The sequence below is a fragment of the Cygnus atratus genome, chromosome 9 (genome assembly GCF_013377495.2).
Source record: "Cygnus atratus isolate AKBS03 ecotype Queensland, Australia chromosome 9, CAtr_DNAZoo_HiC_assembly, whole genome shotgun sequence".
NCBI lineage: Eukaryota > Metazoa > Chordata > Aves > Anseriformes > Anatidae > Cygnus > Cygnus atratus.
The window spans coordinates 1,672,338-1,740,056 of NC_066370.1; the positions used below are offsets into that span (position 1 = coordinate 1,672,338).

General features: G+C 38.6%; 1 protein-coding gene across 1 annotated transcript; it reads right to left on the bottom strand.

The window, feature by feature from the left end:
* Nucleotides 1-42,192: 42,192 nt before the first annotated feature.
* On the bottom strand, nt 42,193-55,883 carry DIPK2A (divergent protein kinase domain 2A). Its single transcript, XM_035544771.2, has 3 exons — nt 55,139-55,883; nt 47,532-47,835; nt 42,193-45,034 (listed from the first exon to the last, which is right to left on the bottom strand). The coding sequence occupies exons 1-3, from the start codon at nt 55,790-55,792 to the stop codon at nt 44,703-44,705; spliced, it is 1,290 nt and encodes a 429-aa protein (XP_035400664.1). The 5' UTR covers nt 55,793-55,883; the 3' UTR covers nt 42,193-44,702.
* Nucleotides 55,884-67,719: the final 11,836 nt, after the last annotated feature.

Below are 67,719 nucleotides of genomic sequence, written 5' to 3' on the forward strand. Positions count from 1 at the left end.
GGGAACCAGCGTGGCAGTGGGGAAAAACAACATAGATATAAACAAGTCCAGATTATAAACATGACGACTGACTGCGTGATCTGTATTTTCCAAAATTCTTGGAAGTCAAAGTACAATGCAGTTCTGGTATCAAGGAACTGTACACAAAGTTGTATCCTGTGTGTTATGGTTGTGCTGGACAAAGGATTAAGTACTTTCTCCTTTTAACAGCTACAAATCCAGTAACAGCAGGATTGCCTTTAAATCTACAGAATTCAAGAACAATCAGGACTGAAGTAGGAACACAATAAAGACAAGGGCCACTAAGAGCTGTTAACGTAGTGTCTTGAGAGTTGTATAAAAGAAAAATTCCATGTTGTTTGTGTATGCAAAGAATAAGAACCATTCAAAAAAAATACAGCATTCTGCTATAACTGCTTTAAGATTCTGACCAGAGGCTATTGGTTTCAAGATCAAATGTAACGTCTGAAGCTACATATAAGTTGCTAAGGCAATTTGTCTGATGCATATAGCAAATCCCATCCCCAATCCCCGTGCTCATTCCTAGTTTTCCATTAGTTTGAAAAAGGTGGTCAACCTAATCATACCTACAGTATGATCTCTTTCAATTAAAATACCTGAGCATACTTAAACTTGCCATTGATCATTCCTGTACCAACAAGTTTCCAAAACAAATGGGAAACAATAGGCACTCTCAAATAACATGGGCATTTAATTAGTTTTCTATTCAAAACTTTTCTGTTGAAGCCTAAAAACTGGAGAGGGCAAAGAGAAGGAGGGCAAATCTCATTGCTTCGATTTGCCTTACAAGAGTTGTGGTCTACATCCTTTGTCCAGTGTAGTACTTATCACAAAGCTAAACAAAACACACTTGGTTCACAGAATTGTAGATTTAGCTGTATAATTGCTTGCTGGCAATTTCTAGCAATTTGTAACTGTTGCCAGCAAGTGCTAACAAGCACCAGGATTCAGATTCCAACTAAGCCTGTCAGCACTTCAGTTTTTGGCAAACACTCCACAGATAATATTTTAACACCCTACTGCATCTGGCTGGGATGGAGTTAACTTTCCCCGCAGCAGCCCATACAGGGCTGTGCTGTGCACCGGTAGCCAGAGCAGCGCTGCTGTCCCAGCAGTGCTTGGGCCATTGTTGAGCAGCTCTGGCACAGCACCAAGGCCAGCTCTCCAAACCCCCACAGCATGTAGGCTGGCGGTGGGCAAGTGGTGGGGAGGGGACCTCACCAGGAAAGCTGACCTAAACCTACCAGAGGGAGATTCCACACCAAATGTCATTGCACAGAGCAGTAAAAGCTGGGGAAGGGGGTCTCTCATTATGAAAATGTCTGTCCTGCCAAACAACCGCTATGCATGTTGAGGCCCTGATTCTCAAGATGTGGCTGAACATCACTTGCTGATGGGGAGTAAATAATTGTTTTCTCTCTGCTTCCATGCAGCTTTTCCTTCCCTCCCCCCCCCCCCTCCCTCTTCTCTTTAATGAAGTTATCCTTACCTCAACCTGTAAGCGTTCCCCCTCACACGCACCCACCATGCTCCCCCGCTTTCCTCTGAGGAGGGGCAGTGAGAGCGCAGCATGGTGGAGTTTCGTTGGCCATCAGCGTGAAGCCACCACAGACACCTCTGTGGTCACTTACAGGTCAGTCAGATTAGAGATCCCAGGCTGAAATATGTTGCACTATAGCACTCTTTATAGTGACCCTCTTCTAGTCTTTGAAATGAGGGAGATCAGCATTACTTCCATACCTTAGCAGCAGATGTTTCAGAAGTAGTTATTCTATATTTAACATTGGAGCAGGATTGCTTCCTGAACCACCTCCATACTAGTTTCCACAAACCAGTCACTTGCATAATGCCTCTATAAAGTTTCAGCCAGTACAGTTGATAAGCACATGACTTCAAGGACATTCAAAACGAGGCACACATCTTTATTTCCAACTTCTGCACTTGGAAGAAAAGTGTCATTTCACTTGTATTCTGAACAGCTAGAGAAAGTCATAGGTTTCTGGGTTTAGTTTATGTTTTCTGCTCAAATATTTGGAAACAAAAAAAATCAAATCATACAAGACCCCTGGAAACTAAAAGCCAGTTTCTTCATGAGTAATTCAAAATAGCTCTACTAAATTTTCAACTGCAGCATGGTTTATACCAATAAATGTCCATCCTAGTGTTTGCCAAGCTATGCAAAATATCTATGATGGGTGGGAAAAATGGGTTTTCCATTTGAATATGGAAAACTTGAGTATATGCCCCTAAGATTCAGAAACAAACATATCATAAAATGTAATGGCACACATCTACACAGTTGTACCAGCTCCAAAATCCTATCTACCTCAGCATCCACCTAGTGAGGCTAGATATTTCTCTTTTCTAGAAATCCAAACCAGATATTCACAAGAGAATGAGTTATATTTAAACAGACACAGAATCAAAGGATTATCTCTAGACTGTAAATTTCATTTCTGAAAGTTTAAGTCCTCTGTGTACAATTGCAACACTATGAAAAAATAAGTTTTCAGACCCTGCATGAGTTCAAAATGCATACAATTGTTTCATAAGCTTTGATAACTTAGAACCTATTGAACTGTAGAAGGCCTGACATATAAATAAATCCAACTCCTGTTAGAGTCAACAAGAGTTGCAACTGCACATGAACTGAATAAGAGCTATTATAGAGTAAAATACCAGAAGGCATTTTACTTTCTATTTTAAAGTTTGCTCAAATTTTCCAGGTCTTGTCAGTTTGTGTTTTCACAGAATTTAGGGATTTCTTTTTGAAGTAGCAAATAATTGTAGACTTTGAAATTCAGTCAGAAATTGTTTCTAAATTTGGATGCACAAGGCATTAACAACCATTGCACTACATCTTAAAAGTAACTACCACTTCAGAAGGATAGCTGTCTTACATTAACACAAGCGCAGAAGATATCCGACCACAGGGTGTAAGACAATAGCAAGATGGTGCTTGTTCTGACTAACAGCGTTGCTTCCTTAAATGCAAATATTCTCCAAAAGACAGACTGACTTTTTCTAGCTATTGAGTAAATAACTTCTGGGTACCCATAAAACATGATGAACACTTCAGCAAGCTTGGAGTCCCCAGGGTCAGCTTCATACATTATTAGTTATCTTTGAAACTGTATAGCGTATAACACCCACTGAACTTTTCCCAAAACCCATTCTTTTTTTTTTTTTTGCTCAGCATCCATGTCTCAGTGTTGACAACAATAAAAACAGCCTTTGTGCAGAAATCAAAAGAAACTTAAAAGCCATTTTGAATGAATCTGAGCACGGGCTTTGTACCTACTCCCCTTTACAAGTGCAAGGTTTAGACTTGATCTACATTTGAAAGTCTGCAACTCAACAATGATATTAGTTTACAATTTTCTTACCAAAAGAGTCATATCACTGTCATATCATTGTCAGACTTATACTGGTATACCACTATGCTCACTACCTCACCAATGCAGACCAAGAATGTCTGTAAAAGAAATAAAGTAGTACTTAAACATACTGCAGCAGCATTCACATGGGGTGTGGAGAACAAGGGAGGGAACCTCTTTCATACTAGCCACGTGGGTAAAAGTGGCACTGTTCAGAAAGCCCCACCAGCACACAGCAGCTGCAGCCTGCTCAGCACAAGACAGGCTCTGGTGAGTATGCTGAGGACCGTCCCCACAGGAGCTGATAGAACGCTACGCAACAAGCAGCGAAGGCACTGTGCTCTGGGCAGAGCAGCCCCTGCAGGAAGGAGGGACACTACATGCTTCACCTGTTGGGGTGATGCTTCCCTTCGGCTGTCCCTAAGGCATTCAGCCATGACTGACTTGCACAAGCAAACCACTCAGGTAATATTACTCAGTTACTGTAATTCTTTGACCCTCTCAGAGGAAAGTTGCTGCTTCGGAGTAATTTTCAAGTTACTAGACTGGATACAATTGGTTTGCTTTTTTTTTAGCTATAGTCTCTTATTTCTGTTCACTAGGAACTCCTTTTTTAGCCTATTTGTGATCAGCATAATATGTCATTTGGCAGAGGAGGTTATGTCCTATGACACTGCAGAAAGTTGCTGAAAGATTATCATCACAACTATCAATTCATACCACATCCAAGCTGTTCAGATCTGTACTGCTAGTCTGAACAGCAGAGCTCACAAAGCTCCAGCCTTAGATTGTGCATTAGATTTGATCACGTTTTTTTACTGCAGAAGCCCACAGTACCCCTTCAAATAAAATTAAAATGGAGAAACATCCTACAAAAAGCTCGTTCTGAATCTCGCACTCCTGACCTCTTACTCTCACACCCCTGCTCCTCCAGTCTGCATCTCTCAACTTCTCAGGGCCTTTTCTCATCAGGTTCACACTGCCCACTGCAAGCCTCTCACAGGGTTGCTACCTGATTCACCCCAGTGGAAGCAGATTCTTACAATGAACTCTCCTCCAGAAAAGTTCCCACTGGACCATATTCTGTACAAGAGTCTGTCCCCTTGTTACAGCAGTCCAAAATTTCAGACCAGAAAGTGAAACAGATTTTTGAGAAAGTAAAATGTGTAATTAACCTTTATAACAGCTTATCATCCAGCTACGTGGCAGACTTTCAACACTCACCATGCCTTTGAATCAAAAATTGAAAATTAGAGATCAGCAATTGTTTTAGCTACTGGGCATGACATTGTAGCTATCTGTGCAATCTTCCCATGTCATATGAGGTCAGGCAATAACATTCCTGCTTAAGTCTATAGACAAGATTACAAGCCTGTAATAATAAAGACAGCTTCAATTATGCCACTGTGGTTTTACAGATTTCCAAGGGAGATGGCTGCCATGTGTGCTGTGGCTGCTCAGAGCTCTATGACATATTTCAACAGAAGGAGAAAGAGTTTTGTTGCAGTCATCAATATTCTCTGGACAAATTCTGTCCAAGATTGCCTTAAGGAAAAAGCAACAAAAATCCAAGACCAGAGTCTAGATAGATTACTATTGGACATGCACAGGATATGAAATATAAAAAGTGTCTTGCTTGCAAACCAGCACCCACAAGCAAAACAGAATGGCCATCAGGTGGCTGGAGTTACAAAGTAATAAAAATTTATTATAATCTCTCCAGTGATCCTAGCAGTATCATCCAGGCAGAAAATAATCAAGTATCTTTCATTCTACTTTATTTTACCTAGAGGAGTCATATGCCTTTACTCAATAGTAGTTCTAACTTTTCAGGTCATGCAGTTACAGCCAAACTATGTTTGCCTGGGACAGAAAGTAATTTAGTGTAACCGAATTTGACATGCTATATATTTTTATATGGAAAGATTTAGAGAGAAGTTTGGAAACAAAATCTTGAATAGAGACACCACATGTATACATAACATGGAAACAAAGCAGTTAGGTATACTAACATTCTGACCCAGTAGCAAAACAACAACAACAAAAACCTACTGCTCTCACTTAAAACTGAAAATAAAATGCATTTTTTTCCCCACCCAGAAAGTTACATTCATAATGTTACGATATGTTTAAAAAAAAAAAAAAAAAGAAAAAAGAAACCCTAGCTGCTGCACCTGCAGGCCTTCAGGAGTCAGTCATGAGGTAAAAACTTTGACACAGCTTTCACCTACACAATACTCTGTACACCACCTTTATAAAGAAAAAAAAAATTTAAAAAGCCTGAAGGAAATCTCCAGAAGGATAGCCACAATAAATTTACACACACCATTAGCCTCCTCCTGTCATGGGCTCCAGCCCACCGACCTCCCATGGGTCTCCTCAGCTGTCCTCCCTGTCAGCCATGGCACCCTGCCAGGCCATCCGGGCACTGATGAGGATGGCCCTGTGAGGGAGATGAGCCCTCCATCTCAGGCCTCACACCTATTTGCAGCACTTGTCCCCAGGGAGCCAGGCTGCCAGATCATGTGTGCAAGGCACGTCACAGACAGTTTCAGCAGCCATGCAGATGGGTGGGCTGGCAGACAGTTTCCACAGCAATGGCCATCTTGAACAACAGCAGGGGGAAGGCAGCATGTGACCCCCATTCTGGGGCCGCACAGCCCTCTGGCTGAGACAAGCAAGTGTGAAAGGGCTGCCAAATGCTGACAGGGTCTCTTCCTCAGGCTATTCATACCTGCCTTCCCTCAGTCCATCCTGCCCTCTGCACCTTCCCTCAGTGTTTGCTCAGCACCCACCTCAGGGACATCTCCCCTGCACGAGGCAGGACTGTGCCTGTTCTTGCCCCCATCCTAACTCCCAGGGCCAGCAGCCACAGGGCAAAAGGTCATGTGCCCCTGCCCTGCTTTCATTGCCCCCAGGCACAACCCTAATCCTCTGCGGCCTAGGCATGCGACCAGGCAGCAGGAGTCAGACACAGCCCTGAACTGGACCACAGAGAGGCCAAACACCCCTCTGACCTTGGTCAGTGATTGTCTTAGATGATTCGATGATTCATTTTAACTACTTATGAACTGCTCTTCACCACTGTATCAGGCACTGCTCTTTACCACAACATGGGGCCTCACTCAGCAGGAGTCCAAGGAGGAACATGCAGCATCCATACCAGAAACAAAGGTAAGTGAATGAAAAGTGTGTGAAAAGCAATGTTTTAACAAATAGAGGGAGAAAGTGTGGCTATGTTGTGTTCTTTAGAAGCAATCAATTAGTAAACGTTGACCACAGTATCATACAAAATAGTGGTTTACAGAAAATAAGTGATTTCCTTTAGGGGTCTGGAGTAGGCCAAGGAGTTGAAGACAGACAAACTAAACTGTATAAATAGTTAGCCAGCCTGTGTTAACGGTTCCTGAAGGTGACATATCCAAATGGATTCATGAACCACGCAGTTTTACACAAACATATACTAACTGAGGATTTATTGTAAAGTTTCTTTTTCTTTCTCAGCCAGTTAGTTATCAAACTCTGAAATTGGTACTGAAAAAGTCACCATCAATCTCCCGAAGCTGATTGTTTATCTAACTTCCAGCATTTTTTTAATTATTGGAATGGTGGTAAAGAGCATCCCTCACTGACAGTAGCCCCTGGTGTTAAGGGCAGCACAAACAGAGCTGACCCACAGTTGCTGAGAGGTATGGCAGAGGTAAAAACAAGGCCAAAAAGGCTGTTTTGGACAAATAGTTAATTCTGAGAAGATCACAATGTTTCTTCAGCCACTTTGTTGGTGTCAATAAAAATAGACTAAACTCTTCACTCTGCTTTTCAAACTATGCAGCTGCTGACTCAGCTTTTACCACAAATTTTTAAAGTGAAGTGCCTTCAGGGTAAATTTGCCAATCCAGAAAACAGTGCAGTCATAGCACAATTAGCTTGCAAGATTAAACTGTCACAGATTATAAAGGGGGTTAATCACCAGATCATTTAAATACGTATTTACTTTGTTTGATTTTTAAGTCAGTTTGACATGCAGCAGGGCTATTTTCTCCTTTCCTGCTCCAATTTTGTGCTTGCCTGAAATAAGCCAGAAACCTGGTATCTGCCACAAAAATAAACCTGAAGCCTGAAACAAAACATGAGTCTTGTATTCTCCGGTAAGCCTTCCCGTAGGATTGCTTTAAGCTTCACTAAGCATATCCTTGAAGAGGAGGTGGATTAATTGGGAAATATGCAGCTCATTTCAGTAAGATCAACAGCTAAAGGAAGGCAGAACGTAGGTTTGTTTTGTTTATAACAATAATAAATATTCCAGTAAAATTGTCACAATTTTCTTTCCTCCTTTCATATTAAAAATTCTCTTTCCATATAGCATTGTGATTTGACCTCCCTCAGTCTTATACAATAGTGCAGTGAGCTGACAATCCATGCAATACCAACAAAGAAACACCCTTTATGCAGACTGTTTTTCCATTATATTTCACAGTCCAGCTTCTCAGTAGTTCCAGATAGAATATCTGCATCCACTTGAACAACCAACATACAAGAAAGGTCCCAGCACCACACACAGAACAGCAAATAGCTCAGATCAAATCTTGGAAAGGCAAATTCAGGATAGGAACTTGCTGTCAGAAAATTCTTTTGACTCACAACAGTTCCAGTTCTGCAATTTGACCTACCATTTCACTCCTGTAAATCACGTATCAGCAAGTCAAAATTGGAAACATATCTTCCCCACCCACACAGGAAGTCAAATCCCTAACCTCAAATCCGTACCTGGATGAGACTCTGACTTTAGCAGTGCCATTAAGAATAGAGTGATAAGCTTCAGAGACACTAAAATTATTTGACCTGTCTTGCAATTTAAACATATTTGGTTAAAAAAAAAAAAAGAATGCTCTTTATCCTGATAATAGGAATGTAGGAATGTTCACAATTTCCTAGTCATGTGCAAGCTTTAGAAATTTTCCTGTATCTAATTTAATCCTCTTTGCCAGTTTAATGTTGATCTGATCTACAGATTTTTCAGTATTGCTGAGCTGTATTAAATAGTTGTTGCAGTCTATCCCTTGAAGTGGCCTCATTTCTGTTGGAAGGGAAATTACCTTTTTTTGCACTGTGTAATATAACTTTCACAGCGTTTTAATCAAGGTAAAACTGCATACAGATCCTTACACAAAGAACCAGAAGTCTAATGAATGATTTTAGAAGAGTTTTATCACCGTTATGAGTGGAAATGTTTGCAGTGCAGATAGGTTTTCAGATTGATTTTGAAGAAGAAAAACGAGACTTGGAGTATGTTAATAAGGTTATTATTCCAGAGGGGCAGCCCACTGTGAGAAAGTAGCTGAAGGGAGAACTAGAGAGGAGAGGCAAAAGGAACATATGACTTTTGGATTTACTGATCTTGGTTTCCTCTATACAGTCCATGAAATATTCCACTGAGGGGTCCACCAGAGAACATAAAATCAATCTTCTTCAACATAAAGCAGAACTGCATTTAGTATGTAATTTCAGTAGTAATTGACTTAGAGATAATTTGGGCAAATAAACTAAATTTCATTAAAGAAGATAATATCTTTAACCAGGTTGCCACAGAAATGATGGAGTGACATGTGGCAGTAAGTATGTACACCCCAGATAACCACCACCACCCCTGAAGGAGGCAAACACATTGATTTTCTGCTTCTGTGAAGCCTAACAAATGGTTTTCTACCACATGCTTTGTTCCCAAATCACTCTCAAACAAACCATCACGCTAATCAGATTTATTTGTTACCTTTAAAAAAAAAATAAAAAAAATCAAACAATAGAAAAAAAGAAAAAGAACAACAAACCATGCATACACCAAAAAGAAAATGAAAGAAAAAAAAAACACCAGATGTTTATCTTTCAAACCTGGTATCATATTATGCTTATCAGACCTCTAAAAGCTCAGCAGCTGATAGACACTGTGCTAGGAAGTTTTTCTTCACCCTCATCACAAGAGAAGCTGTTTCTAAAGATATTGTCAAGCATAATGTGATGATTAGGAATGATTGACTGGCTTTCTGCCATCATCCAATTTACTTGCTCCTGATTTATTTCTTACACAACCTTATATGTATAATAAAGGTAGACAGAACCAGTACAGGATTGACAAAACATTATTTCTTTCTTATTTGCTGAGCTAGCTTTTTTTTTTTCTCCCCTGTTACAACTATCCCACTAATATAAAGCGGAAGCATGCTAGCAGAAGTTTCTGCTTGTCTCTTCATGTGCTGTGTAGGTGTTTGCTATATTTAAAGTAGATTACTGTCCATAGGAAAAATAATTGATTTGGATCCAGTAGAAATGCACTGAGGTATACAGCACACTTGTCAGAGAGATTAATGTAGACCTAGTAATAAGATTCACCTCAACTCTAAGGTTAAGCTTTAGCTCACCCATGCTATAGGCAGACCAAGAAAGCTTCAGCACAAGAAAGCACTCACACCACTTTCCTCATGCCAAGGGCAGCAAAAGCTAAAAGAGGACACAGCCCAGACAAAACCAGTTAGTCCCTTGGGTAACCCCATTAGCTGTCTCTGCTAAGATTTAGACAACATCTCTAAGCTACTGTCAGAACTGCTCAGCTAGGTAAAACAAAGGGGAGGGGACAGTGACAAATGAACTTGCCCACCCCGCAGGTGAACCTCTAGTGAGGGAGAGGGAGGCCCAGGCAGACAAAAACAGGGAGCCCCAGGCCAACATGCTGCCAGTGCTGTTTGTCAACTAACAGCAGTCAATGAATTTCACCCCAAAACTTTCAGTATCCACATATATATATATAATATAGCTGACAGTAGCAAAAGGCAAAATCATTCTCAACCTCAGTCTCGCCTGCAACTCCACCATATCTGATTTATTACTGCCATCCAACTAAACAGAAGCAGCCTCCCTCCAGACTGCTACTTTCAGAAGAGCTTCTCGCCCAGGCAGGCAGAATTTGAATCTCCTCCCCCCCAAAACCTCTCACAGAAATCAGCTACGCAGCTGCCACAGTCACAAAGGTGTTAAACCCTCCTCCAACACAGCCAATTCTGCAAGCACACATTACCACCTTCGTCCCCTTCTCCCATCACAATCTGCAGGGAATAAACCAGCCCCTGAATGGTAACTGTGTTTGAAATACTCAATTATTTCTCAGGTATGAATTCAGGTACACATAGCATTATTTCATCACTTCAGTTTAACTTGAAAGATGTCTCAAGCTGCCTGATTAGTCAGTCCCAAAAGCTGCTAGGCTAGTTTGGGATCAAAAGTAATTTTCTCAGCAAGATGCATTTTTAAGTGAATACACTAAATAGTTTGTAGATGTTGCATACCTTTTAAAGGAGGTTGATTCCTGCAGCCACCCAGGGACACCAAACTGCTGTGCGTTAACTGTGATTTGAGCTGAGAAAGATGATCCCACTAAATTCAAAGAAAAGCAACAAGGTAAATAGGGTTTCTTTTCTTAATGGAGGAGCAGTACAAACTCTACTTGCAAACTGTAGCCATGACACAAACAACCAAACAAAAAGCCCAACAAGATAATGAAGTTTAGTATGTTATTTATAAACAAGGAAGTCATAGGATTGCTGAGGAATTGCTGTCACTAAGGAGAATTTCATTGCAGATTAAGGTAAATAGATATAGGGCTAATCAGAAAACCATTGGCTCATACTGATTTGGTGTTGGAGATCTGAGGTTAAGAACACTATAGTACCTAATCTACCAGCACTTGAAGAGTAACTTAACATTTCGTTGACAAGAAATTCAGTAAGACAAAGTAGTAGCAAATTGGCCTTTACACCAAAGTGTAGTAACTGTGTTAGGGTTGTACCAGTGAAAATAAATAAAATTTCTCCAGTTCTCTGGGATGTTTTTGGTTCGGTTTTATTTTGTTTTGTTTTTTGCCTTCACATCTGTTGTATCAGTGAGCCAACTGATCCAACCCACCACTTGTATCTGCCATTGGCAAACTGACAGAGGTGATGACCCCTGAAAGAGGTGGCAATGAACAACAGGAGACAGTAATCTCTGGGATCTGTACAGAGAATATAAGCACAGTTTCACCCTGCCATTTTTGCTCATTGCTCTGAAGGCACAGGGGCTACAGAGCAAGTTTTTCAGTCCTGTTCTGGCTTGTGAAGTAGCATTTACTCCACTTTCTGTTTGGAAATGTGCCCAGAAACAGTGTGCATGTGAACTGCCTCAGTAGATGTACAGGTCTCTGCCAAGGCACCTCCACAGAAAGCCAGGCTCTCTGTTCTGTCTCATACACAGGGAGCTGACAGTATCCCTTACAGTAAGCACATTCAAAGCCTTCCATGATAAGATCTATTTTTAGTTGGTTATAACTTTGCCAGTATTGACCATTCCTATGAATTTCCTGCTGCTGGCTGCCTACCTCAGGCTGAAAGATTTTGGAAAGTATGAGCTTAAGCAGATGAACTAATTAAGAAAGATGTAAGTGAATCATGTTTTTTTTTTTTTTAAAAAAAGGAGAATTCCATTTAAAATGTTTAACACCTTCAGGCTAGAGAGTAGAGAGGGTAGGAAATTGAAATTTGGCAGAGGGAAAGTATCACTGCAGTGTCATGGTGTGCAAATCCTCCCAAGTTTGGTGGTTAAGCCATAAGCCTCCAGAATTTCAGTTCCCACCTAGACAGTTGAGGCTTTTGGTACAGCCTGACAGCAAAATGCTTTCAATGAAATTTCTAGACTGAACTAGAGAAACTTTTTTTGTAATTGCATAATTGCTTTGAGTAATTTAACACCATGCATGAGAAACAAGAGAAGAGAAACTCCTCCTCTGTTTTCTGTAGATTTGTTAACCAAGAAAAGAAAGAACTGTATAACTCAGAAGAAAAGAGATGGGAAGAACTGGGAATGACAGCAAGTTAGAAAGGCCTGACAGTAGAAACACAATAACATGCTAGGGCAGGGAAAGTCCTGTGGGAACAGTCCAGGCAATTCTCATCAGGACAGATGACACCCAAGACAGACACGTCTGCTAGTACGTGCATATAAATTATTAGACTTTGGCAGAATTTGAGCCCAATCCAATTTCTCTAAAGCCTTTATTTGGGCTGTCTCACCCGTAGTTATCAGTAGTTTGGCTGTGTGTTTTACAGCTTCTCATTTAGCCTAACCCACAATCACAAAAGGTGGAGTATTTTCTGGTTTTTGTAAGGATTATAAAAGCATGCAGACCTTGGCAGATACTTAGTCCCAGTATGGGGTATTAAATTGCATAATAGCAGTCTTTTGTTCTCCTTTCAGAGCATAGGCTTCAGTTTCTGTCTTCTCCTGTAGATATAATGAATTGTCTGTTTACAAGTATTTCCATGACCTGCTAGATTTGCGTATAGTTATTAGTTTTTAAATGAAACAAACATACGATCTGTAATTTGCAAGTTTCAGAAATCTGCAGTGGTTGACCCAGGAAGGACTGTTTATTCCTTCCTCTGCTTTCTGCCAGAATGTTTGAGAATAAAGGGCTTGCCACCAGTATGCTGGAAACCTTAGTCTCCTGGTCAGAAATCAGAGGCAAGACCATGCAACGTCAGAGATTGTTTATCATAGCTCATGAGTTGTATATGAAAAGTGATTACTTTTTATAGTGTGATGGAGGAGTGGAAGGGTAAAATTTGCCAATTGCAGTTATCAAGGCAATGCAGACTTTGCTAGAATCATAATATAATTAGGGTGATGTCTCTGATCAAAGCAAGTTGTGCTTTTGCTTTTGAACTCATCCTGAGGAAAGGCTCAGTCAGCATTTTGATACTGTAAAACTGAAGTCCTCAACCTTTGAGGTTATTAAAGACTTTAGAGCATTTTTACAATGAAAATCATAGTTAGCTAAGCCTCTAAGTACATTATATTTGAGGTAAGCATTTCTCTAAAATTTTAACTAGATATTTCACTTGCCATTCTAAAGCATTTTGTGGAGTTACTTCACACAGCTGAGCAATAAGTGCATCACTTTGTAGCTTTCAGTGGTTCCTGTCAACATAGTTCAGTCTACACAGAGGACAGCATATTGGGAGGTACAAATTTACTCCCTTCAGCTACCTGCAGAATTAGATGATACACATGATTTTTTTTTAATTTTTTTTTTTTTTTATCTCAGAGACATCCAGATCTACCCAACCGTTAAGGAAGGGTTGTCTGGGAAATTAGGTAGGTCATTTCTGCTACAATTTCTAAAGTTAACTGCAGTGCAGCCACAAGCATCAATACTGTCAGCCACTGCTAAACATAGCTATTATATTTGTTCTCGTGCCCTAGTTAGGAAAGAGACACATTAGAGGAGCTACATCCCCTGCCCTGGGCTGAAGAAGAGACTGTGGAGGTCACCATGCTTTAATTACAAGCCCATAATTTGCAAGGTTACTTGCTGTAGGGATGGCATTTCTCACTTTCCTCATGGATAAGTAATAAAGACAGAAGACACTTGTATTTCTGTTGCTTGATTATTGATGAAAATCAGATATCTTCAGGTGAAATTGCAAACTTAAGTTGCACATTTGATGATGAGATTCTGTGGGAGTAAAACCTCACAGATTTGCCCAGCCAAAATTCTCTCAAACCATGGCTAACTTGCATCACTTTGCCATCCCTCCAGTGGAAAGGCCCACAGTGTGTACTGGGAGCTATACGGGACTCTGGCAGCTTCCACAGCTGTCTTCTGGCATGCTGCACTCTTTCTGTTGGTGTTAATAAAACCTTAGGTATTTATTTTTCCTCACACCTAAACTGTGATATTTTTAGCCAGTTCTAAATCCCAGCTATTTAGCGTTCGTCAAAGAGCTCCCACCAGCCAGCAGTCAACATCCGTTCAGTTGCTAAGAAATAAATTATCGGGATTTCAGCAGGATACTTTAGGATTCTTTTAAGATTCTGCATTTGAGAAATAGAAGGTTTATGTTGGACTTTAAGCCTGTTTTTAATGAACTTGACCAGGTAGTTGTTTTATACTGTCTACAGTAAAATATGCAATAGACTTCTGACAGCATGGGACTGGAGCCAGTTGCTTGTTTACAGCTAATAGTCGCTGCACATTGAGTTCCACAGTTACTGAATGTGGTCTTCTCTCATTTTCCCTTCCTCAAAGGAAAGAAAAAAAAAAAAAAGATAAAAGAGAAGTCAGCTTAAAAGTAATTCTATTTCTTTCCTCTGAGGTCTAATGACTAGTCTGTAGCAAAATTAATTTGTATTCACTTTTCCAGTAACTGTGCTACGTTTATCCACAGTTATCGCTGATAAACAGGTAACAACAAGCCTCTGGACAGAATTCAACCCTTTTAACTAGCCTTTGGAGTTTGCAAGCTGCCATTTGTGAGTAGCTGGGGTTGCAGTGCTGTTCCCAGCACTTGCTTATTTTTAAGATTATAAAGATCTTAAAAGATGTACGATTTAAAAAGTCTTTTGAAGATTATAAAATTCTTTTGAGGCAAGAGAGCTTGTATTGGTTTTATTGATCAGGTTTTTGTAGTGAGTTACTGTGCTTTCAGAGATGTCGGAATGCAATAAAATGAGTGTATATAATTTCATACCTTCACTATATGTCTGACGTTGTATGTGCACGTCCATCTTTGTGAACTGCATTGTATTAATTATGTTAGGTTTGCTAGGTACACAGAGGCCTGCCTGGTTTCTGAAAAAACAGGCTTCCATTGTAAAGCTGTTTCTCCTGAGAGTAAAGTTATTTCAGAAAGCTTAAATCCAAACTGTGCTGACTAAGAACAGGGCGTTCTTCATGTACAAGGCAGTTTAACACTATAGTGTTTAATGTTGCCTGACTCATTCATTTGACCGTAGTAAATTCCACACACTGCCTGGAAGCAAAGCTCTTTTAGTTGCATAGGTTCACAATGAAATACAAAGACAATTAAACTGCATTTCATAAATTATGGGTTTTAAGACAACATACAAAATCCTAGAGTATGCCTAAAAATGACTACCAAAAAGAAAACTGCATTTATCTTGGCAGTTGGACAGCTTTTCTTCCTCATTCCACAGTTTTAAAGATTAAAGTGCTTTTACATTGACTCACTATTTAAACTTTATACCCAGGAGCCTTTTGGGAATACCTGATAACACATAAACACAGCATCCATAAATGATAGCATTGCATTACAGGTTCCAGGCTCACAGTATCCAAATTTTCAGCTCTCAGAAAATGAAGCACTTACACAAACGTTCCAATGCCACCCTAGATGTGCAACCAATACTGTGGTTTTTGCTTGACTCCTGAAGTTGATACAGGGACATTGTTTCCCGGGACATTTTCCAAGACAAGTTAAAATTCGGATTTAAATAACTTTGCAGTTGCACTGACTTTGTAGGTATGTTTCCATTACCACCAATATCCTGAGTCAAAATTACTGGGAAGAAAAACAATTTATTCTGTTTCGTGTATCAGCTATCAAGTTTTCTATTACATCACTAACATCTTTATTGCTAATATGTTTTTGCAGTCTTTTTCCAAAACCTTTTAAAATATTTTATCTTTTTCTTATAACTCATTCAGCATAATAATTATATTTAACAAAATAGAAGGAACTATTTCTGTTTTGGATGATTTGTAAGTCTTATTACTTTATAGCCACATATTCCAGAATCATTGCTGACCACGCACATCTGAGACACTCACTAGACTGCGGTTCTAGATTGACTGAAGTCTGCAATAGCAGTTACTAATAACCTAAAAGTTATTTTAGAAGAAGTTTTTCCAGGTAACTTTTGGAAAGGCACCACAGTGGCTTACTGACTAAATGCATTTTTTAAAACCAAATGGGCGTTTTTCTAAGAGCCAGATTTTGAGTGTACAACCAAATTCCAATGCGCAGATCTGCAGTCCTTTTTGTCAGACAGGAGAACACTTGCATGATTTTGAAAAGCCCAGTAGGTTTTTACCTGCTCTTTAGGCACCTAAATGCATTCAAAATTTTAATTTATGTCACGATTGATATCAAGACTGGGTTTATAATTTTTTATGTTCTTTACTCAAACTTTTGAATAATTTATCCACTATATGGTATAGTAGGAAAAAATAAATGCAACAGCCTTCTTGCAGAATATTCTTGATTATATGGAGAGATATGAAAGCTGAAGTCAGTGTAAGGCATTTCATTGATTTCAACAGGTTTGGGATCTGACCACAACCAACATAACTGCATTGATTATTGTTAATAATGGCACTTTTCATCTATTTAATTATTCCTCACAGTATCCTTTAAAAGGATTTGTTTTCTACATAATGCATAGATAAATCATAATGATAAAGCATAACATGACACCATTGTTCCCTAGGAAGATGGTCGTAGCTTTTGTTTTATTTTCTTGATGTTTAATGCAAGTAATTGTTCCAACACATAGAAAGTTGTGAGTACGATCTTTTCCAGCAAAGATCAAAGGAGAGTTTATTTTCATGGCTTATCAATAGGAAAATCTTTCATTTTCCCAACTAATATGTATATTCATAGGTTGGAAACTGAGATAAACTCCCACAGAAGACTAAAAAGGTATTAACTCTCCCAACAAGGCTGCAGTCTGCTTGCAGCTCGAAGGAAGCAGCTGCTGCCAGGCTGCTTGTTCCCCGACTAGATGGTGGGCAGAAAATTAAGAAAGTTTTAGTACTCCAGTAGAGTACTAAATAGACCAATAGCACCAGCAGACCAGCTAGCGCAGTGAATTACTCCACCAAATACAGTGGGAACAAGACTGAAATGTATGACCTCCTGGCTTGAGACAGCCAGAAAGGTGCTACTGCAGTCCCTGTGCTCTGTTGCAAATGAAATCACCGCTATTCTTCAGTTTGGTTTTATGAAGAGTGAGGAGAAAAGTATTTCCTTTATGCAATGTGTAGGGATCTGCACAGAAAACACTGATGTTATAAGCTGCTGAACAGTTCTATCGGATACAATTTGCCATGAAATCCAGGAGCTGACAGGGATCCTAATTTTACAGGATCATAGCTTCAAAGAATTCAGCCACCTTCTTTCCAAGCCTGCCACGAATATCAGCCTACTAAAGGTAATCATTTGTTTTACTGGGTTATAGGTACAGTATGTGGTATTAGAGAGGAATACATATTAAGATGTCCTGAAGAAGCATTCATTAACAAGATCGGAACCCAATTAATTACTAGCCAGGGTTACGTACCCAAGCATGACTAAGTACAGCTGGCAGCAGTGCTCTGATGTAAATGGATGTCCATCCTAAGAGTGAAGGAGCTGTGAGAAACAAGGAATGCGCAGAATCCCAGCGAGAATGACACACATTCATCTTGCCTGTACTTGCAGAATCATCAGCCTTTAGTAAGGAAAGACATGTGATTACATTTTCCTAATAAAAGCCTGCATTATATGAGAAGAGATTTATTAAGTTGATAAAGATTTTAGAATATTCATTTTGGCTAACTGGTAAAAGTCTGTCATAGAAGTAGAATTATTTTGCAGATATTTTTAGCATAAAGTATTGGGATGAGATGATCCTTGATCAGCAACATTGTAAAGCAAGTAAACACACGTTCAATTGTGAGCATGTGATTAATCCCCAACTTCTTCAGCAAAACACAGACTTGTGTTTAAGACTCTGGTGTAACTCATAGCTCATTACTCAGACAGTCAGAGATAGCCTCAAGTGCCTGGTTCAGGGAAAGAAAACTCCAAAAGTGTCATTTTGATTTGAAACCCACTTCCATCCTAAAGAAAAGTCTCGTGTGAAAGTATACTTCTTTTGCCTACATGAGACAAAAGAGGCTTCCTAGCCTGCAGGCCTATGCCATTCCTCCACTAATATCTATAAAAAGTTTTGTGACGAATTTCACGTGCTCCAATTCACCAAGATCTTATTAAAAATATATATATACACACATATATATATTTGTAACTCACCACAGGGATTTTTACTGGAAGAGGAGGACTTGGCTGTAGTAGAATCCTGCGTCTAAAATGTGGAAAAGGAATGTGGGTGTTCTTCCGTCTGGGGTTTAGTCTTGTTTATTTTACAAGGCTAACCTCTCAAAAAGCTGACATGCTTCAAAGCCATGTGTGAGTAATTTATACAATTTAGTATAATTTTTATAACAGATCACTAGAACTCTAACTCAGTAAAGCACTGAAATATGTGCTTGAATGCCACTGTGAACATGAGTAGGCAGTGGCATGAAGAAATAACTTTTAGCAAATCCACTTATTCATTCAGCAGCCCCATATTTTATCCACTGTTGCACCAGAATTTTGCTTTCTTTCTCCAATGATTTTACCCAGACCTTAAGTACTTTATTTAGAACAAGACTGCTGAAACAATAGGGACTTGCACAACCAAAAGACAGACACAACACCAAAGACAGACATGCACAGGACAACCCAGAAGTAAGACAGAACAGCAATGAGTAAGACAGTATGGGCAGAAGAGCCCTACTGATTTTTCTTTCTTGAAAGTGCCTAAGTGTGAAAAAGAAGTCATAGGAAATGAGAAAAGGAACAGCTCCAGAATATTGGTGCTGTGGCACAGAGGGAAAATAAGATTATGAGGTGAGAGCTAGAAAGGAATTTCTGGTACCTAAAATTTTTGCTAAAGATTTAAAAGAACATCACAAAAACTGTTCTGACCATTTTCACATAATACTTTTCTAAATTTCTTATTCTACCCTAAGGTACCAACCTAACAATATTGCTTATCTTGTCAAGGTGCAGGAGGAACATAAAAAAATAAAATAAAGAAAAAAACACTGAAGAGACAACAGTGAAAGAGTAAACATAATTAAGAAAAATTCAACTTGACAGGCAAGTTTCAGACTATTATTTTTCCCTCCTAAATATAAGTGTGATTTCCTGGGGTATTGTAGTGTTCAGATTTTGACCTACTACTGTTTATCATGTAGACACCAATGTCATTCAGCCTTCACTCTGATTTCATTAGTCATAACTACTCCATGTTACATGCTCACCCTTCACTTCAGGTTTCTGGTTATTTCCATCAAAACCAGCAACCTCTCACTACTAGTAAATTCTGATGAACATAAGGGAATTTAGCAATTAGTAGAACCCAAAGGCAGTAATATCTGAACTTCCTCTGCCTTGGAGAGTTCTCTTACACTACTCTAGCCGTATATGAGGTCTAACAATTTGCTGTCTTGTTTCCCAACATCTTACTGTATGAAGACTTACTTTATTTGCCAAGATGACTTATTCCTCCAAACAACATAGTTGTAACCAGGCCTCATTTTCTCTGCATGGGAGTCCCACTCATATCTTGGAGGACACTCACACTTGTCTTTGAAACAGAAGAAAAATAAAAGCTGGGCTGCATAGCTAAATTATACCAGAGAAGACAATGTGTCAAAGGTGACTAGAACAGGACCAATTCTTCAAGGTGTAAGTTTCATAGCATATTAGTCCAGAAGCAAAATACAATGCCTCTTGAAATTACTATGTGCCATAAGCATTTGGCAGTATTTCACAGTGGCCTAAAACTGAAGAGTCTTTTTTCCCCCTATCTATCATTTAAAGATGCATAAGCACTCAAAGCGAGCATTTCCTCAGCCCATTCCCAGCCAGCTGCACAATTTTCAAAGCTAAACTGAGATTTTACCCAAACACCAGTCACACCTCCATATTTGAGTTTCCGTCACCTGAAAGCATTCTTGGAGGATCTCACAAGAGTTAGAGCACTGGTGAAATCAAACCATTGGCCACTGCCTTACCCACTTCAGTGCAGCAGCTGGTGACAGTGATTACACAAAACTTCACAAGTGCTAGCCCAGGCCTCTGCTGCTACACGCTGCAGTTTGCCACAGGCACAAGTTGCACTGATGCCGTTGTATGTGGCCATGTCACGAGTCAAACCAGTGACATAATGTGCCTCCATATTGCCTTCCTTCCTCCTTGTGCTCAAAAAGGGGATGTTATTTTTAAACCAAGACATATCAGTGATCTTTGCACGCTGCTTCTCCAGCCTTTCCTGAACAGTTTCTTTTCTCTATTACTATATTGGGATTTCTGCTTCAAAATGCTTTAAATTTAATTCTGTCATGTCCCATGCAATTTGAAGGACAAGTGATAGCTCTTTAAAAATTTGTCGTAATTTTTATGTCAGGATCATCACTATAAAATTATGATATACACTGGAAGCTGAAATTGCTATCCATTGTGTACAGTCCTGGACACAACACAGTGCTTAGTGTTCTCCAGTGATCGCTGCCAGTAAAAAGAAGTGTGCGGATCTGAACTTGGCATCATACACTTATATTTTTCAAGTTACCCAGTGCAGAAATTCTGAAATTCAGGCTGCCTTTACACTTTCACTGAACTTTATTCTGTCTACAAAGGACAGATAATACCTGTTCAGCATAAACTGGCTGGTGCAAAGTTAGCTTGTCAACAATTTATCAGATAAAAATTTATCAGAAACTACAAAGGGTTTAAAATAAGTTCAGCACTTTTGCCACGTGCCCAAAGCATTTTTCCAGTACTAGGGGTTGGAATTTATTAATATAAATTAAATTAAATTAATATAATTAAAACACAGCCCAATGGTACAAGCTACAGAGTACCTGGACAGAAGTGCAGTCTCCTGAGTGACCTTGGCCTAGCCATTCATGTCTATTTCTCCTTCCAAAACTTTGTCATGATATCTTCAGTGAACAGCGGTGTTTACTAATTCTTTAGCATAGTGCAATAAAGCCTCAAATCTGTTGACAAATCTAGGATTTATCTTTATTTTATGTATATATATAAAATATATATATATAAATAAAATGTAGTAGTGGAGACAGTGGAATAGAATGGAGCAGAGTTTAACCAGGTGTCTGTAAAGTTTTAATAGTACAAGAATCATAAAAGGCTCAAATATTCCTCATTTATCAACTTTTGCAACTTTTTTTTGTCTGTGCTAGGTACTTCATGGAATTACAGCAGAGCACTGACTCTGAGTAGCAACAGAGGCTCATCTCATCCGTCCTCTGATGCATACACATTCAAATCTCTCTATGCGACTGAGGGTCGTGTATACCTTGTTCACACTCATATGAATCATGAAACAGTATCAGTATCACTCTACCTTCCATCTACACTTCACAAGAAAAAAATCTTAATCCACCAAGATCCACTGAAGTTACTCACACTCCCTTCACTTTCCTAAAACTTGCTGCTGCCTTTTAGGATTTGACAAGACTTGGCAGCATTGCCAGGAGGAATCAACCTATAGGAGCTTGCAGCTTCAAATGAAGAGCATCTAAACTTCATTATACGTGGTACCCTGGAAGGCTAAACTGAATGAAAAGTTTACAATAATAGCTCAGCACAATAATTACAACAGTCCCAGATCTGTTGTTTTGAATTTCATCCATAACATTCAATTTGGGTTTCACACACACAGACTTATAGAATTATCATTTCAGTTCTGCTTTGCACATAATTTTGTTTAGCATTCCCAATTCCAGCTACTGCTTGTACTACATCAGGTTTTTTTGACAGCTTTCTCTCAAACAAACGGTTCTTGGCAATGAATGCACAGTAGATTGAAAACATTCTTATTAATATTTTACCATAGTAGCTCTGTTCTAATAGAGCTCTGTAATTCCATCTGCCTCTCAGCACTTAGTTGCTGTTTTGTTTTCTTTTCGTGGTCTCTTTTTTTTATTATTTTTTGAGATCAAAAATCAAACTAAAACAACTAAACTACTAGAAAAAACTTTTTTTTTTTTAAAAGAATCTTGAATTATGCAGTATTTCAGCAGAAGATATAATGATCAGAGTAAAGCACTTCAGTTCCTAGAACATACTCTTTTCAGATCGTTTTTTTTCTTCCCCTTTCAATCAAAACATTTAATTCTTTTACTTTGAAAAATACCCATTTCTGATACAAAATATACACTTAGCATTTTAAGCAATGCAGGAATATCTTTGTTTCTTGAAATGTTATGTAGTCTAAAATTTTAGTATACTCTGGTCTTTTCTATAAATAATTAAGCCATTTGCTTAAAATACAAAAAAAAAAAAGAAGAAAAAAAATCCAAGTATATGTTGAGAAATGATTAAACATTTACATTCTTATAGTACTTTTCATCCAGGAAAATTAAGAGTTTAATAGATTGTACAAGACTTTACCTGGTATGGTAAAGCTGTGCTTCAGAAGTTGAAAACAGGAATAATTTAATAACGGCAACCTTCCAGAGCAAGGAAAGAATAATTTATCCAGCTGAAGTTGAAAATTCAGCAGTTTAATGCCAAAGTAGCACCCTAGATCTACCATGGGACATTGGCTGCTGTAGGAGGGCAGGGTGCCTCACAGCGAACCTCTGGGAAGCACTCGCCTTTAGGTGTACAAAACTGCACCCACTCAGTGTCTGCTGATATTGGCAAGGTGGGGTTGTGCTGTTGTTTGGAGCTGGCTATCACGGTGATGATGGCTCTACTGGTGGACAAACTCTAAATCTGAAGTGACATTTATTGTTCCAGAGATCAGGAGCATGGATGATTCTTGGCTGTTGTAATGGTAGCCTGGGTTTAAACTTAGCAAATGGTACGGCGTAAATGAGTTCCTGCTGGTGGTACTGCTATACCTATTAGACAGCGTACAGGGTGTTCTTTCCTCTAATACTGATCCTATATGCTTAGTCTGTCATGCATGTTTTTGGTAAGCACAGTGATATCTCTTCTTCATATCACATGTTAACTGCATTCATTATCTTATTCTGCCAGTGTTTGGTCAGTTGCTGCAAACCTCAAGAGAGGGCATGTATTCATCTTAAACGGAACAGGACAAGACAGCAACTTAGAGAGAATTTATGCAGAATGTGAAGTAGAGCAGGTGACCATGAATGCATTTAAGAAAGAATTTCATACCATGTAGGCGCTACCTGCGGGTTTCCAAGGTGTAATTCTTGACCCAAACTCTATCAGATCTGCTACCTGCCTGGCCGAGAGACTGTCTCTGGCCTCCAGTGTGGCAGCTGAAATTCGCTAATGCCCTAAAGACAACCCTGCTCTGAACAAATAAAAGATACTTCCGCACTTTTACTATGTTTTTGCTTCATTGACTCAAAACAGCCAGTCATCTGACCCCTAAGACACTGTGAGGCTTTTCGTTTTGTGTTTTAAAAGTGCTGAAGGGCAACCATGCCACAGACACGGTGGTATTGTTATTAATCATTGGCTCAGCATCACTACTGAATTAGGTGTTTGGTGATTGCTACTTGTTTTCTTTCTACACTGGCTAGAGAGTTTATTTACCAGTTTTCCTGTTCTTTAAATTGGTTGATCGAAATGCCTAGAGAACAGATAGCTCTGATCCCTTTATAAATTCAGAAGAAAAATAGCAATAATACAAAATAAGTCTGCTCTAGCATTGACCTACATTCAAGAAAAGTGAGATAATTAGCTGATTTGCAGCTTTATTTGTGCTTTTCCTGATACATGGTAAATGCTGTCCTCAGTGGAAGAAGCCATTCTGTGAAAGGGCAGTGTGCCAACCACATCTTGTTTCAAGACCCACCCTGCCATCTCAGGGCAGGCAGACAGCCATTCTGGGTACAGAGGCACACACTGCCACATATTTTAGGAATGAGTAGCATCTCCTCAGTCACAGATAGCATTAAGCCAACTGTCCCGAAGAGACCTAATTATAACTCAGCCAACCATCTGTGCTCACTCAGGCTGGCTCCAGGAGGGCAGGATGTGTATCCTACCCCAGTCCCACCCATGCCTTTCTATCTTTTTCCCCCACAGTGATGAAGAGTGAACTGGAACACAGCTGCAAAGTGATCTGGTTCATAGAGCTTATTCAGAAATGCAGGAGCTGAAAAGCATTCCCCTCAGCCCCAGTTTTCAGTTCAGCTGCATGGGCTGGTTGACCAAACAGCTGCAGGTTTGTCAGTTCCTAACTGAGAATGATAGCAGGAGAGAATAGCAGGATAGCTGAGGGTGCAGGAGTGAACAGTTTGAATCTGCAGGTTCGGCCACTCTCTTGAAAATGTCTTGAGTGTTAGGTTGGCTTCTCACAGCTACAAGGACAGGGAAAGAACACGAGGTATTTCCTCCACTAGCATCTGTGGAAATCAAAGGGGATTTTTCCCCTGGACTTATTTCCTGAACCTGCATTTTAAAACTTTTTCTAAATCATAAACCTGAATTTAGTAGAAATACTTGGATTATAAACCCCTTCTTTAAAGTCTCACCTCCATCCTGCTCATCAGTATTGTAGCTAGGTTCTCTTTTTCTATCCAATTCTGGACTAACTGCATATGAATGCAATTTAGTTATTCCTGATTCACACTGGAATAAATAAAAGCACAATTCTCTCAAATGCTCTCTCTTAACTTAACTAGACAAGCAGAAAATAAATAAATAAGTGTGCTCTCAGATAAAAAAAAGCCAAATTGTATAACTTCAACCTAACATCACTTATAAAGAGCAAGACAAGAAGATAAATAATACCACTGCAAAACCTAAAATCCCACCTCCCATGGTGTTGGGAAAGCTCGCCCTGTTTTGCTCCATCATCTTACTGTTATAAACTTTTTTTGCAACCTTTTACAAAATTATTTTCCACATTGCTTGTGCTTTGTATTAATGCAAATTAAAGTAGCACACGTTTTAAACCACCTAATACGTTTTGGCTATGAAACCCAAATTTCTCAGTAAACCCTCCTACGCAGTAAAGACTGACAGCTTCATAGCAATGGAAAGCCCTAAGATCCTGAATTATTAAAGAGGAAAAAATGTGAAAAAGTTATTATTTTAGGTAATTTGGAGAGGCTTCTGAAGGTTAGGAACAGGGTTCCCTTCTGCCTGAAGCCACTGCACTTAACTATCACTGTCTTGAGTGCTCTGGATGTGAAGATTTAAAACAAACAAAGAAAAAAAAAAACAGAGCTAGTAAATATTTTTAAGAGTCTCTATTTCTTCAAAAGTAGTTGGTGCACACATGATGTTCCATCCCGTAAAGAAGTATTTGTTCAGCTTTGCTACGACATACACAATTAAGCCACAGCTTCACTATTTCAAGCTTGAACTCAAGAAACCTTTGAACTCATTACATTATCACTCTGTTCTATACATCAGAACTGAATTTAAAATCAATATATAATCCAATTACTAATGTTGTGAACAAGAGAAAGATCTTTCCCAATATTCTTTTCCTCCTGTTTTGAATGCATACATGGGTTAATTCAAAGATTTTTGGATGTCTAGTTGTTTATAACTTGTTTAATGTTTGCAAAAGGAAAGTGATTTTCATTGTCCCACATGGAAAATCTGATTCTAGAAACCACTCACTACACAAATACTGAAAACATCTGAACAAAACATCCTCAGAACTTTTGTAACGGGGCATCCATATCACCATCACTTGAAAACAGAGCTCCCTGTGCATGCTGAAAGGAAACATTCTATAAATTAAAGCACAGATGGTGTATACACAACAATGAGCTCTTTGGGGGGGAAATCTTTTGATTCTGTTTGTTTTGCACAGAATCTATTTTGTCATACTTGACTTTTCAGTTTGGCCTTCACTGATGCACTGTAGATCTCGCTTGGGAATTCAGAATGATAATTTTTCCCCCACTTCCCTTGAACAATTAAACTGTAATCTGCAATGCAGCAATAATTTACAATGTGGCTCTAGGCAAAAAGCCTTCTGCAGATTCTCTGCTAGAAATGCTATTAACACAGCTAATATCAAGGTCATTCTCAAAGTCTTTCAAGAGCATCTATAGAATTTCCCTGTTTGTTTGCCTATGGTTAAGCTTTAAGGTTGATTACATTAACAGACACACATAAGATCTGATTTTACTGAATGAGGTTTAACATTTATTGCCAAATTATTTTAATGGCTTGGGAAACAGAGGCTCCAAACATAAATATATCTCCAACAGAAACATTAATATACAGCCTCATTTAAAAGTTTGCAAATAGTATCTGTCTTGATACCACAGCATATAATCATATAGTGGTTTTGTTGTTTTCAGCAAGTTGAAGTTTTGACCTCTCTCTATATATTTTTACATACCCATAAAATGAATTAAAAACTTAAAATAACCTGTTACTTCAATTGCTTGTAAGTTTTAGGCAGTTGGCAGTAAATTTACTTTTATATAAATAAATGTTATCTCATTACCAACAATCTCCATTAGGAACTAGCAGACCATGAAATAGACTTTGCAAGATCAAGCAATGTGCTAAGGCCCAGAGAAACATTATTTTAGCTCCCAGCTTCAGAAATTATGAGGGAAATGAAGCACTATATTACAGTTTGCAGCACAAACACTAAATAAGCCTTTTTATTCAGAGGCATTAGGAAAGAGAAGTGGAGATTACTCATAACTGTGAAAAGTACAGTTAGGTTATTTGGCACCTGTTCCTTAGCTTAATTTCCTACTGTTTTTAACTTCTTACAGAATGTGCTTTTTGCAGAGGAGAGGTTGTATTACTTCCAATACAGGAAAAACTCATTTTAGACACCAGAGGAAACAACTATATCCTAGCACATTACCGAAAAAAAAAAAAGCCTATTCAGAGAAGAGGAAAAATAAATAAAAATTTACAGACTTATGTTAAGAAAAAGTTCAAAGCAAAGCAAGAAAAAAAATAATTCTGAATGCTAATTAAAATATTAGAGCATTCGCAACACACTCATTCTGTTTGTATAGAAATAATGTCCAGTTTATAAGACACTGAGCTTCATATGTCTTCATCAAGCTAAACAGGTAATTTGTTAAAATAACATACCATCACATTTCATTCCCTACATGACATAAGAGATCAAAAACTGAGACAGAATGTAATCTATCCACCAAATAAATCCTGAGCCATCGTATCTTCAATCAGCATTTACAGACTGTGGGAGAGCACTGAGCTTGTAAGAGAATAAGCTTACCTGGCTTCAGACCTGGCGAAGACTTAAAGACCTTTGTACAGGGAACAAGTAAAAAATAAGTAAATAATCACAAAGGGAACTAGATTTTGATGGTGGCGGATGGTTCAAAGAAAACGTGAAGTTTATAGGAAGAGACCTGTGGAGGGGTTAGGGTGAGTTCAGCCAATTCTGAAAAAAAGGAGCTGTAGCTTACAGCTTGATTGTACTCCTAAAGGTTTCCTGTAAACTTGCACTTGCAGGTAAGAGAGACACAAATTAGTAAATCCAAAGTGGGAAGATTAGGAGAATCTTCAACCATTAAAGATTTTTTTTTTTTTTTTTGTCAGCAGCCTTTTTACTGGTTGACACTTCCCACCTAATCTTAGCCCTGTTGTTCTTGTACTGCAGTGTTATGGAAAGCAAAGGAAAGCAAGGGAAACATCTAGGGCCTTATAGTACATCGAATCCGTAAAATAATAGTAATAATTTAAGAAACAAGGTATTCCTCATAGCTACAGAAAGAAAATATATTTTCCGGTCTGTGAAGACTGCATCAAAAAAAAAAATAGAAAAAGAGGAAATGTGAGTCAAAATAAAATGCTTTTTAAAATTCTGTATTTAGCACTTCTTCCAGCCTTACTTCTTCCTTCATCCATATTTCCTTCATCCATATTTGAAGTTATCAGAACCAATTTTAAAATATAGAAACATAGATGTGGCCATTGATCCCTTCTCTCACTGTTGCTGAGAAACAACAAGGCAGAGCTCTGAAACCTGAAGGTAAAACATGGAGAAAACCTGGAGCAGGCTGCCTGGAGATACTGCTTCTGACTGCAGCTTGGCGCCTCCCAGTCACTGCAGTTAAGTCGGTTTTCTGTAACCTGGAGTGGTGCAAAAATGATTGGAACATTGAAGTGATTTTGAAGCTGTATGATTAATTTTATAATTAGTTTGTTTTGTGTTCTGAGAGAAGTGCAGTGTCCTTTCTCCCTAAATACCCTTCTGTCTCCAATGTACTCAGAAGGCAGGATATGCTGAGGACATGAAGACGTGTCCCCAAAGGCCTTTAGAAGATGGGGGAAGGACAGACAACGCCTTCCTCTGTTAAATCAAATTTAAAAAGTGAGAGACTGTGCGCATGAGTGCTCTAGCAGTCCTTCCTGTGCAGCCCATGTAGCCTCATGTTCAAAAAATAAATAAAAAATAGCACAGGCCTTTGAGGCTGCTGAGGCAATAGTTAATCAGAAACTTCTATGGGGAGAGTTTTAACTACTAAAAATTCAAATACATTTAACACAAGCACCGTGGGCACTAATTTATGTCTTTCTGTAAGAGACACAAGCTCACTCACTGCAGGGCTCTCCAAAGAAGCTGTACCTGAAGTCAGGCTGCTGCTCGGAGGTGGTTTAGTCCTTTTAATGTCTTCTAACATGTCTCAAATTCTTCAATCTGGATTCCAGTACAGCTCCTATCATTCAATTATCTAAGTGCCTGGAGCAGTCTCTCAAGAGTTAACTTCCACTCATCCACTCCTGTCATGATTAGGACAACCTCGCATAGCTCTTTCCCACAGAGCTTTTCTCAACCAGTCAGAAAATAACTACCACTCACCTCATTAGAGCTAGGTCACATTCAATAAGCTACTCATCATTTGAGATCAGTTATCATCTCTCCTAAAAAGACAGTATTACCCACAAAACACAAGAGACTTAAAGAAATGTAAATTGTTTATTTAAACAGTTGAAGTAAAACACAGTCCTTGTTTATTCTTCCTTCTAACAGTGGCCTTTGTGAGTGTCTCTTTCTCAGTTTCACCTGGATCATTTTTGTGATGGCCAGGGCTGAGTTAACTTTGTGAAAGCAGCCCACAGCAGCCTGTGTTTCAAATTTGTGGCTAAAACAGTGTTTCAGCTACTGCTGAACAGCTCTTGCACTGTGTCCAGACCCTCTCTGCCTCACACAGCAAGCAGGCCAGGGGTGGGCGAGAGGTTGAGAGGGAGCACAGCCAGGACAGCTCTGGCCAGGGGACGTCCCACACCACCTAGCATCATGCTCAGCAGTAAAAACTGGTAGTAGAAAAAGAAGCAGAGGTTGTGTTTCCAAGGTGGCCGATGCTGAGGGACTGGCACTGGTCTGCTAGTGGGAGGCCTTGGCATCACTTAGGTTTTTTTGCTCTTTCCTTGGCTTATTAAAATTTCTTTATCTTGACACATGAGTTTTCTTACTTTGTTCTTCCTATTCTCTCCCCCATCCCACAGGGGAGTGAGTGAGCAGCTGTGTGGGTGCTTGACTGTTGGCCAGGTCAACCCTAAACCAATTTCGAAAATCCCAAACAGCAGAACCCAGAAGTGCAGAAGCAATGGGGTAATTTACAAACTGCAAGAGCAGTCTCACCGGTGGAGAGTGTTTCCTAGCTCCTCACTGGCCTTCTGCAGAAAATTCCACTTATGGAAAACTCATTGGTATGAGGACTGGTCAGGAAACATAACAGAGTAAACACATTCCTAAATTCTTTCCTTAGCTGCTCAACTCTGTCAAGTGCTTCTGAATCCTCTGGAGGTCAAGACCTATAAATGTTACTTGACTGCACACGTCTTGCCAGTAGTCTGGGCCGATCTGAAGTTAGGAGAATTGACTGCTCAGGTCAAAAGCCTACCAAAGCTACTAAACATTTAGCACAGATATTTCTGCTTTCGGCTTCCTTCCTCCCTCAGAAAATGACTCTCATAATTTATGGAATGAAGTTCATAGGAGCAAAGGGATCCAACTAACATTGACTTTCCACCAGTTTCCAAAAATTTTCCTTTGTTCTTTTATAAATATTTCTGGAAGTGCTTCTATCCCTAAAAAAAAAATTTCAATGCCATTTTACTTTAAGACCCATTGCACGTATAACGCTTAGCAAGTATATATTAAACTAATCAGTAAGACATTCCTGCAAAATACTGAATACTGGGGGTAAGCAGGCTAACAGATTACGAATGAATTTGCAAATAAAGATACAAAGTACAGGAATCATGTATTACCCAGTATTAACGGTTTGATCATCTCATTTTTAAATAATCAGGTTTAAAGACTAATTGTTCCAGATGGCACTTGGATGATAATTTGCAGCTTCCTTGACAATGTTTACTAGAGATATTTAAAATGAAAAAAAAAAAGGCAAATAAAAACACAATGTTATGGCAGAATTGTGAAAACGGGTTCCTTAGTTCTTGAAGGCTTCGTAGAAATAAAAGTGCAGCACAACAGATTGTACAGAGCTGCTTTTCTTTGAAGACAGATTTTTCTCAGTTTTGCTGAGGAAAAAAATATGTTTTTCTACTAAAAGGCAAAGTGTCTCTGTGGAATAGTCCCATGGAACTCTAGTGACCATGTATGAGTACTTGGTGAAAATGACAGCTCTGCACATGTCACACCTAGGATTAATATGTAGAAACTGATATACTTTTTTTTTTTTTTTTTTTTAACTGTAACTACATTTAAAGGTTATGAGCCATATATAATGGAAGTGTGAAGTTTCAGGAAATGTTCATCTTCAAAGTTCAAAATCCTACAGAAGAATTTTAATCAGTTCTACTATGCAAACAATACTAGAACAATTTTTTTTTTTTTCCAATTTTGGAAAAATGAAATGGGAGACCCACATTGATACATGACTCGTGTCAGTAATTTTTTTTAAGTTAATATTTTAAAATCCGTATCTCTAGAAGCAGGTTTTAAAATCACTCTCTGAAAGAACCTCTCCATTAATCATAGAAGGACCAGAGTAAATGAACTTAGGCACTTAAGAGGTGATATTCAGACTCCCTCTCAATGAAGAGAAAGAAAAAAATTCCTGTTATTATGCGAAGTTAAAACAACTTTTAGTGTCACTAAGGCTAACAGTTTAAAATAATGCTCATGAAACAGTTTTAAATATTCAAAGCAGCAAAACAGACTGTGTCCCTTTTACAAACCAAGAAAAAACAGCACTACACCTCTAAAGAGCTACTCTCCTTTTCTGTGAGTATATGAAATAGATACATAACCTCTTAACTGAAAAAGGACTAGAGATATGTGACAATGATAATGCATTTTATTAAATCAGCCTACTCAATTTAAAGTCCTCCCCCAGCCAAATACTACTCTAGCTGTAAGAGAAGGCTGGAGACAACCCTTTTTTTTTTTTTAAATGATTGTATGTCTAATTTTACACTCAAGTTCGCAGAGAACATGAAATAGAACCATGAGATTCCACGCTTATTTTTCAACATCTGAAAGTAAAACTTGTATACAGACATCTCTAAAATTTATGGAGTATAGTTCTCTTTACTATTATTAGGGCCTTTTACTTGCATAATCAGCTTGATTATGCTGCAATAGAGTAATAGTTTACTAAATATTTCATTTGTAATTAATTTTCTATTTAAGTCATTAAAACCAAAAAATAATGGACAGCAATCCTAGTGCATGCAAAGGTTATATCAAATCTATACATAATTTATTTCCTCTGGTGTCTAATAAAGGTTTCCTGAAAGGATGCACATGCATAATGGTCCTCAAGCATATTTTGAACTAATACATATGTAAACTAATTTCTGTGCAACTTCTTTTAAACTTCAATTTAAAGGATATGTTTAAATGCTTTGCTGAATCCATTTAGCAGCGTGGTAAGGGGAAAGTTTCAGTGTTTGAATGTCAACCTTTATGTAAATGCATCTATTTCACAGTATTGTAAACCTGGCTCCAAAAGGTGAAGGAAAAGCAAAGGAAAAAAATGCATAACCTGGAGGAAAGGTGGGGGATGACTTAAATTTTTCAATGTATAAAATCCTAGGAAATCTGACCCAGCAATACCATATATCCTGAAAATCAGGCTTACGGTGCAGATTTTTCACATATTTTACATTTTCAGATTAAATAATTCTTTGCTGCATCTCAGCTTCTTTTCTGCTCTTCAACTTAGTTACTACAAGAAACTGCAAGGTATTTTCAAGTCCACTTCTCAGAGTGGACTTATTATACCTCATATATATTATATAAGATATATATTATACATTATATAATATACCCCTTCTACCTCTTATTAGTACTTCTCCTCCCAGACTTGGGAATGTTCCCTGTTTCATATATTTTACAAATAAATAAGTGCACGTGTTGCAGTACAAATCTTGAATATCCACTCCTCTGACAGATTTCCACAGTTTCCTTGAGAACCCCACTGACAGCACCTTACTTGCCTCGCAGGATTGCTCAGCAAGCTTGAACAGTTTCAGCAACTCCAGAGAGGTCTCTTCAGGAACTGGGGCCCATCTATCCTCACATAGATTTATGCCTGAATGGTTGCTCTCAAGGCCAGGATCATCTCCTTGCTTACTATTTTACAGAAGCCTTTCATGGATAAGCTTCATCCTTGCATTACTAGACATTACCTTAATATAAATTACTTCTACTAATAATTACACTATACAGAGAAAGATTGGTAACAGCATCATAAGTCCAGACTTTGCTTAGATGTATGTGAGCTTGTTCTTGAAAAACATTAATGAAATTCAACTTTAGCACTTAAACATTATACACGGCTCTTGTTTATGATCTGAGTGCAGTAGCAACCACTATTGCCCTTTCTGAAACAGCTGTCTGCAAGAACTGGTAAAGTCTCACACAACAGTACACAACACAACAGTAAGGGAAACACAACAAACACGACAAATACAACAGTAAGGGAAATTCAACCCTTCGTTTTTAAAACTTCACACACCTTAACACCCTGTCTGCATTCACAGTCTTGTTTTAGCATTCAAACACTACTCTGTGGTAAAAACAACTGTAGATATCTTTTTAGTAGGGATAGACAGTGAGTGATGCATCTGTCTTTGCCTAAGCCACAGTGACCCACACTGCACTTCAGCTTGGTACATGTTAGCAGCAGAAGTGCTGCCTGGGGAAAGGAGACTGGAACAAGGTATCATTTGCTATACTTTTGTTAGAAGAGTTCACAGACCTCCTCCTATGCTTTTCTGGAGCCTGTCTTCAAAACACAGCATTGTCTTCCAAGGACTTTTGGAGGAAGGACTTCTCTGGTACAGGGAGTTTCATGACCATACCAGTGCTCAGCTTTCTTCAGAGAAAGAAGATCTCCACGGTTCCTACAACTAGGAAAAAACCCTAAACACTCTCGAGTGCTTCACTCTTCATCAACTGTCCTTGACAGTGGGTGGGTGACAGCCTCATATTCTTTTCCCTTTTTAATTTCTCCACTAATTGTTCTGTTCTAATGAAAACCAAAGCAGTACCATTTTTTTCTTCTTAGAAATATTACCATTGTACATTGGTTTACTATAATTAAAAGGTCTTCTACCATAAGGTATTATTAAAATAGAGTTTTTTTGCACAGAAAATAGGAGTACATAAGAGGTTCACCATAGCCTGCTACTGGCAATTAACACACCTGTTATTGTATCTTTTTTAATTAGAAAAAGAAATTGGCAGTTATGAGAACATAGTCTAGAATTAAAATAGTTAAATATTACAGCTTAACTTAAACAAACTTCAAAAATTAGTTAAATATTAGTGGGTCTCAGTATAGTCAGTAAGATAAATACTACTTCTTTTCTATACTCTTAGCTTTAAAAAAAAAAATACATGGTCTGGAAATATAAGAACATTCTCAAGCACATTGGAGGAAAAAAAAAAAGAAGACATCACAGATGTACAAAGCAGGATGAATGAGAAGGGTACCTATGATACCTTTAACCCCAAAATTATACTCAATATATGTAGTATATAAATTTTTGAAACACAGCCATTTTGATGCCCCTGAATGCATGCAACATTGTTCGTAAGAGGCCAAATTACTTCAAAGCATTTTTGACACCTACTCAAAATTACAAAAGCCAAAAGGCATTTGAAGCCTGTTGTCTCATTTCCCTCTATGCTTTGTCAAAACGTTACAAATGTCAAGAGCTACTTACACGTAGCTGTGATTCATCAATTATCCATCTAATACACATTAACAAGACAACTAGCAAGAACCTAGAAGCCTTTTAAAAAGGCTGGAGAAAGAGGGGCCTCAATTTAATAAATCATTAAATGGTGTAATCTTTGAATTGCAAACATGTGGCCTGAATATGCTGTTAAATAGTTTTCTTGTATGGGAATCATCTGACCACACTGTTCAGCTGTGATTCATTGTGAATTCCTTCTCAGCCTCCCTTTTCATTACATCCAGATCATCAGATCCTGGTGGAGGAAAAGTTCCCCAGTGACCAGACCCAGGGCCCACTCAGAGCAGCTGGGGAGGCACCTTCAGGACCTGCGGCTAGCTCCCAAATTGAACGCTGCTTTCTCTTCAGCTGCAACCTGTCAAAAACACATTGGCTAATGCCTGCCCCTGTAGGCTTCCTTTTGCAAGCCACCATTTTGTGTCAAACTGAGCTAGGAGAGCCCAAGAACTCAAAAGCATCTTGGAATTGAAGCATTCTGCCTCTACCTTGCTGCTGTAACTGCTGCGATTACATATTTTGTTCCCTGAAGAGCAACTGGCCTTAGGCTCCTTAAGAATAAGGAAAAGCATAAGTTCATTCTGGCTCTTGATTGCAAAGCAGAAAACAGTTACCAAAAGGAAATCAGTTGAACAAAAGATCAACATCTACCTGGAACTCAGGGCAATTATGGGCTGCTGAACAGATTTCCTTCTGTGGCCATCTCTCAACTGCCTGCACTGAGGGACCGTTTCAGCAGACATCCTCCCCTCATTGTTTCTTCTTTGGAAGAAACAACTCTTACCATGGTTCACGGTCTTCTAATTATATTTCTTTTATTTTTGCTGAATATGGAGCACAAACAAATCTTAAAAACAGATCCTAACCCCCAATACCTGCTCTTCCTGCAATTCAGCATGCTGGTATCATTGTATGCCAGATGCATATTAACGTGTTTAGCTCATTGGGAACAAAAGTTTTTCTAGATGTAATCACTTATGTCTGGATGACTTTCCGGTGTTTTGTTGTTGTTGATTCTTTCTTCTTCTTTTTTTTTTCTTTTTCTTTTTTTTTTTTTTAACATGGTTCAGTCTCCCTCCCTGCAATACATGTGAAGTAAGAGGAGTGTGACTTACAACCTCGCTTCTATGATGTGTTTTCAATTAGCCCACTTTTCTAACCTAAACAACTACTTTTAGCTATTGCGATGCTTCCTAAATCATCGTATGCGCTTAGAAACCATTTATCACTCAGACACCATACTACTAATACCATATGCAATTTATCCCCAGCATGTTAGAGAGACAGAGCACATCACAGAAATAGGGGGATTTAGGAAGGTGCCATGTCTGGACTGTGCTGCACCTCCTTTCCCATGCACACTCTGCAGGGAATCCACCACAAAGCTCTAAAAGAAGGAATGACTTGAAAAATGTTTTTGATATTAATTGACAGCTACAGCAGGGATCAGTTTTTTAACAGATAAAATCAGTTTTTTAACAGTTTCAACAACTTGCAATTAATTTTTATGTATTCTCTAAGAATCTCTAAGATGAAATCCATGTCCCTCTAACAAAGTTGTCAATTTCTGTTTCCTGATTTCATCCCACATCTATAAAAGATCTGCTCTGTGTCGTCTTAATTACAAAACCAAATGACAACAAAACTATTTTCAATTTGTAACATGCATATATTTCTTTTCTTTCCTTTCCATGACGCTCGATCTCTCTGCTTGTCATGGTCACAGTGTCACACAGCTGTGGCATGGCATGGTACCACCGTACCATGTATGTGTGAGCTGCGTGAATGCTGACAGAACCCGATGTCACAGGTGAAACATACCCCAGTGATTTGCCATACAGCAGCAGTTAATTAATCAATAGAATGGCCCATGGCTTTGATACAAGCTTTAGCATGGCTGGGGCTTTGACATCTCACAGGAACAGCAGTAAATGCAGGTGAGTGAGGAATCCAGAGAGCCAGTGATGAAGGCTTCCCTGCTGCTGAGCCAAGGCCACGTTACAGCACTGCCAAGCACTGCCCTGCCTACAGGAATGCCCCTGTGCAGCTGACACACAGAAATCCCAGTTGCACCGTTTCTATTTTTCAAGAAAAAAATGTGCACCAGCTAAATTCCCACATGATTTATGATGTTTCACCTACCTAAGTTGTGCTTGCCTCCTCTATACAGAGATACCACTCTTTGTTTCACTCCTCAAACCACTGTTTCGAATTTCTTGGCCTCTGCTTGGTTGTACTCGGAAGTCTGGCAAAGTGATACCTCACCACATCACCTAGCACATGAGCCTCTTGGGGATACTCTAAGATTTGCTAAAAATGAGGTTGCTGGCAATGTGTCCATGGAAACTTTTAATGTAGCTGCAGCTTGCAGTCACAGTTACTTTTAATTCACACAGATACAGTTCATTTTGAGGCTAGTGTAATTGTACCTAAGCACTCTAATACATTTTTGTTTGTTTGTATAATGGAGAAGTTCTGATAATCTACTAATAAAGAGGACTGCTAGAGACGGGTATTACTCCAGCCAGGAGAGAACAAGGGGAACTTTGATGGTATCCATACCACACATCAGTTCTAGGGATAACAGAAGAGAAAATATCTCCTGTGTAAATCCAAGTCTGAAACAAGTGATGTTTTTGGTGGGCAGGTAAAGATGTACAAAATAAACTGCTAGATCAAATCTGGAAGAAGTGTCTACAAACACCCATAATATACAAATGTGGTTACACTTTGCAAAATTGTTTGCAATTATTACTCATTTATTGAAATACATCACATTAAAAACTTTTTTTTAAAAGTCTAATTTAGAAAGTACTAATTAAAAATTCTAAGAAGTGTCTTTTTAAAGATTTTATCAATATAAAGGCAGTTTAATTAGACAAGTCTCATGAAAACTAATTAGATAAACTACAGACAAGTCTGAAGTAATGAAGAACAAAAACCAAAAATTATCCATATGAATTTATTTTCTCATTTTCACGAGGATTTAGGGGGGGGGGGGGTTACAGTTTCACTATCATGCAGGAGTATTCTCATGCCTCCAAAATTCAGGCATTAAAAGAAAGTTCATCTGCCTTAATTCCCCACATGGTGAATGAAAAGAGATGGATGGGGTATTTGTAGCTGCATTTCAGAATCCATAGAAGCTTCTCCATTGAGGATCATGGAACACCTACAGGGCAGAGTTGCAATTCTTCTCTTCTGGTATGGACAAAACACAGAGTCTAAAAGACTATTATTCCAAACTGGGGCAACAAATACCATCCTAAATGCCAAAATAATATTCTGTTTCTTATCAGTGAGGCACAAAAAAGTAAAATAAAAGAAAGTAACAGTGGTATATAATCTGAGTTATGACATCAGAAATCAAAAACTACTTCAGTTTTACTTAAAAAGGCCATTAGTCTGTTCCAAATAGCTGGCTATAGATTAAAGAGCAGTACAAGATCAGGTTTTAGGTACTTGCATCAGATCTGCTGATCAAAGTGACTTAGACAAAGACAACAAAGCAGGAAAGTGGCTTTTCAGACTTTTCACAAGTCAGACAAATCCATTAAGTAAAGCATCAGTCTTTGCTGAGAACTCGGGAGCTCAGTCAGCATTTTGCAATAGTAGCTTAAGCTAAATATACGTACATATATGTGTGTGTAGGTATATACAAATTTCACTTTTACATATTTAAGTAAAATTTGTGTATATATTTATACATTTCTGTATAGCGATACATAATTTGCATAATGATATATGTAAAAAAATAATAGATGATGCATAAACTTCAGATCTCAGGCAGTTCAGTCAATGCAGGGTCCTCTATCTGCCTAGTGAGAACACATCTGTTAGGCTTCAGGTTTATATTAACATTTTGGTTTGGACAAGAAGTGGGTTCAAAGTGAGTCTCTCAATCGCCTTCCCACTTCCAGGTGTTGGTTTGCTTTGCAGAGCAGTGTTGGTGCATGTAAACCAGGTTCCTTGTAGAGCAAACTAAGGCAGAAGCCTGTAGCCACGTGCACACCGAATGCCTTCCAAGCCCTGACAGAGACATACAAGTCCAAAGTGGTAACGGAGCAAACACATCCAAAGATGTTCAGTCCACAGGACAAGGCCGAATTTAGGCTGGAGCATGACCTCAGAGACGCAGACAGTGACGATGCAGAGGCCTTGGCAGCAGTGCAGCCTGCCGCTCAGCTCCCCCCGCACTGCCCTGCTTGGAGCGCAGCAGAGCCCAGTGCAGCGCAGCCCCGGCAGTACCAGGGAGCGCACGGCCTTCCTGTCCCGGTCACAAGGGCCTCGCAAGATGGCTGGTTTCTTCCAACTGTACTTCATTGTCAAGTGTCTGGATAACACAGTCACACACACGTGATAAGCATTTATAAATGCAGACAGCTGTTTCCAGAAGCAAAGTTTCTACATAACCAGAAAGTGTTTTCTGATAATGTATGCATTTGGTGATGGGGCAGGTGTACACCCTAGCAAGTATATAAAGCCCTTGATAACTAGGTATTGGTCCATACTTATATAGCATAGCCCAGATTGTCATGTTTTAAACCCTGAAAACTAGCATGCTTCCACTAGGAAGTTTCCTTTTTTACCTAATTACCACCTACCTGAAAGGAACGGGGAATGAGATGACCCAAATCCTGTGTTTCAATTGCCAATTCGTTATTCAGGGGGAAAAAATACAATGTTAATACAATGCAAATTCAGTCTATTTATACTATGATTGCGTTTAATGATGATGCTAAGAATAGGATTTAAAAATAATAATAATAATATCATATGCATAATTTTACTACTTGCAGAGAAAAAATACCAGCTCTTCTAACAAAGGTGTTAACAGAAACTCTATAAAGTTTTGTACAATATTTGGGGAAAGAAAAAAACCCTACAGTATGGCAAGTAATTAGAAAAATAATTAGAAAAATATTGTAATGGAATAGCTGACGGTATCTGCAAAAAAGGCTTTGGAGCACTTTAACAATATGTACAGCTGAGAGGGATTGAAAGGTGAATAGCTGAAGGGATACACAGCTGTTAAACTGTAACTTGTCTCCCAAATTCTGCTTTGTAAACCAGGAAGTTTTTAAACAAAGCACCACCACCAAACAAAAACCAAGCAAACAAAAACCCCCAAACCACACACAGCTAACAGCAAGTCAGAGAACGTAAGGCTGCAGTCTGAGAAAGACTCATGTTTTTCATCCTCCCTCTAAAAAAGATGAAGGGACAATAGCCATGTGGTCACACGTACAACTTTTAAACAACAGAAAAATATTAAAAGAGAAAAACACTTTTTTTAAAAAAAAATAAGTTTATTGATTAATACTCCATGTTAGAACTGGGCAACCAGTGCAAGATGAGTTTCTAAACTAAAAGCTGAAGCGTGCTTTGCCATATTCACGTCACTTTCTGCATTCACTGTCCAAATATTCCCCTCGTTCACTGACAGCATTGCGTATTGACTGAAAGAGATCCCTAAAAGACAACACACCTGCTTTCCACCAGAGCTACAAATTTAGCCTCAGTAAAACAAGCATGAGCACGTTAAGCTCAACTATCTCAAGGCTGAGTCTCTACAATCAGTGCACCTAAATAAATAACTAGAATTGCTCTTGATATTCTACAAGAAGTGGGATAATTCAGCTTGTTATTGGTAACTAAGTTCCTACAGTGTGGCACAGAAGTCAGCAAGTATTCCTGTGATTTTATTTTATCATTTCCTCAGCACTCCTTTACTTGTGTTCTCTCCTGATGCAGTTGGGCCCCTCTTCCCACATTGAAATTGTGAGTTAATTTGCAATAGTAACAGAAGTTTTTAATATAAAATGTCAAATCCCCACAAATTAAAAAAAAAAAAAAGTCAGTTTTCTTGTAAGAAAAGACTATTATCCATTAAGATCCAGGTGACCCAGTGGTATATGTATGCACATGTTGCACTCCAGCCTGAGCAACCACAGACGGTGAGAACTTCCAGGTCAAAATTAAGTTGCAGTAACAGCTAGCAGCAATAAAATCAGGTGCTTAATTTTGAGAATTTTCAGACGTATATTTAGAAAAAAAAGAAAAAAAAAGAAACTTCACTAAACTTTGAAAACCTAGTTTCTTTAAAAAAGATAGAGGGCTTCTGTTTGGCTTAGCCATGGTAATACCAAGGATGCATTAAATGGCTACACCATGTGTCCATTAGTAATATCGAAAGCTAGAATCTGTGGCAAAAGTTAAGCATAAACAAAAGCACTATGTTCAAAACAGAAAGACATTATGAAAATTTGACTAAAAGCCGGGCTCTTTGAAACCCTGACCTACAAAAAAAAAAAAGCCTTTTTTTAATCTTATCTGAACATAAGCTGCATATTAAACTGGATATTTTCCTTTGAAGTACGTTCTGCTTCCACACTTTGGTTGTCAGAAGACAGGAGTTAACCCACCAACTGTAGAAAACAGCCTTACATACTTTTAAAGTCAGAATTTTCCTGCTCTGGCCTAAACATGCAAGTCAGTATTTGTGGCAACTGTGCCTTACTCAAGGTTCTTTTGTCTAGCTCCTAAGCACACGAAACAGGTATGTTCCAATACTTCAAGAGTGGCAACAACAGCCTAATCTGCTGCCAAAAGAACGGCTTCTTCATTGTCCTCACAACCCCTACAGGCTCTACCAAGCCATCCAGAAGCCACGGGGCTCTTCTGCATCCAGCAAAAGCTCATAACCACGGTGTGCAGTACAGCTCAGCCTACCACTGATTTTTGCCTGGTAGAACAATGAAACGTTCATAAAAGTCAGTAGAAACAAACAGGATGTGATGTTTAGAAATACCCAACCAAATCTGGAGAGATATGTTTAAAAAGAAAAAAGACATCAGCACAGAAAAAGTAGGTATCTTTAAAACACCTCAAAATGAAGCTAGAATTATATAAAGGTCTATTTAAGCTGCTTATGTAGCTTTGAATGTGATCAGGAAGTAAGGAAACTGCAAACAAAAAGCTTGTGGACATTTAAAGTAAAATTAACAGCAACACTACTAATGAGTACACTGCTCACATCAACTGCGTTCGAGACAGTCTTTGTGATAAATCAAAGTAGCACATGAAGTTTAACATATCTGAAGGGTCTCACAAGAGAGTATCAGATGATGCGAAAGTATCTACTAAGAAAGGAGCATGTCTTGAAGTTCAAGGCAAGCAGGATCAAACTAAACTATACAAACTGTTGAAAAGATGCAGCTGTTGCTCATGCCAGTTTCCTCTTGAGGTTTAATCTTGATTTCTGAGGTAGCTGAAATGTTTACAAGTTTCCATTTGCACATTTGCAGTTCCTGAAAATGTAAGTTGAGGCAACAGAAACACAACCAAAATCAAAACTTGAAGTGTTTTTGACACTTCCTATTATTTATAGAGGCTCAAAAAGTCATGCTCTGGTATCACTGCAGGTGTTAATTTCAAATGCAAATGCTTTCTGAAAAATCCAAAGGAAAAAAAACATCAGGAATTACGCGTGTATGTATATATATGTGTGTGTATATATATATATATATATATATATATATATAAAAAACGCTAAAATATTGTATTGGAAAGACCACGGTACTAGCGATATGAACCACTCCAAATACAAGGAAAAATAAATTCCTCAAAGAGGGAAGACACCTATTTAATTTGAAAATATTCAATCTTACAGTTCATAAAACTGAAAGGTATGGTTTAATCAATTTTTTTTTTTTTCAAGAAAATGAGTCCTACTTCTGATAAGCTCAAATAGGAAAAGATTCCTGGGAGATCACTTATGATTTTGATCCAATAGTCTATTATAAAGGAGGGGAAGAATAATGTTCCTTGCTGCTGTCACTGTTGACTATGGAGCACTTACAATAACAGTTCAATGTATCTTTTAACACAGCCTGGACTAAGTCAATCTTAAACAAATGACATCAGAAAATAAATAAATTAGATGAGATTCTTAAAGTATTCTTTATTAATATCATTAGAAGTTGCAGAAACAACTTTCTTGTAATATAAAGGCACAGGGAGACAGTTTTGATAAAATATTCCAATCAAACAGTAACTTACAGTACAAAAGGACAATTGTAATGCACATACAAACCCCAAACATCTCATTCAAAAATAGTTCACCATGTTCATTAATAATAATGGACAATGACTAAAAATATAAATTGTTATTGTACAATAAATATCTGATAGGTGCAAACTGACCAAGATTTATTGCTCTCCGTGTTTTCCCTGTAGTATTTTTTAAAATTCCAAATTCCTTTTACAACTGGCTTTAGTAACTTGTTTCTGAGGGAACTGAACCCCAAAGCAGATGTGATAGGACATTCTGGCAGCTACAGAAATGCCTCAAGTAGCAATGAGAACTGGCAGTGTTTGTTTCTTCTAAAACTTTAACAATCATACTCCACTCGCTCATTGGGAAATGTGCTAGATGGTTTAAAAAAAATCAACTTTAGTGATAAGTCAAGGCTTTTATGGTAGGGTAGTATTACCTAGCGTTATTCTAGTTTCTTAAATAAGTAGATTTTATGATGAAAAAAATCACATGAACACATTCTCTGACAGAATATGCCAGAGCAAGTATGTAGGACAGTCCTCAAACAAGGGGAGGGTAGAAATGAAAATTAAAACTTGCCTTGGTCCTTCAACTTCAGAAAACAATTAAGACAAGAGCTGGTGCAAATTAAACTATATATGCAAAGAAGATGAAATGGGAATTTAGAAGTCTAAAATATCCTTAATACAGCTGTCTAAGAAATCAAAGTCACACCACATCTTTATATGGCTGCACTTTTTGAGAAGGACCCATGAGCTTGCTACTTTCCTCACCTTGCACTTGCAACAATTTGGTAAAGCAACAGTTTCCATCAGTCTTTTGATGCAGTATGAACTGCATTGACTTGGCTCTTGAAATTAGCATACAAACTATCTTACTCAGAATCTTTAGTTTGAGTGAAATATTGTTTTATGCACACATTTAAGAACTGTTAGCTTTCTTCATTATTGTTACCAGAAATAATATGCATACATTTGCTTAGAGCATTGTGTTATGAATAAGACTTGAGGAAAATGAAGCATTTTAGTAGTTAAATAATTGAAAAACAAGCTTTGAAGTGAGTTCTTGTAACAGTAACTGAGGTTTTTTTAAAAATTGTTATTTATCAGAAGAAATTCAGATTTACACAAACCTCAATAAGTCAGTTTTAACTGTACTGGGAATAGTCAAACTGTTCAAGAAAAAGCTGTCTAGAGTGTATAGTGTTTAATCAATTTAGCTGGTAAACTAAAAGATGAATATTCAGTAAACTTGACTAGACTTCAATTCAACAGAGTTGGTAATGATGTAAAACAAACTGCCAGCCTTCTACACTTTTATTCAAATTAGGGTTTCCTTCTAGTATAAGCGCATAGTTTTTGTAAGTTCTGCGAACAGTAAGCAACAACCAATGAAATCTGAATTTTGAGAATTATTAGCTTCACTACAGCACAGTATTTTTTCTTTACACTTAGCTTAGGAACTAATAAACAAAACCATTTTCTTTGGTTTATGCTCAACTACACTGGAGTAGTGTATTTTTTTTAGTCAAGCTCCTATCCCCAATTTAAATTCATACAGAACTTTTTATCTTAGTCTCTCCTTAATTCTCAAATAATCTCTATTAAATGAGAGTTTGCTCATACTGCGATTTCCTGCTGAACAGTCGTGTATGTACTGGCATGAAGGGTAAAAAATTTTGTGCAATAATTACATTAAGTGTTATCTCCAACAGCAGAACTACAAAAGACATCAAATGAATGTTAATTCAAATAACATTTGAGTTTATGATGACCTTAAAAAAAACACACACAACACCTAAGCATAGTTAAATACAGTGTAAAACCCCCTAAAATTAGACAGTAAACGTGGGAATCCTGCACTCACAGTAGGAATGTACTGCACAGCATTAACATGAAAGCCTGTTAAACTTGAAACAATGCAGACAGCTATATTTACCTGTAAGTAAATGCCACTTCAAGGTGTTTAAACAAACACAAAAATGAGACAATGATGTCATGAAAAAGGCCTTTAAAACAGGCCATCAGTCTAACTTGACTCTCCAAGCAAGAACATCAGCTTCACAAAACTGTGATACCAATGCAGTTTTATGTAAAGTACCCTTTGACACACAAGCTGTCAATTAAGCTATCACAGTCATTTTTGACCAACTCCCTTTTAAATAGCTAAGGAGAAGAATCAATAGTAGCTCAAGTTTTGATTCAGTAAGTACCTTGTCTGTTTCCAAAGGAACATTATAATACCGTAAAATCTTATTTTTATGGTACTTAGAAAACTGATAAACTAGTTTCACTTCTTTACTTTCTCTTTTGAACACGTAAGTTCAAGACTTCATCTTCTATGCGTCTTTGCAATAGTGTTTTAGCCAGTGTTGCAGAAAGTTTTCCCTGTGGACTACCTCACATTGTTACTGAGTTGTGCAAGGTATTCACGCAGTTCTTTTGCAGCTTGGAATCTGCCGTATCGCTTCTTTGGGTTGGCACACTCATCCAGCAAGGCTTCGAGGCGGCCGTCTTTGGCAATCTCAGCTGGGGGGTCATGAAGTAGTCCTCCAGAAGTGCCACGCCACGTGGCATGTCTTGATAAAAGGTTCTGACAAACAGCATAATAATTGTGGTCCACCGTGACACGAGCACAAAGAATCTCTTTTGAGAAGGACAGACAAGCTTCTTTATCACAGTCATCAAATTTGCTTTCATACCATACATCCCAGTTTTCAGGTTTATCTGTAGAATATAAGTTAAAAAAAGAAGTAAGGAGAAAAGAGTATATCTGCATCTGAATATAATCAGCAGCTCAATACGCAGAAAACTAGTGCTATTTAAACTATAAACCAGCCCTGTTTAAAGGCACTCTTAAATGTTCCGGTTCCCAAGATTTCACCTGACAGTTTGATATGCCTGTCTGCTGAAATGGTTCTATCACTACAAAAATAAAGGAGAGAAAGAAGATAAAATAAATATCTAAAGAGAAAAGAAGAAAAAAATAGCAAACAAAACAGAAGAAATCCACATTCATGCACATACCCAGAAGGAAAAATGTAGCACAGACAACTACAATAGAATGATTCCCAGCTGGAGTTGAGAGAAAAACAAACAAGCAACATGATTTATTTTAGCAACAGTTAAGATTTGGTTTCTCCAGACGCCTGGAAACTAGAACATTGGCAAGTGGTCTACCAAAGCACAAAAAAAAAAAAACCACCACACTGCAAAGTAATTGCCATAAAGGTCCAGTCTCTTACTTTAGACACAGTAGTAACTAAAAACTGTGTATACAAAAGCTTACATATTACACAAACTTTGAAGAAAAAAATACAAATGAATAAAACAAAACAGCATTTATGAACATACAGAGACATTTCTTTACATGTATTTTTAAAGGTATAAAAATTTGAAGGTACAACTAGTGGTCTTATCACAAAGCTTGCTTTAACTGAAAACGTGATTCACATGAATTATCTCGATAACAACAGGTAAGTGGTAACTACAGATGTGCCTTTTAAGTGCTAACTACTAATGTCCCCTAGTTTTGTAGATCTCTTTGAGCACTGTGATATACAAAGAAAAACTTCCCAGTGCTTGGTAGGCTCTGAGCTATTAGTGTACTCACTCATGTGCACTGAAACTCAGTGTTGAAAAAAAGAAACTGAGGAATGATTGCTAAGCTATGAAAATACCATGTAAAACTCGTGCAATAAACAGCATGCCTAAAATGAAGAAAAGGCCAGCATCACAGGAGAAATGGGAAAAAGGCTTAAGCAGACTCAGATAAAATCTACCACATGAAGTGCAATTAGTTATTACTGTACAGTGCAATTGGACAGGGTGCACATATTCAAATATCTAAACAGGCACATTAATCATTCCAGACAGAGATTGTTTAATTAAACTTTTCAGAAGATTAATGAAATCAGCATTAAATGTCAAGCTTATATGACAACTGAGAACTTCCTTGTAGTCATTTGTTTTGTTTTCTGATTGCTAGATTACAACTGATGCAGCAAAACCCCAGTTAGAGCCAAATCAGTCTGAGAACTAGACAACAGATGAGACACTTCCAGCATTCAGCTTATGCAAGATGCTAGTTGCTACTATTCCATGCACACATCAGCTTTTTAATAGTTCATTTAGTCATCTTTGTGACTGAGCAATTCAGACACACTAGAAAAGCTAAGTCCTAAGTAATATTATTTTAAGAAGTTGGAAAAAAGTGAAAGTTCATTTGCGTGTCCATGAATATTGAAGTAAACATACTCAATATCCAGTACATAAAAAGGTTTTCTTAGAAAATACACTGAATTATCTGAATTTACCATCTACACACTTCTCTATGAGAAAGTATCCTTTTTTTTTGGTGGTGGTGTTACACTTATACATCTTCAGGGAGCTTAGATTAAAATTAATTCAGTAGCACAGCATATGAAGTATATTTGCAAGGCTTGAAAAAAAAATCCATTCACCCAAAGCAAAGTGGAATCACTTGGCTTACTGCCATAAAATTCTGCAGAATCTCGGATTTCACATTTAATGTCTCCAACCCTTAAGTTTGCAAAGTTTTCCTTATAAGCTCAAAAGGAGTAAAAACTCATGTAATGCCACTTCATCAAAAGATCTCTACTACTGCTTTTACAGTCAGCAGAAAGATGAACAAGTTCTCGCTATTCCTATGTGGAAGCAGCACTAAAAACTAAAGTTATCCAACCCTTCTATTCCATTATTACAGAGCACCTATGTGAATAGCTGAAATAGAGGCAGGCTAGGCAACTACTGGAAAACAGGCAGCAAGACTGTCTTGTTATCAGCAAACAGAATGCCAAGACTTCCTTCTTACAGGCATCTGGAAAAGCCAAAAGGACCCTATTTCAGCTGAGACAGGCAAGTCGGCCAGCCAGCCCATCTGTCTGTCTATCCGTCCATCTGATTGTCTAGGTCTGTCCTGAACTTCTCCTCCCACCCCCACCTCTCCATTTAAATAGGATTACAGAGATTAACAGGACATGTAAATCAAATTTAGGTAAAATCAAAGCTTCATAAATTTGACAAATTGATCAAGCTAATTAGTAGTGTAATTAGTTTTCTTCTACAATTAGTTTGTAAACTAGTATTTTACTTGTGAAGCCAACAAAACGTTTTGTTTTTTTTAGCACCTACACATACTTTTAATATGGTGCTCACAGAGAAAGAAGCAAGAGACACAGAGGCGAAGTAAGAGGAGACTTACTCTGTCTGATTAACCTTTTGTCTGCTACCAGAACGTTTTCTGCATCCACAATGATCACTTTTCCGTCTCTTGGTCCAACTGCAAAGTTGTCAAAGCTGACATCAAGGAGGTAGAGTGCAAATTCAAAGTCATTATTTGTCAGCTGCTCAGCTATTTCCATTAATTGCCAGGCCAGATCCACTCGTTTCTCCCAGGGTGCATGGAAGTAACTCCACAGCTCTTCTCCAACGTAATTGACAGCCACCATTCTTCCACATGCTCCTAAGTACTTTGCAAACGGCCAACCCTCATCAGACGGAAAACTCTAGAAATAAAAAGAAACATTTAAAATTTTCATTAATACAGAACAGCTTGTACTTGAACAGGTTGTTCAATAAAATTTAGATAGAAACACCTGTAAACATACATCAACACTAGCAAAAATTAATTTCCACATACCTCTAAGTTTGGAAGGGAAAGAAAAACAACACAAAATATATTTATGTGAGGAAAACGCGTTGATGGACTACTGAAGAGGAGAGCTTGAGGACCTGAGGTAAAATACATGTGTTGAGCTTGTCACATATGTTATGCACATACATAAACACACACTCTTCCATCAACTGTGTTTATTTACTGGTGCTTTATACACATCTACTGCACTAAAACAAGTACACTGCCTGAAAAGATGTTTTTGCTCCATTTTAGCACAACTTAGTGCAATAAATCAAAGTGCCACAGCAACAATACCTAAATCTTTGTATTTAGGTATGATTTTGGACCACCCTACTCATTTTCTCTTCCACCCCTCTCCTTTACTATATTCCAGTCCCGCTCTGTTTGCCTCTCCTCCCAAACACAAGCTCAATCACAAGCAGGTGAACACAACCAATGCCATGCTCCCATGGTAAGGGAAGGGGTGTATGTTCCTCCCAGTCCATCAGACACATCCATTTCCATCTCCTCCTGTGTGCCACCAGGAGGGCAGCACAGCTGGTGCTTGCCAGGCTGATGCTCAGCTGGACCAGCAGCCAGAGGTAGCTCCCATCACACCGTGCTGCTGCTGGAAAGGGGACGGAGGGAGGCCTCTACAGCCAGGTGCAGGGAAGAGGAAGAGCTAACAGGACTGCTCCTTTTCATCATCAGCAGGGATTTATGTAATGGCTTAAACTGAATTTAAACACACAGTGTTAGTCACCAAGGCACACTTACCTCCGAACACATCTATTACGCTTCCTGCGTTGAGTACACCAAATTTCATTTCGAACAAGAAATTCTTGGATCAGTTTTGCTTGTTTAGAAGTGAGCCTCCCGAACAGTACCAGCAAAGTATCCCCATACCGTACTGTTACACAGATATATTTATAACTCTGTGACAATAAAAAGATCTTTTGACAAGAGGAGTACAGGGAATCCTGCCAACATCTGCACATGTACAAACAACATCTCTGTGCTGGCTCCCTTCCAACTGGCATGTAACAGCCACATCTACACTTCATTACCCAAGTCAGTAGCCGAAGAAGGGGATAAAAATATGTTCAAGTGCCCTATTCAGCAGTTTTACATTCACTTGGTGAATTTGACAAGAATATCAATTGAAGCACAGGTCTCATCTTTTTAACTTTTTTCACTATTTTGAAAGCATTTTTCTGCTTAAAATTACAACTAACTTAACAGGATGATTTTTTTTTTTAAATGTATTACCATTTTGAAAGCCACTAAGACATGAACACAAAATTGTACGGTTGTTGAACATGATTTCCACAAACAAACTGCATTTAGAAACAAAAAGCTTAACAGATAACAGCCCAAAATCCCACACTTCTGTACCGTAATGGACAACATGGTTCTTATTTTAATTCTCAAATTATTAGTAGCATAAATATTTGATCAGATCATTTTGTAGTTCAGTATGCTATTTGAAGACTTAAAACTTTGCATTTGACACTTAAGATCAAAATTACCTTCTTGCTCACAGTCAGAAACATCCATCTGATAAATGAATCTGCAATTCTGATACACCCAGATTTTCTCTGTGAATATACACACAAATGTCATGGAAACCATGGACAATTACGCTTTTAAGGGCTTAAAAATACAGTAGTGTACAAGAAAAGCTACAACTATGTAGCTTAGTAAGTTTTCCCTCATTAAAAGTTGTAATCTCTATTCAATGAGCAATATGGATAATCGTCTAACAGAAAGATGGAAAACTAATACAACAGAACTCCTGCTACTCCGTTCCCAGAGTCACATACACCAGGAAGTACTTTTGGTGCCCTAAATAGAGTAGCTACAAGATGTCTCAGTAAGCAAGCCTTAAAACCCTAAACAAACCCTGTCAGAGGGACAAAGGACACTTTGTTCCTGGAAGAATAACACCACACTTAGGTCTTTAAAAAAGATATGCTGTAGTCTCAGTCTTGGAAGAAATCCTGAGAATTAATAGGATGAATTTATCATTTCACCCAAGCATAAAACACACTATTAATGCATTTGTCTTCCTCACTTCCATCTGTCTAAACATGAGAAGACAGACAAATCTGCCATTGGTTTTGAACGCTCAGAGCTGTGAATTAGATCATGCAGGAAAGACTGAGCAGCTTGAAGCTGATAAGGCCTATTGTAGCTTGCAGTAACACAGAAACACTTGCAATTAGACACGTGAAAGAATAACAGTTTATCATAATCAAGCATATAATTCACCTTAATAAACAAATCCAAAGGAAAAAAAACAGCACAGCTCATGACAACTGGCATATTTGAGCTATTGTTCCACTGTATCATCTAAAAAACCTTTCCATTTTCAAAACTACTCTAGAAGATGTCACTACCAATTTTTATATAAAGTTGAGTTCCGTGTTAAAAACAAAACCACAAAGAACTACACCTTAAATATGATGAAAGGTAAAAAATGTATGCAAATATGCAACACACATAGGAGACTGCTTACTACTTGTCATGCCTCTGAAGGCTTGATGGCAAAACTACCTTTCCACAACACGTTTGCTAAACTCATCTTACTAACCTCTGTCTGCCCAGGCACAAGCTGGCACAGCAAGTCGAATTTAAAAAATATGTTCTTCCTCAAAAGGAAGAGAGTTAGTTCTCACAAAGCGCTGTTGATTCTGCAGTGCAAACAGAAGGAGGGCTGCATTAGTCACCAAGGCAAATAAGTCCAGCTCCGGAGCCATGCAGACTAGGAGAGCAGATTTTACTGGGAAACTTTTCAGATGTAGAGGAAGTTAAAAAGCATACTCTAGAAACAGATGCTTTCTTTTGTCAGATCTGAACTGATCCTTTTTAGAAGATATGTATTTAATGTATTTGTGAATGCGAGTGTGATGAAAACCATTTCATTCTCAACTATACACCAAATTATTTAATATTTGTGAAATTCCCACAGAAGTCGAGCGTTTGTGTACCTGCTGTGTTTGCACAGGCTATATAGACAGATAGCCTATACATAAAGGCACACAGTGAAGAGCACATTTTGTTTCATCGAAATATTAGTAATCCCACTGAAACCAGGTTCCTTTCATTTATTCGACTTCTGTTCGATTTTCATGCATTTCAGCTAGTTACTGGCTTAATTTACACACCATGGAACAAAACCACACAGACAACTCTACATCTAAACCCACTCAGAAGATGCTCAATGATCAAGCTGAACACACTTGAACTGTAAAAGGTGTATTTCATAGTTTCAGTAGAAAATGTCTTTTCTTCAAGGAAAGGGATGAATAATGATTAAATGCAAGAATCTTAGTGAAGAAAATTGAATTTTGTGAGTGGCTGTTACCTGTTCAAACTATTTTGTAGTCCATACAAGTTTGTTCATATTAAGTTTGCAACAGACAACGATCACTATTTCTCATCAGTGATGAGTCTGGAATGCATCACTGCAAAGAACTGGTAGCAGAGATGGCCTGCCCTTTTTTCTGAGGGAAATTTGCAAAATGTGGGAGACTAAAACAAAGCCTCACTTCCATACTGCAGGGAAATAAACCACAGCTTCCCCCCTACATCAGATATACTAGAAACAAATGGACAATACTGGCATTTCAGGGTTTGGTATGCAGGTGTAATGTGTGTGAGCGCACATGTGCATGCTTCAAATCAACCATAGATTACATGACATACTAGTAACAACTGGTCTCAGGCAACTAGGTTTTAAACTTTTTCATACAAATCAGTGTTCAGTATTTCAAAACGTTGAAGACTTTCCTCTAAGTACTACTTGGTATGTCAAAGTACTGTACCTCTATGAGCCGGGAAACAAATCAAGTACTACAAGTCTATATAGGACACACCAGGTGGTGTGGGTAAGTGCCTTGAAACCTCTATTTGGTATTTAACATAACAATTATCAGTCAGAAACACCAAAATTGAATCATGAAGAAAGCTTAAAAGGCACCAAGCACTAAAAGTGGATGGCATTCTACCACTGTATTTAGACTAGAGCTACAGAAAGCCTACTGCTAGAACTGCTGCATGATAAAATAAATAAATAAATGAGAAATCCAAGACAAGAAGAATTCATTTCTTACTGAGTTATGTATGGCTTGAGGAAGTAACTCATACTGAGTTAGGTATAGACCAGAAGAGTAATTCTCTAAAACACTTGGTTAAACTGCTACTTCACACAGTTCATGTTTTAATGTTTGTCAGATGCCAATTATTGATCTTACTGGAACAAAAGGAAGTAAAAAAAAAACAAAAACGATGACAAATCGGAAAAATGTTACGTGGCAACAGACTATTCATGGAGAGCTACAATACTTGGAACAGAGATACAGCTGGTCTGTACACAAGGAATAAGTGATGATCAGAAGCTGAGGGAAGAATTAAGCTATTAAGCTTAAGTATTTAGAAACCGTAATGTACATCTGAGGGCAGAGCAATGAATTACACAATGTATACAATGCAGAAATACAGCTATTTTCCATATAAGTCTTGGAATTGTTATTAGAGCCAAAAAAATAATTGTCTTTGAGACTTGTAGATTATATATGCAATAGATACATTCACTATAATTCCTTTACAGAATCTCAATTATGAACAGCTTTGCAGAGAAAACACAACCTTGATAAAAGCTACAGTTGGAGAAAAGGCTGCATTAAACCACCTTCTATAGCTGGAAACAAAGACAACAATACTACTTATAAGTATTTTGTTTACTTTTAACAGCAAAGTTTGTGTAGACTTTAAGTTTCCTTTCAAAGCAACACAAATATACTAAGAAGTAGTTGCCTTTATTATAGGAGAGGATTATTTGAAACAGGAAGGAAAACCCTAAGCCTGTCAGAAGTTAAATCTTAAGCACCTACATGTTGAGCTTAAAATATAGATAGATAGATAGATAGATAAAGAATAAAATCCTCGCATGTAGGTTGTTTGATTCCAAAGTGAATTCAGATTAAAAATGTGGAAGGATGTAAGTACTAACTAGTTTGGTGAGATTTTACAAAGTAAAAATGATAATTTAACATACAGAAAAGAAAAGGCTTCAAGGTAAAATCCCAATCTTTGATAAAAATCCATATATTACTAGCTCTAGTAGATGATTAAAGTGACTTTTTCAGCCAAATACCTAGCTTTAAATTCACTGTCTACTTATATTTGGTTGCTCCTATGCATTGGTTGACACAGAACTTGAATGCACTGAGCACCAAGAGTTTAGAAGTTATCTCCACGTCTAAATCAAAACTTTCATTCACGACCGTTTAAAAGTCACAGCAGTGCTTCATGAAAAGCTCAAGGCAAAAAAATGGCAATATTTTTCCTTGTACTTACTGGTGCCAAAGAGAAGCACCAATTAAATACATCAATTTTATTTTTTTTTCCTTGTAATTAAAGTCTTATTCTTCATGCGACATCATGCAGGCTTCCTTTCTTAGGAACAGCTAATTTTTAGAAGAAGCCTCCAGGTCTCATTCGCACAACAATATGTGCCCTCGCCAAACTGCAGGAAGTATACCTTAAGATGCTTCACATATCTTGTGTACAAACACAAGCAAACTCCTCAGTAGCCAGTTACCACTTCTGAACAGTAACTTCACCTCTCAGACAGTACCTCGCATCTTATAAAGCTGCGTAACAGATTATCATCCATCCCTTACATACCCGTCTGGTAGAGGCTGAGTGCTGTGTTACATAAACAAGGAAAATTAATTCAGGTTCATATAGTAAAGGTATTTCATTCCCAATCGAGGGAAGACATTCAAGCCTTTGTTACCCGTTAGCAAAGTCTCCAAACACTCTTCTGGAGAACACATTAACTTTACAAGTTCTGCAATGCACAAAACTGGTCCGAAGTTCCCTCAAAACGCTTCCCAGGCTATGCCTATACATCCCAATTTCCAATACTCTGCAAAACACTTTTGATTTGATTAGAGGTGCCAGAACTTGACCACACTCCAGATTGGTAAAAGCTGCCTTCCTTCCCACCAATCTGACCTGCTCTGATGAGCACAACCCTTTTTAAGTTCTGCATCCAAAGACTTTCATCACTTCAACAAATTTGCCTGAAAGCCTCAGGGCTCATCCACACCTTATCAAGGAGCTGACAGGAATCAGCCAGTGCTGCCTGCCGCCTTTCAGGCACCCCGCAACAATAACGAATGCCACTCTGCCACAAGCTTTGTCCCTAAAGGCTGCAATACCCCAGCAAATTCAGAAGAAACATGCAGAGCTGTTTTGCATCCACCTAGGTATATGCTCAGTATGCTGGAACACGTGCTTAAAACCAAAACCGTAAGCTGTATGAACCACAGCCAAAACAAACCGATTCTCCAGAAGTTTCCAAATATACTCAGCAAAGCAAAGAAATTCTAGTCTTCTAATTTAAGTGGAGTTTCCTTATTCACAGTGCTCTGGAGCAACATTAGAACAGAACAGAAGAGACACGCTGTACCCCAAGTCTGCCGAGAAGTCGGCTGGGAACTTTGCAAACAAACCCCAAGAGCCGTACATAGAAGGCTGAAGGCATGCTAGCCAAAAATGTTTTTAATTAAGTATAGTTCATAAACACACCGTCTAAAAATGAACCGACAGATGAATTTGCTGGAGGTCAAAGCCCGCAGCACTAGAAATTTGGGCACTAGGAATTTCTTGGCCGTCTCCCTGGAGAAACAGCAGATGTTCATGACAGCAATCATGCAGCGATGCTCTCACACGTATTTGCAAATACTCTTTTGAACAAAAGAATTGGATAGAAGTGAGGATGGCTCTGTAGCTAGACAGAACAACGCTGAACCCAAGCTTACACTCAGCACGCTTGGAGTTCCCCCAGCGGTGTTGGGCGCTGAAATGTGAAGCCCGGAGAGGCACTGCCCAGTGTAAAGAGATGCGTGAGGGGAGCAGCGAGCGGTGCCACGGACACAGTGGTCTACTGTATGCTTTTAAATTAAAAACCTGAATAAACCCCGAAATTTAGAACATATTGTAAGTCCGCCTACCCATTTCCATCAGCCCCCTTCATTAAAGGATATAAAACGCGTCACTGCAGACAAGGGCAGGCTGATTTGGTGCTCCTTTTAGGATGCGACCCTCCCTGGCCGGGGAAGGGCCCGGGGCCGCGGCGGCACGGGGGGCACAGCCAAGGGAGGCGCCGCGGGGGGACCCACCTGCAGCACCAGCGGCTCGGGGTTGAAGGCGAGGGTGATGAGCAGCTGCATGCGCTCCGAGTCCTTGAGGTTGCGCAGCAGGAAGCTGCCCGAGTCCTTGGTCTCGGCGTAGCGGCGCACCAGGCGGTCGAGCAGGCGCTGCGAGGGGCAGTGCACCAGGTCGGACCAGCCCTCCACGGCGTCGGGGGTGAGCAGCCGCACGTCGCCGTTGAGGCTGGCGAACTCGGTGGCGTGCAGGGCCTGCGGGAGGTCGCAGCGGCCCCTGCCGGTGGCGCGGCGGCAGATCTTGGCGTCGATCTCGGCGAGCTCCTGCGCCGAGCCCAGGCGCTTGAGCACGACGCGGCGGCTGCCCTCGCGGGGCTCCCCGTAGCGGGCGAAGTACACGTTCTTGACGTTGAAGAAGTCGAGGAGCCGCAGCCGGCCCCAGCTCTCCAGCCGCAGCTGCCCGTTGAGGAACTTGCGGCACCAGCTGGTGCCCCAGCAGGCCGGGCACTTATTGAGCTGCAGGAAGCGCCGCTCCGCCAGCTCGTTGCGCTGCAGCGAGGCCAGCAGCGAGTGCGTGTTCAGGACCAGCGCCGCCGCCAGGCTGCCCAGCACCGCCAGCTTCACGTAGCGGTACAGCCGCCCCAACTTCAGCGACACCAGCCGCAGCATCGTCCCGGGCCGGGCCGGGCCGAGCCGAGCCGAGAGGAGCGGAGCGGAGCCGAGCCGAGCCGAGCCGGGCCGGGCCCCGGCCCTCCCGCTTCCCCCCCGCCGCACCCGCACCGGCCGCCTCGCCGCCCGCCCGCCCGACGAGCGGCGGCCAAGTTACTGAGGGGACGGCGGGCGGGGGAGGGCAGCGGGGGGAAGGCGCGGGGGGCGGCGCCAGCAGCCCGCCGCCACGGCAAGGCACGCCCACGGGGAGGGGCCGCGGCGCCGCCGCCGTTGAGGGGCCCCCTCCGCCGCCTCCTCCTCCGCCGCCTCCCCCCGCCCACCGGGGGAGGGGGCGGGGCCTCGGAGGGAGAGCGGCGGCGGCCGCGGCGGTTGGCTGCACGTGACGCGTGCCTGGTGTACGCGCTTCTTCCTGAGGGCGGGGCTCGGGGGGGGAGCGGGGCGGGCGGTACCCGCCTCCCTCAGGAGGTGGGGGCGGAGGGGCGGCTGGTGCTGTTGCCATGTCGCTGGCTGCGACCGTCAGCCCTCTCCTCCGGTCCCGGTTAGGAGCGGTCAGCGATCGTCAGCCGCCCTTAACGCGACCTCTCTCAGACCCCGCTATCGCCGTTTCCATCGCTGCCTGTCACGACAGCGTCCCGCCTGTCTCGATGCTGTCCCCCGCCCCTCACGGCGGCACCGCGGCTCGGCGCTGCCCCTCAGCGGCGGCTCGGCCGCGGCTCGCCCTGAGGGGACGGCAGCGCGGGGTGGTGCCCGCCGGCTGCCCCCTGGCGACTCCCACTACTTTTCCTCACAAAAGGACACGGGGCCCCAAAACTCCTCACGGCAGTCCAGGACTGGACGGGTCCTCCAAGTTGTGACTGAAAAAGGGGCGACAGCCCGTCTTCTGCGCTCCCCAGTCACTGCAGACCTGCTCGGTCCCAAAAGTGCACGAGGGATAACTGACTGACCGGTGTTGGGGCAGTGCAGCGCAACGGGTGTCTACCAGTTACTTCATTTCCGTGGTGCATACATTTAAACACTTACTATCTGGAGTATTATGTTTGTATTTTTACATTAGCATGCACTTAACTCCCTGTGTGCTGTTTTGATGTTGATATTTGTATTTTATACGTGTAAAAACAGCTCCAGGCATCCATCACACTAGTTGTCGTTGACTATGTACAGTGAACTTGCACCTCAGGCACGACCATATCTCATTCACCATGCCTTGTTAAAAGCTGTTTGTAGGGTCAAATCATCCAATCAGCAAGATCTTGACTACAAAACTATGAATTTAGTAGAAAACAAATATATATATATGTTATTTACTCATATACATACATATATACATATAGTTTACCCTAACTCAGGTCTTTACTATGGACACACTGATCCTGAAAGCTGAGCTGATTTTTTTCTGGATATAAATTCCAATTTCAGTAGCCAAACATGGTCAGTCTTCTTTACACGCTGGTAGTGTTTTTTTTTTCATCTACCAATACTTACTGGAACTTGTCTATTAAGCCACTAAGAAATCCAGATATAAACAAATATATTGAATTAGCATTTAGTTATACATTGCTTTCTTGATTCTTATTTCTCAAGCTTTCTTACTTGGATATAGGGAAACAGCTTGATTCTTCTGAATGTTAACAAAACATTCTAGTCTTTACTAGATGAAAACATCATTTTATGTACAAAGAAGCTGTTAAATACTTTAACTAATACTTTTTTCCAGCAACAATGTAGTGCTCTTAAGGCCTTTTGCATTGTAAATCTATAAATAATTATGATGCTTAAAAAAAAAAAAAAAAAAGAAAACTTGCTCTGAGCTATATAAAAGTTGCTAATATTTCTGGTTTCATTGGTGTTTGTAGGAGACTTTGGGGATAGTTGGGATACTTTCTGAGGGATAAAGGAAGGTAGAGGCTGCCTTTTTATACAGTGTGGCTGTAATTCAGATTTACATATTTTGCTTAAGGCTGGAAAATAAAAAGTAGAGGCAGAGTTACTAAGGAAAAGCAAAGGAGGAAGAGCACTTGATAAAAAAATTAATTCTTCGGGAATGATGTATGGAGCTTGTAATTTAAAAAGCATGATTTGTGAATGAGCCATTTCAAGAGGGGAGGGGAATCCATTTTGAGGTGCAGGGGAATGCGAAACAAACTAGATAATGCACTATAATACATGCATTTCAAATTCTGTTTTTCTAGAGTTGCTTTCTTCTGACTAAGTTCAAAGTAAACTACAGTGTTTTTCCTGTGAAGACTTCATTATATATGACAATGTAATTCATCAAAGATTCCAGTGACTAGAATGAAAATGCAGACCATCAGTGCAGAGCAAGTGCATGAAGATCTCTGATGCACAGCAGGTTAGTTTAGTCACACAGGTCTTTGCAGTAGATCAGCAGTGAGGTCTCGGTTTGCTGTGTGTTGTGAAGCATCATTCTAACGGTTACCTGTTATTGCTAGTTCCATATGTGGATTTTTTATGTCTCTCATCACAATCTCGTGTTGGAGTTATGCATAGACCTTTAATGTAAGTGGACTTTTTTTTTTTTTTTTTTTTTGAAACTAGAGACTCATTCCCACATTCAGTCACATAATCATTTTGCCACTTTCTAAACAGGGATAGCTGCAGCTTTAACCAGGCAAGTCTGAAAGACGTGCCCAGAACAACTAGTGCAAGTTCTGCACCTTTATAATCAGAGTTCACTTATTTCCATGCTATGCATCAGACTGACCACATACACAGAGCTCAGAAGCATGTGTCGCAGGAATGGCTGCAATGGGTATGCCTGAAATTTCTGAGTATTTTGCAGTATTACATTGGATGATATCTACAGATATTTACATTCAATATCCTCAGACATCTTTCAGATTTGATCTCTAGGCAGAAAAGAGAACATAACATACTTGCAGAAATCTGGATATACAGTTAAGCTGTGTAATCTATTTGTGCATCCAACCATCTATCGCAGTTCTCTCAGTGACCAAGAGGGTTGTTCACAGCTGTCTGACGATACGTAGCATAACCTCTGTTCTGTGTTCTACCTTCAGCGGATTCAAAAACTCTTTTACTATGTTTTACTGTATTTTATGTATTTACTATGTTGTACCATTTACTGTACAGTAAAATGAAATTAGTATGTGGTTCTGGAAAAAATATCACGTAAAAGGTTAATCTGTTACATGAGAAGTGGGAGGTAGTATCCTTCATTTACCGGTAAACAATTCCAGTAAAATAGTGTTTTAATTGTCTATATACGGTATTAATTCCTGCTTAGAGTACTAGCAAAAATAATAAATAAGTGATAAGGTTACTTTTTTCTATAAATAATCAGCAAGTCTCTAATTGACTTGAATTCCATGCCCATAACATACTGTATGTGCAGCAACATAACACAGATATACTGGCTTTGTAGAATTTTTGCCTTGAGCAATTTGGCATTTTTCCTCAATTTCTTTTTCCTTTTAAATGCTAAGTATTCTATGCTTTGAACAGCTGAATAATGTTATGTTATTTTGCTGAATCAACATCAAGCAAATGTGCTTTATCATCATGATGTGCACATTTGCTGATTACAGCACCAAACTTGAATATCAAAATCTGCAAAAGCATTTTTAAATTCTCCCTTCCTCACATTTTCAAGTATAAATCAAAGATGATCATTATTTTTATCCTTGAAAGTCAACATCTATTTTTATTCTAATTTCATGCAGTATGAAATTCTTTTTGTAACAATAAGGTGGCAGTGTTTATGTTATTGTGTGAAGTCTGTTTTAATTAGTTTCTCATGGGAATTTTGAAGCCTCTCAAAGAATTATTATGTGTTTTCATCTTCAGACTTTACAGAACAGTTTTCCATAAAAACATACGTTCTTTTATTTCAATGCAGAAATTTTGCTACTCTTACCTGTAGCTTGATTTTGTTTAGTCAGTTCTATGTGCATTATATAGCACTTGATAAATTCCATTTGTTTAAATGTATATCATTGCTTAACATGGATTTTCGGGTTTGCCTGTGGAGAGGGTTTTTTTATTATTATTACTTTTTTCTTCCTGTATACCACTGAATGATCAATTTGCAAGTTTTGTTTTTTAGACATGAGAATTGTCATGGCATGAAAATTTTGCACTCCTGAAAGTTACTCAGTTTATATTGTCTTATATGTCAGGTCACATATGTTCATATGTCACATATGAATCTGATAAGACAAAATTAATAGATTACTGATTGGACTTGGGCTTGGACTCTTAGTGAGTTGTCCTGGGCCTGATGTTACTGATTTCAAAGGATTATTTTACAAGTAATTATTCAGATTGCAAGAAAAGAACTAAAAACAACTCTCTAATTTATCAATCGTATTCTTTCATTGATGACTGTCCATCTGTTAATGAAGTTATCTTATAAACAGTGAAAATCTGTAATACAAGAAACTACATGAATGCTGTTGGCAACTTTTGCATTCTTCTTTACGAAAGCCACTATTATTACAAATGAATCTCAGAGTGACTATGGGAAGGCATTGCTATGGTAACTGTGATCCACAATAGCAGCTGCTTGCTTTTCATTGCTGTTGCATATATACATTAAAACACATTAATAATGACAATGTCTCTCCTTTCAATTTTAATGTTTAACACCAACATTTCCAAAGCTACACATCTAATATCAAGTGAAGCCAATCCATGGGTTAGATTTATCTAGTCTTTCAGTTTTACTCTTACAGTTGTTGAAGATTAGCTAAAGACATAGCTTTAATATGACTTTGAGAATGAGAAATTGAGAAATTACTGTACAAATGGTAACACAATGAAGTTCTTTCTATATCGTTTCATCATATACAAAAGATTAAAGACTATCTTGTAATTGAGTTTCCGAAAATGTATTTACTATCAGTACTTGCTATTTTTATAGAAATTATAGTCAATAATTATGAAGAAGCTTTCCTTCCCTGCCACCCATTCCAGGAGAAATATGTTTTGGGGGCTTCTGTTGTGCTGGGCCTTTTTCTTAAAAAACAAAACAAAACAAAAAGTCCCTTACTCTAATAGCAAAATTTCAGTCTATACTGCACTCGAAATCTTACATTTTCAGAGATGGCTTTAAATATGAGCTATGCCATTCTGCTGTGCTATTTAGACACTTCCTAGAACAGTTTGCCTCTTGGTCCAGCAGGCAGTGGAAGTACAAAGAGTGTTCCTTAAATCAATAAAAGTAAAAAAAAATCCCATTAATCTCCTTAACAATGTTATGAGAGAAGTATTTTGTGTTATCCCTGCTTTAAAGATGAGGAAAATGAAATACGGAGATTACAAATCAGACTGAAATCTCTGTTATTATTATAGAAGTAGAGTATTGGCATAGAAAAGGGTCAAAAGGATCCAAATCCTGTAGTATGGTTCTTCATTCTGGTCCTTAATCTACTATATCAAAAAAAAAATTAGTACTCAAAAGGTTCAGAGAAGAGCTCAGGGATGATCAAAATATAACATTCTTACTAGGATTGATTAAGTAAACTAGGACCATTCAGTTTGAGAAAAAGATAGGGAGGAATATGATAAAAGTCCAAAATAGTGAGTATAATGGAAAGGCTGGACATATATCAGCTATTCATCATCTTTTACAATGCAAGAACTATGAGAAACAATTAAAAAAAAAAAAAGAAGAAGAAGAAGAAGCTAACAGGATCCAGTTTCAAAGCAGTAAAATAAATAATGCAATAGGTAATAGAGCTGTGCAACTCCTTGCCAAAAGATATTGTGGATGCTACAAGTTTATATTGGTTCTGAGGAAGACTGGACGGGTTCGTAGAAGAGAAGCACACTGAGGCTGAGTACACGGAAAATATAGCTGACTTTGGAAATCCCCGAGCTGAAAAGGATTTTTCAGGTGCAGAGTCTGTGAAAATATTAGGGAAAAGTATATGTCCACCTTATTCCTGCTTCTTAGGCAGCCACTTCATGGATACTGTTAGTGACAGGATACTGGTCTACGATGGCTATTTTGGTTTGACCCAGCAGACTTGTCCTTAAATGTCCATACCCTGTACACGGCATTGCTTTTCAAATGTGGAAAAAATAAGGTACTTAGTCATACTATATATGGTTTCCAGACATGAAATAAACAAAAATATTTGAAAGTTGTTGGCAGGTCAGCTGTTTGACAGTAGGTCCATTATTAATCTGTTTACAAAATGTTCATTTTAAAAGCTTGATCTTCAGCTTAAGCTGAGGGGCTCCAACGCTTGCTTTCATAGGGATGCTTAAGGAGCAGAGCAGTAAAAGAAAAAGTCATAAGTAAAAAATGGACAGCAAAATAATAAAAATAATAAAAAATAAATAAAAAGACAAATGGGTTTAAACACTCAGTAATTGAAGAAAAGTCCACTGAATCATGTGTTCATTAACAAATAAGTACAACTTTCTAGTCACGGAAAGTTAACAGGCAAAGATACTTAAAAAGGGGGAAAGCGTTGAATTTGTATTTTGAAAGAATAGGGATCAGAACCACATCCATTGTTAGAGCAGGGATGGTCAGGGAAAACTTGGGAGACTAACAGCTTGAAAGGATGTGTAGAACCCAACACAAGATTTCAGTCAAACCTGAAAATCAATGATAGGAATATTTTCCTTTTTTAAGTGTATGGTGATCCACGGTACATTTATGACTTTCAACACGCAGTTGTCTACAGAAACAATACCCAGTTTTATTTTGTATAATTGGAAATATTTTTACAATGGATCTCAAAAGTGCTACATGGGCATAGTTTATTCTTGCATAAGGCAGATACAGTAGCATATATAAAATATGCAAATATTAAGATGTACTCCTGTAGAAATAGAAACAGGAGTCTAAAAATGGGGGAAAAAATGGCATATGGATCAAATTACAGATCTATCTTAGTGGGAAGAATAAGAGAGATGACTAAGCTTGGATTCATTAATCACAACATAGATCTAAAGAAAAAAAAAAAAAGAAAATAACCACTGATGGGATGAAAAAAAAAACTGAATTCATTTTAATTCATTTATAGTAAATGGGAACCAAAGGATTAGGAGTGTAAGAGACAGAAAGGTTAATGACTTTTTAAAAATGGGTTCAGGAACATAAACTAGACAATAGTAAAAAAAATGGCAAAGCAAAATGCTTCACAGTATTTTGGCATCATATATAATAATCACCTTAGCACTATGACAGTGAGCAAAATATAATCACCTGTATTTAAATAAAGATTTGGCATGCAAGTGTGCCATGTTCAGAGCTCCCATTAAAATCATTTTACTTACTATAGTTTAAATATTGCAACTATAAAACTTGACCCAAAGCTAGTTGAAATGAATGTTCTTCAGTCTGGCTTTGCCTGCAGGGTAACAATGCGCAGTGATGGAGGTTGGTTTCATTATTTCACTCATTAATTCACTGCATGATATAGACTTTCATTAACTGAAAAAGGTCTAGAGACCTAAGGGAAACACATATATAAAAAAGGCCTTTATTCACTCAATGTTTAACTGCTTACTAAAACAAAAATGAAATGAAAATTGCTTGACAAGGTGAAACATTTGGACATGAATTAAGACAACATTGCCAGTAATGTATATTTGAAGTTTCTATCTATCCTAATAAATACTTTTTCTTGTAAAGCATTTGGAAAGATATAAATTTAAGACTAGCTTTTCTGTATTTACCTGCTTCCTGTTCAGAGGACAGCTATACCTGTAGGTTGGTTTCCTAAGTTGGATTAACCTTGAACATTTACCAGACTGAAAGGAAGCTTAAAAATATTTGCAGTGTTATTCTAGTCATAAAGAGTGAGATATAAAAAAATAAAAGGTGCCCCATATTTCCTGGAAAACAGTCCAGATGACTTTTAAAAAATTAAAGCACTGGAAGAAATGAGGGGATACAATAAAGGTTTATTGTAAATGCAATTATTTCTTGCTTTATATAATTGCATTATTTATTTAATTGCCATTATTTCATGAAATTTGGTTTTCACTGGTTTGGGTTGAAAAATTAGTAATTCACAGGAACAAACATAAGTGACTGGCTTGACAGATGACCCCACAGGTTTTTTTTATCTGGGTTCTGTAAAATAATAATAATAATTAATAATAATAATAATATGTTGCTGTTCACATAGAAAACATCGGTTCATTGATTGTCGAGTATTTCATTTGAAATATCTTGGGTTCAACAAGCCTTCGCTGAATCCAAGGTAGGGCTCTCTTAGAGCTCGACCAACATGCAGCCGTGACAGTAATGGACAGTCTGAGCATCTTTCCATGTTACATGGTGAAGTTAAAGAGCGTGCACCTAAGCAAGATGTGCTGGTGGGGAAGCAGAATGAGCTGTTTTTTTTCCTCCCTACATATCCAGTCCTAAAGGTTCTCAGCCAGTTTCCTCCTAAGAGCACTACCTGATGTTCTGTAATTGACTGAAAGTTAATGAAATAACCTTAAGGCAACTGAAAGTTTTGCACCCTCTAGCCACTGTTAGGACACAACGTGCTTTGGGTCTTCACACTGAAGTGGTTTCTCCAGCAACTTTTCAGGTCAACTACAGAGCAGCCTGATTTTGTATCTGAAGTTTAACTTCAAGATCACAATCCGAAAAGATGTTTCCTAGCATACAATCATTAAAATAAATAAAGCTGTATTTGGTATTTTGCAATCCAAAGAAACTTACTTCTAGATACCTGAGGTGATAGGATAGAGAAGCAGTGCTATAGAGTGCTATTTTATTAAAATGACATGTTTTTCATGTTCACAAATCATTCACATTTCAGAGCAAGTTTTGCAGAAGTCCTTATGAATCACTGATACATCTCATATGGGAGAGAAAAGAAAAAAAGGAAATGGCCTCCCCTGAGTCAAAACATCAATAGTTTCATCCTCTGATCTGAATCAATTTCTACAGAGACAAGGTCAGTTAAATTACATACTTTCTGTACTTCTCTCCAGCTGACAATCTGCTGGTTATAATGCAAGAACACAAGGGCTCAAATAGATTTTTCTGACATGGTGTGCCATCTGGCACAAAACAGTCTTACAAACGCTGCTTCCCTGCTCTGCTTTTGCAGATCTAGTGATGGCATAATTGCAAGCCCTGTCAATTTGGAGTAGCATAGTTAGCTTTATGCAATCTATCCATAGGTATCAGAATCACTGTTGCCAGATGCAAATGTTTCATGGTCCCAAACTTAAAGATCTAATTATATTTCCATGCAAGAAAAATTTCCAACATTAGAAGTACGGCACAGTTTCCAGCCTTTGTGGTATATTTGAAAGCGCAGCAGGGTTCAAACAAGAATTACAGAATGGTATCTGTGACTGGTTGGTATGTTGGTACTTAATGGAGTAATACGCTAGGTAACAAATGAGTTATTTCAGTGTTACAAGGCCATATTGCGATATCGTTTCCTCACATTCATCGATGAGACTCTGCTTTTAATAAGTGAAGCACTAACAGAATGCAGCATCATACAGTTGTGCCGCTTAAGTTTTTCCAAGCAGCGCTATCAGTACATCTCCCTACTGGAGCAAGGATGCATGTCTTTGCAGCTTTGACTTCATAGCATTCTGAATGATGCTAGAGTGTGTGGTGATGTTGTGATGCTGCACAGATGGTGACTGGCATAAAATTACTCTTTCATTTGTAACACAACTCAGAATTCAGCCTTAGGTCTGCAGTAGGGAAAGGACAGTAAACCCAGTAAACCAACTCAGTGACACTTTTTTTCTTCCAATCAATTTTTTAAAGTTTCCGGCTAAATGCTTCTGTTACTGATGAAAACCTTGTTTCCTAGACATTAATGCTGCAAGAAAAAAAAAAAAAAAAAGACTGCATTGTTTATAGGAAAAGTAGCACCATATATTCAGATAGCCAGGTCTGGAGTTCTGAAAAATACCTATTAACAGAAAGTTTCCAACATATTTTTTTTCCATGCTTCTTTTCATATGGCACTAAATGGTGTTGATTTTATCTTCCGCAGTATGCTATTCAGTGGTAAAGTTAACAGAGGGCTCTGCTTCAACCTATTTTTGATAACAATATTATTCAGTGAAGTTAATATGCATTTCACACTGTAGAGGTACAAAAACCAATTGTGTAAACTCACACTTGACAACCGTAATTTTGTACTACTACAGTTCAGCTGCAGGAGCACAATACACTTCTGAAAAATTAGAGAAAGCTATTTGGTGTGATTCTGTTTTACCTCCTGTCTTAAACTGAAGCAAAGACAATTGTTACTGCAGATTTTCAAAGCAAAAGAAAATTTCACCCAAAGCATTGGTTATAGCATGGGATTTTCTAATTTCCTAGAAGATTCCAAACATATGTCATAGTTTTGCAGAAGTGACAAGCACTGTATCTGAACAGTTATTTTTCAGTATGCCACTGTAATCCTTTACTATTTAGGCTGCCTTACTGGCAAGATCCCAGCTTTCTGTGATTCTGCAGTTTTAGAAATGCCATTCTCCTACGGAGACCCCTATGCACTGTGGAAGTGACTTAAAAATGTAGGCTCACAAGGTCTACTCCATGCTTTAGCACATCAGGAACAAAGACATTAGTTTTCTGTAAGTGGGCAGAATGGAGGGCAGAGTAGAAAGAAAATATGCATCATCTGTGTAGCTACTGGCAGCTTTTCAATTCATAATAACACTGCTGAACACTTGTATAGGATTCAAGGATCCCAAAGTCTTTCAGAAGCATGAATAAATTAAACCTCACAACAAGAGATGAATGATGTCATCCCTGCAGGAAGTGTGTGGCAAAGTGAGGCAAGGAATTCAGAGGTCTCATCTCAGATTTGTGCTTTAGAAGAAGCAGAAATCATTGATTCTATAACTGCATTTTTTGATTAGCAGTTTTCAGTCTATGAGTTTGTCATGTCAAAAAGATCAATTTCTGAAAAAGAAAGCGTCATAGGCCCTGAACTAGTCATGATAGGTTTAAAGAAGAAAGAAAAACCTCGGAAGAGGTTTTGAGAAGAGGCTTCCTAACACTTGTGAGCTTTGGGAAAATATTTTCTCTCAGTCTACAGGATCCATGCATTTGAATGATGCTATCTCCCCCCAGTTCCACCTCAACACTAGTTTCAGTATCGAGAGCTCAGAGTTTTTCCTTGATGCTGCATATTAGCTGAATTTGCTTGTTCTTTCTGTGTGAGTTTTCCTACCAGACAGAATGACTGTCCCACAGGAAACTTTGTGCCTCTTCGTGAAAGAGGGATGTCATGAATTACCGATATGTTGTCCAATGTCTCAAGAAATGCAAGATGGACAGATACATGGTGAGGTGTTCAAAGGTTGTTTCATTTCAGAACCCTTTTTACATTTTTTTTAAGGTTTCTTAATCATTAACTGTTGTTGTTGTTTTATTTTTAAGAAAATCCCCTTTTTTGCTTGTTCTAAGCAGATCACATAAAAAAAAAAGTGAGTAAAAAGAGAATTGCTGTTTACAAAACCAACATTTTTGACTATTGTTTAAGAAATAAAGCTCTCTTTCCACATTAAATACCATTGTATTGACTTCTATTTGCGTAGTAACAGAAGCTTGAAAAATGCTATTGCTAGCAATATTTGCTTGCTGATATGAATGCTGGAAACAAAATCCATTATTTACAATACTTTTGAAAATATTATCTCACTTACATGAAGCTGTTTGGACAATTGAAAGTAATTTCAATGCTTCCTTAGGACAAAGTGTATACTCTAATCATTTTAGCTAGTATTTTCTGAAATGGAGGCCTCAAGTGTCTAAATACGGACGTAAAAATCTGAAATGGGATTCATTTTTGTAATGAATCCGGGTAGAATGGCAGAACACAAGGCACAAATAGCGAATTGCTTCTTTTTGTGGCAATATCACCTTTATGAATTGCAAATCAAATGTGTCTGTTGGATTTAGATTGCACGGACAGAGAGAAAAAGCC

What these genes read in the sequence shown, in the direction of transcription:
- DIPK2A (XM_035544771.2), bottom strand. Translation starts at nt 55,792, where the DNA reads ATGCTGCGGCTGGTGTCGCTGAAGTTGGGGCGGCTGTACCGCTACGTG. An exon ending in CCGAGCCGCTGGTGCTGCAG is followed by an intron (nt 47,836 to 55,138) that starts GTGGGTCCCCCC and finishes TTTTATTTCTAG; the next exon opens with AGTTTTCCGTCTGATGAGGG. An exon ending in CAAAAGGTTAATCAGACAGA is followed by an intron (nt 45,035 to 47,531) that starts GTAAGTCTCCTC and finishes TATATTCTACAG; the next exon opens with ATAAACCTGAAAACTGGGAT.